Source organism: Lycium barbarum, chromosome 9 (genome assembly GCF_019175385.1).
Source record: "Lycium barbarum isolate Lr01 chromosome 9, ASM1917538v2, whole genome shotgun sequence".
Lineage (NCBI taxonomy): Eukaryota > Viridiplantae > Streptophyta > Magnoliopsida > Solanales > Solanaceae > Lycium > Lycium barbarum.
In genome coordinates this window covers 104,496,732-104,568,820 of record NC_083345.1, presented here as the reverse complement: position 1 = coordinate 104,568,820, position 72,089 = coordinate 104,496,732, and the positions used below count along the sequence as shown (strand labels likewise).

The window sequence follows — 72,089 nt, the reverse complement described above, 5'->3', positions numbered from 1 at the left end:
TAAAACGCCCCGCCTTACGCCCCCGCCTTTTAAAACACTGCTTAAGATCTTTACATGTACTTTATAGGAAATTGATTCATGAAATTCTATACTTGTATTATGTGTAGATGCTAAAATTTTGCTTTCTCTATGATAGTAGGAATTATATTGAATATAAGAATATCTTTGATTATTTCCTTTCTCCTATGGCCATTAGAAAACATGCTCTTTTGATTTCAGATTTTAAGTAAAATGAGAATATCTTTTATCTAATTAAATGCATTGCTTGGAAAACGTATTTTGGGATTATTATTAGTATGTTTGCCTTGCTTTCTTTCATTATGTGAAAATATGGTAAGTTTACAGAATATGGATGGTTTGAATGTGGTGGAGTGGTTCCATTTTGCTTATATATATGTCCTCTGCATGTGATATAAAAATCAGATTTCCTCTCCCCACTCTCACTGTTACTTCTCTTTATTTGACATGTACACCGGAGCCGAAGAGTTTCACTTTGGGACTCGACGTCGCCGCAAGGCTTGAAACTACATCTACATCTCCTTCGGGCCTCTCGCTCACCCAAATATATCCGAACAGAATTTAAGAGGGGCTAGAAAATGGCGAATATTCTATCATGATATTCCTTCTGTCACCTGCTATGAATATTGTGTTCTGCCTCCGTTGCTTTGCAGTTGTCTATTGTCAGTTAACGCCTACTTTGATGATTTGTCGTATTCCTTGATTTTTTTAATCGTTCTCTATTTCGGTGTTTAGCGAGACGTGCAATCAGTATAATCCTAGCTGCCGATATTTCACTTAGTTAAGAAATCAATTCTCGCATGAACATTAAAGACATTTATTTTATTCATAAGATACATGGTCCTGGTACAAAGATTAAAAAAAAAAAATTAGTAGCTTATTCAAATGCTCTAACATACCTTAATCGTTTTGGGATATCTAATCAATTTCAACCTGAACGTTTCATGTTAGCTAACTATCAAGTTTAACTTCTTTTAAAGTCAATTTTTTTTCCAGAATACTTGGCCCTTAGATGGTTCATATTTCCATAAACTTACGAAACTGTTTCATCGAGTTGTTCTGTCACCTCTTGACATCAGATCTTTTTTATAAAAAAAAAATCACAGGGTTTATTTATTTCATTAAATGTTTTACTACAAAACTTAATTTGAGTACTTCGTTATGAAAGCTACCCTTTAAACACTTTGGCCTGAAGTAGTTTAACGTTAATTTCAGCCAAAGCCTTAATTAATTTAAGTTCGGTCGGTTAGCCATTGTTAATGGATCTTAAAGGATGCCTAATACCTTCCCTTTAGATTAATTGAACCCGTACCTAGAATCTTTTGGTTTCGTAGACATTAAAACGGAGTTAACTTTAGAAAATAACTTTAATGAACTTTAGGTGTCCTAATTCACCATAAATAATTAGGTGGCGACTCCTGTACTTTACTTAACCCTGGAATTACCGGAATGTTGTAAACCATTTTGACTTCGGTTAAAATGGGGTATAACAGGCACTACAGATCCTAGTGGGGTTTGCCTAGCCATTCGAGAGGAAGAGTGGCCATCGAGGGTCGATAGCCCCGGTGTGGTTCTTGCCTAGCCATTCGGGAGGAAGAGTGGTCATCGAGGGTTGATAGCCCCGGTGTGGTTTTCGCATAGCCATTCGGGAGGAAGAGTTGCCATTAAAGGTTGATAGCCCCGGTGTGCTTAATACCTAGCCATTCGGGAGGAAAAGTGGACATCAAGGGTCGATAGCTCCGGTGTAGTCTTTGCTTAGCTATTCGGAAGGAAGGGTAGTTGTCATGAGTTGATAGCTCTGATGTGGTGCTTCTATGCAATTAAGGGAACCTTAAGTGGTCATCCCTTCGTTATATTGATGTGGGCCTATATTGACATGTGTTATACTTTGGTTGCCTATGAGTGGCCTGTTAATGATCTTGGGTGCATGAGTGATAAGACTTAATGTGATAACTGGTACAACAAGTTGAAATTTATATGTCCACGTGTTATTGGATTTTTCTGGTGATTTTACTAAGGTTACTAGCTACCACGACCCAACCCATCATGATGGCACCCACACTAAACCCCCTGATGGGCGAACCAACCCCTTAACCAAATTCTCATTCGTTCAACCAATTATATATCAATGCCAAGAATATAATTATAAAATTGTCTAGTCATACCATAATAAAATAAAAGCGCGGAATCCTAACTATTATAACCCCAAAATTCGAAAGTCATCATAAAAAGACTCTAAAACATAAAACTGTCTAAGAAATATTAGTTGTCTGAAATAACATAAATGTCTGGAATGAAGTAGACATCAAGATAGTAAAGATATTCAGGCGGCATGGAATGATGTCACACCCCGAACCTGGGCCTGGACGTAACACGGCACCCGGTACCTGACTGCATATGACCGAGCGAACCAACTGTATGGCTGAATCAACATGCGATACCAAAACATAGCTAATTTATAAAATAAAACTAACACATGCTGATTAACTAAAAGTCTGACTGAAATATCATAAAGCGGAAATACTTAGACAATCTGAACATATCTGAATGTAGCCAACATGGCTAAACCAAAACAACTGAACGACTGAGTATAACTATCTACAAGGCTAACATAACAAATATCTGACTGTCTGAACTGTGTCTATGAAGCCTCTAATGAATACAAAAAGTTAACTGTCTAGAAAGCTGTAAGAACTGCATAACTGATATCGCCCCGAAAGAAACTGGGGCTCACCACAATAGCTGATACGAACACTCCTAAGTAGTTGGATCGTCAACCTGTATGTCATTACCTGCATCGCGAGATGTAGTCCCCCAAGCAATAAAAAGGGACATCATCACATTTGAATTGTACTGGTATGTAAAGCAACTGAAGCAATAAAATACTAAAGCTGAAACTGATAACTTTAACTGTAATAGCAAGGAAGTAGAGATATGAATACTCCCTGCTCTGTATCTGAATCATCTGTGTTATCTGTGTTTGTATATGTGGGGCCTCGACCCAATAATAAATGCATGCTATGGCCTCGGCCTAGTAGTACGTCAGTCAATGGCCTCGGTCATGTATACGTATACACAAGACTGTGCTGGGCCCTTGGCAAAAATCACATATGTTTAATTATGGTTAATTAATAAGGATTGAGACCATAATAACAATGAACAATGCTGAACTGAAATAGACATGCTGGACTGAATTGAAAACACTGACTGTTTCTGAGCATACTGAATTTCTAGACTTAGACTCATGTGGTAACAATACATAAGTCTATAAAGATTGCGTGCTGAGTTCATGATATTCAAATTGACAACCATGAATGAATTCTGGAACTGCAACCCTAGAAAATAACAGTTCTACCACATATCATGAAACTAGGGCTAAACTGTATGTTGAGTCAAATTACTGACAAGTATGAAGAATGAGGCGTAGGGAGAATCATAAACATTCCCTAACGTAGATAGTTAGCCTCACATACCTTAATTCCAGCCTTTGAGCGTAATACAATGTTCGTCAACCCTTTCAACTTTGATCTATATCAATACAAGTCAAAGGGATTCTATATTAGCAATAATATCCATGCTTTTAGTCATCTAAGCATTTTATCAAATACTTAGTGGGCATAAACTCCACAATCTCCATTAATGGTGATTTCTTCACCCAATTCCCATTCTATTACTTCTAGGTGATTCTACAATCTCAATTGGGTGTAATTAACATCATTCTCCATCACCCATATGATTATAACAATCTCAAGTCAACAATCCAAAACCCTACTATAGTTCGTATAATTCTCTTTACTAAACCCATTTACTATTCTCCCAAGAACTCATCAATTCACTATTATGAATGATTAGAGTGTAGAAGCATTACCTTTTTGACGTTCAATCCTCTTGAATTCAAGTTCTAGGGTTTCCATGCCCAACAATAATGTTTCACTCACAACTCTATCGATTAGAAGGGTTTACTCAAGTTATAAAGAGATTAGGGACTTTAATTCAATCTAGAATCATGATAAAACTTACCTTGAAGGGTTCTTGAGGCTTGGAACTTATTCCCTCTGACTTTAGGGTGATTTTTCGTGACTAGGGGTGTTAGGGAAATAAACCCCAAGCTTAACTATAACTTAAAATACGAAATCCCGATTTTTGACCTGAAACCGGACCTATTATGCGATGGGCCCACGACGCACATGCAGTGCATGACCGTCTGCAGGTCAATATTCAGAGAGGGGCGGGGCCAGTGCACGCGCCCTCTCAACGGACCTGTGTCGGTTCTGCATAGTGTTCGGTAAAATGGACATAACTTCTTGTACACAGCTCTGTTTGGGCTTCACAATATACCGTTGGAAAGATATTTCAAAGGGTTACAACTTTTATGTTTTAAGTTTTCTCAAATTACCAACTTATGTTCACGAAATTTGACTAGAAGGCAGACTTATCGAAAACTTAGCTGATTCTATAGAATTTTAAGTGTCTTACTATTAGCCATATTGAGACGATGATATCTCCTTGCTCCGATCTCTGACCATATCTTCAGAAAGGTATTTCTACGTACTACAACTTTTATTAAGGGTACTTTCCTAATTCCCAACTAATCAAGGATTTATGGTTTCCCCAAGTTGGCCTGTCAACCATTCTCGGAAAACGTTCAAACCTTCAGTTTTTCCGCTAAAGCTCTAATGACATGAGTCTAACCTTAGTTCTAAGATACGGGGTGTAACACATGGTCAGGAGCTCTCCCTCTAATCTGTACAGGAAATGGCCTCAAGCTAAATATAAGGTCTGAAAGAAGTCTCTGGCACACAATTTGCACTCAAAAAGGGTGCAGCACGGTAGTATCAATACAAACACTATGTACCGGTAGATATAATAGGCCGACTAAGGTTAGTGTCATGCATATGTTCATAAAATCAACATAATAGGCAGATAGGCAACAGAGTACAACAAGACAACAGTATCAAAAGTCAATCATCAACAAATCAACAATGCGACACAAGAATAAGATAAGTCCAATGCAATGCAACCAATGATAGTATCTCAACCGTACACACATGCCAACAATTATTTTCGCTCATTAGTCATGACCTACAAGGGACCTATGGTGTCAATATACCACTCGCTCCGGAACTGACCTCGGATCACGAGCCCTTATTTAGGCCTCATCCTCATCCCCTGAAAAATGTGTCTTTATATATATATATATTTGTATCTGATCAGAATATGCATCTCAACGTATTTCCAGTCTAACAGTCAATATGGTATATGATCAGTCAATAAATTCAATGTTAATAAATGAAAGGCACCATGCCAAAAATCATAACAGGACTCAGATAATCAACCCAACACAGCATGACTATGCAACTATCTCAATCAACAAGAAGAATATATATTGACTCCTTCCTTCTCATAACACAACAATTTCCCCGCAGGTTTTGGTACATAAAGTAATGGTGACTAGCCCACATAATTAGAAATCATACCAACCTTTGTGATGTCCAACCAGACGTCATGTCCGAAGACCTAATCATGCTTTCTCCCATAAAATCTACTTATACAATCAACTAACCAAATTCTAACTCAAGTAAACCATAACCTACCTCAGGTGCATAATTGAAACAAAGCAAGCTACTCGCTAGAGCTTTCCCCTTTAGTAGTGCTTTGGAACGCTCAAAGTCTAGCAATATAACGCTAAGTAAGTAATAGACCATCTACTCAAAATAAGAACAATAATTAGAGAAGAAGACCTAATTACTCCTACCCTTTTCAAATGGGTGAAATCGTCATTTAATGGTGAATTTATCATAACCTCAATCCCAACAATCATAATCCTCTAATTTATAAGATTCTAACCAATTTAACCTTTTCAAAATAGATTTTAGTCAAAAGTTCCCATTTTGGATTGAACCCTAAGTCTCAATACATTGTTCTCAACATAATTAATCAATTTCCCATCCTAGAAGGTGTCAACCTACACTCCTAGATAATATAACAGTATTAAAATCGATAATATAACAGTAATAAACTCAACAATCCACCATTTATTCTAGGGTTTATTAATGCTAGGATTCTAGAGCTTTCATCCAACATTAATGGACCTTAATACTAGCATATGAACTTAAGAAGAAAAGGGAATGAACCACAAAAAGATTAGGAGCTTGTTTGGATGGGCTTAAAAAAAGCAACTTATAAGCTGAAAACAGCTTATAAGCCAAAAAAATAAGTTAGTGTAGCCCACCTTATTTTTTTTGGCTTATAAGTTGTTTTAGATAAGCTAAGCCAAACGGGCCCAATTATTTTTTTGGGCTTATTTTAAGCACAAAATGGCTTTAAGCTGGCCAGTCAAACACTCAAAAAAGTTGAAAACAGCTTATAAGTTGTTTTCAGCAACTTATAAGCCAATCCAAACAAGCTCTAGGACTTACCCTCAAAGAAGAATCCGCCCAAGCCTTAGAAAAATCGCCCTTTTCTTTCTTGGAACTGTTTTTGGAGTTATGTGGGTAAAGCGTCGAAATCAGCAATATAAAAGTGAGTTTCTGCCTCTAGTCAATCGCTGCAGCGGTCACTACTTCTGCTACAGCGATCCCACTGTTATGCCCCGCATTTTTATACGTCGAATTATTCGTAAGCTAATCGACTTAAGTTAAAGACGGGATCATTTTCGGATACGAAATAGGAACTTTTAATTTTCAATTTTAAGTAGTACACAAATTGTTTATAACTTTTATTTAGTGTAGAAATATTAGTGGAGATTAGGGACTAATTAATTGTGATTAGATTATTAATTAAGAATTAGTGATTAATTAAAATTAATTAACCTAATTACTATGTGTGGGCCCCACCCGTTTTAATTAAAAAAATAAAAATAAAATAACAATTCAACAAAATATTTTTGGTGAGTCATTAGAGAGGGTAGACGTGTCAACATATGGAAAGCCATATATAAGCTAGTGGCAAATGAAGAAATCAACATTTGATTTCATTTCACAAAAAAAATCAAGTTGGAAAAAAATTAAAGCTCCCATGGCTGCTCTGGGCCAGCCATGGTGATTGAGGAGAAAATAAATTGTTGAATGTTTTGATCAAGTTTCAAGTGCATTACAAGTTCAAGGAGGTGATAGCAACATTGGATATTGAGTTGAGGAAGAAGAAATTGTGAAATTGGAGCAATTAAGTGTAGAAATTCCTCCGAGAAAATTTAGGTAAGATTTTATTATTTTGTGGTGTAATTGTATTAACAGTGTTGTAATGGAATTATTAAAATTGGATTGGATGAAATTGGAAGTAAGAAAATGCATGAAATCGTTGTTATATGAAATTGTGGGTTGGAAAGGATTAAGAATGGTTGTTGGGTTGTTAGAATTGTTTATGGGATGAATTGTAAGAATTTGTATGCATATCTCTATTGCCTTCATTGTTGGTATTTCTGTGATAACAGGAGGATAATTGGAAATTCGGGTTAGGCGAATATATAGGGGAAATGCTGCCCGATTTCCGTTAAGTCCTTAACTAATGAAAAACCCTAATCAAAAAAGTATAAGTTAAAGAATGAGTCCTATAGGCGATTGGTTACAGATTTATGAGCTAGGAAGTATAGTTTACTAACGATAGCATTACTTTTATATTAAATAGGCTAAAGGGGCGACGAAGCGAACGAGATTACGATTAACCTTAAACAGGTATGTAAAGTTAACCCTTCTTTCTTTTTGGCATGATCTGTATGAAACGACCAGACGATGTGTATATGATTCCAAAGAAGTTCCTATTCTTAGAGCCACTAGGATGGCTAATGTTCTTGATTTCTAAAAGCTATTTCATTATGTCTTGATACGTGTATATGATTCCAGCAGTTCTATTTGGATATAATCCATAGTGATATTCGAAAGGTACTTGATATGATTATTGTCTTGACTTTCAAATGATAGTTCGTTTTGATTATTCTATTGAGTCTCAAATATGATTTAATTTGCATATGGTTGCTCACTACTCTACTCATGCATGCCTCAACATATCTTTCACTGAGTCCCGGGCCAGGATACGTTTTCGTGCGCAGTTTCACTGCATTTTTCACCGAGTCCCTCACTAGAGGGCCGGGTACGGTGTATATATATATATATATATATGATGGTGTTATGATGTGTTTATTGCGTTATGATGTGTTTACAGAGTTATGATGTGTTTATGGCGCCAAGGATGGTATGTGGCGACCTTATTCACCGAGTCCCATAATGGGCCGGATATGATATATGATATTGATATGCATGATTTTCATTTCACAAGGCAAGTGTATTGATGTTTTAAAAGTCATACTTGTTTTTGGAAATTCCTATTTCAGTTATGATCCTTTTTTCTGTATTTCATGCTTTATATACTCAGTACATATTTTGTACTGACCCCCTTTCCTCGGGGGGTTGCGTTTCATGCCCGCAGGTACAGATAGTCGGTTCGGTGACCCTTCAGCATAGGACTCCTACTCAGCTGTCTTGGAGAGCTCCGTTGTTCCGGAGTTTAGACTTTTGGTACAGATCTTATGATGTATATATATATATATATATATATTTATCCAGGGGTACGACGGGGCCCTGTCCCATCATAGTTCACTATAGTACTCTTAGAGGTCTGTAGACCTATGTGTGGGTTGTGTATAAGTTCTGTTCAGCTGTGTCTATACGATGTGCTATGACATGATGTTCGTCTGTAGTGGTAGCCTTGTCGGCTTGCGTATCATTTTATGATTTGATTAGTTGTGACTCCTCAGGAGACAGTTTATCTGGATATATACATATACGTGACGACGTTATGAACCTTGGAGTTCTTTTGCAAGTTTTCATATTGTTCTTAGATTCAGTTTTACTATATCCAACAGGTACGTACGAGTGTCCAGATCGGGCACTAGTCATGGCCCACGGGGTTGGGTCGTGAAAAAAGTGGTATCAGAGCGGTTTATCCTCGGAGTGTCTACAGACCCTGTCTATTAGAGTCTTGTTTATCGGTTTGTTGTGCACCACATCATAAACAGGAATCTACAGGACATTTGGGATGTTATATTTCCTTCTTATTTTAGATCGTGCGATAGAGCCCAGCCATAGGAAATAAAATTCCTTATACTAACCCTTGATTTCAGCTGAAGAACGGCATCGACAGAAGAAATTGGCTGATGATATTAGAAGCTACACAGTACACAGGTAAGCAATGGTGCGAAAGAGGCATGTCGGATAAGGTAAGAATATTGAAGTATGATTGACATGTAAAGTTGAAGAATGTGAGGGGAGGTAATAGGAAGGTATAATAGGACAGATCGTTAGAGGATCAGGTACGTCCCGAGGTGCAATGTGTGAGGTAAGTTCCAACACCTTTATACTTTTGACTTGAAATTGGGAGCCCTGTGTAGCTATGATATGATATGATATGATATGATATGATATGATATGATATGATATGATATGATATGATATGATATGATATGATATGATATGATATATGTTGGCACTGTGAGGCATTGCTGGTATTTCCTGCGTGCAGGTTTTGGGATAGTAAGAAGTACAGAGGAAACTCTGCCCAAATTTTCCCACAAATAGAAAAAAGGAATGAGATATAGGTTCATAATATGTCTTAAAAGTGGATACCGATAAGGTAAATTTATTATGTTGGATTAAAGCTTTAAGAGATACCCTCCATGTCATCTGTAAGAGGCATCATTCTTATTTGGGAAATTTTATTTCAAAGAAACATGTATGAGCAACACAGTTTGGAATTCATTTGAACGGACCAGAATACTTTCCAGCCACATTTTTACCTTAGAAAAGCTCATATTGAAGGGCAAAGACGTCCAACAATTAAGTTTCACTTCATTGGAAGAATACAGAGCATACAGCAAATAGTTTATGAACTAAATGATTCGTTCACGACTCAAGAATAAATCTAGAGGTAAACCATGTGAATCAAGCACTAGAAGTCCTGTGGTGCTTGTCGGATTCTAGTTTTTCTTCTGGTGGTGGTTGGAAAATACTTCATGGTGACATTTTTTATTAGTTTTAATCAGCTAATTGGAGATGGAATTTGTGGAAAGAAAAATTCAAACTTGTGGGCTGTTTAGGATCATGTGTTTCATATATTGTTGATGAAATGCTAGAATAATTCGGAAGGGCTTGTGGTACTAAGGGAAGATTTAGAAAAAGTTGGCAAATCTTAACAAAACATTTTATTGAGGTATCGAGTGAACTGATAAGTAGGGATAAATTACGACGAGTTTACAGTTAAAAGGAGTGATGGTGTGATTGAGATAAAAGTACGGAGGAGGAAGAATTATGACAAATTATGAAGGTATTGATAAGACAGCTTGTGAGATATTAAGGATAAGATTGATCAAAAAGGGTGACGGGTTGAGTACGCCTAGTCCATAGAGTGTAATTAAAACATAGTAAGAATCGTGAATAAGGTTAAGAAGTGTTACGCTATAGGATGGATTACGAACAGGATGTAATGTGAATACCATAAGGATTGTTACAGAAATGAGTAAAGCCTAGCAAGGAAGTAACTAAAGGATATGGCGTGATTAGTGTGAAACGGAAAAGCAAATATAGAACGAATAAGAAAGACTTACAAAGTCCTATAGGGAAAGTTCAGAATAGAGATCAGGTGGTATCGAAAGTGAAAGCGAGCACAAGGAGAGAAGGAGTTAATTGAAAGAAGAAAATAAGAAGAAAGCGAGTGGGATTACAGTGTAACGATGTTTTATGACACGTATAGCTAAGAAAACAAGTAATATAAGCGACAGAATTGGAAAGACCAAACTAAAGGAAGATGACCAACGAGGAGAATGAGTGCCAGAAATGACTGGTATGATAAGAATAAATAGGGATGAACAGAATATGTTTTGAAAATGAGAAAGGGGTTATGTAGAAGCGGTGTTTCCCGAAGGATACAGGAGTAGCATGAGATTCCTCGTGCAAAAAATAAAAAAAATGGACATAGACTGGAGAAAAGAAAGGAATACTAAAGAATGCACCTAAGACAGACATGATCAAGTGAGTACGAGTATAAAATAGAAAGGAAAATATATAGCTACGAACTTAAAGGTGCAGTACGACGATAAGGTGGTGAGATAAGACCACTATTAAGACGAATTTGATATAATTTTGAGTAAGTTAGAAGTTAGCGTTGGATATACAACAAGGGTGAAAGAGCATGAGACATAAAGGAGTACAGCGTGTATGAGATCCTTAAAGGACAAGGATAGTGGATTTGCGAAACAACTGATGTATTGTGAATTTATTAGAAGAAACAGATGATATCCGTTGGGATAAAGATAGTGTTATAGGAAAGCTTGGGACACTTATCATCAGAATATAAGTGCTACCTAATTGAGAATTTGAAACGACTATAAGCAGTAGCTAATTACTGATCGGAATAAATGGAACGTGGCTTTGGATAAATCGCTACATTAATTGCATTACTTGAGTACCAACCATTAGATAAGATTTTGTACTATATATCGAGAGTTCTCATCGCTTCGTGATTTGGTCGAGGTTTCGTACATGGGGAATCAAAGTTATAAATGATAAAGAAAAGACATGGATATGGTATAAGTACAACCCCAAAGGGGGGAAGCAGGTGAAAGCAAAGTAAGTACAAATGGGAACAATTGACACTATAGTATATCCAATATGGATACTCAAACTTGAAGTGAGATCCCATGCTGAAACAGGTTGGCAAGATCTGAGAGCCAGCGATAAACGAATAGTAGTCAAAACGGTATTTGAGACACTGCTGAGAAGTATTTGTAAGGACCTTGGATAATATTACATTAGAAAGTATATGCTTATAAAAAGGGAGAATGTGACAAGAGAATGGTAACGAGTAACTTAAAAAGATATTATAAAAGATAGCAAGGCTATACTGGGTTAGGGGTTAAGATGTTATTGTGGCACATAAGTAGCAAGGAGAAGGGAAAGGAAAGGAGTATGACAAGAAAGGCTACGAACGAGTTTTAGTATGGATATGTAAAGCAGAATGAACCAGGAAAAGGGAAGACTCGGACTAATATTAGATACACTTTATACATACAAGAATAGTTATGCAACCTACGAATATTTGTATGCTAAGGATGAGACCAAGTGAGTACTTGATAAGAAGAGTCAGAATTCAGTAACAACAATGCGGTTGCGATATTTTGGATACATTAAGGAAAGTCGTAAGGTGGTTTGAGCCGAATTACCGAGATAGAATTAGTACTGAGGGAAAATAGGACATGACCATGGTTGAGCCAAAGATTTAACCCGATCCCAATTGTAGGATACAAGAGGAGAATGCAAGGTAAAGCATGAAGACTAGTGAGACGACGCTAAGGTATTTCCCGGGCTAATTTGAGCACCTACACATACTCTTGTAAAGATTGCAATATGATGCGTGATAGGAGAACTAAGAGTAAATTTAAGTAAAGGGGCAATAGAAGAGTTTAAAGTAAAGATAAAGAAACGGCCCGAGATAATATGCCTAAAATGGATTAAGGGAAGTTGTGAAATGGTTTAACCGAGACGATCAGAACAAGTGGGTTACTGGTTACTGGATGAAAGTGAAGTTATAATATGAGGTAACCCTAGCGCTATTTGATAGTCAACCCTATAGATCGAGATCAAGAACTACAAGCAAGTGATAGTTAGAAACCTTTAAAAGAAAGTCAGAAAGTGACACATGATGCTGAGGATTCCAGAATACGGACTGTAACAGCGGAGTAAAGAAAGGATATTGGAGTAGAAAAATGTTACCCTCTGGGGAATTTCGTTTTACACATAGAACCTGCGAAGAGTCTACAGGTTACCAGAGGCATGAAATACTCCAGGGATCGTAAAGTCTAATAAATCGACCGGGGACGTCTACGCGTGAGAGGTAAGATGAAGTGGACGATACGTCTTAAAAGAGTAACTATAGGAGAAGAAGGAGTCGAGTTAAGACTAAGAGAACAAGGGAGAGAGTAAGATTTGAGCGGAAGAGCCCACAATACAACTGACAACCGACTGCGAAGTAAAGAGGAGAATAAAGGCAATGACGTGGGGTTATTACCTCGAGAAGAAACAGAAGGAAGAAATATTACATGAATGACTATGTAGAGACCTGGAATGCGTTATAGTGAATTATAGCGAATCGACCAATGAAAGGGGTATGTAAAGGGCATAATTAAATAAGAGGACACTTGAGAAAGTATTGGGAGTTCAGGACCAGTTTAACATTCGAGGACGGATGATCTAAAGGGGGGAAGGATGTTATGCCCCGCATTTTTATACGTCGAATTATTCGCAAGCTAATCGACTTAAGTTAAAGACGGGATCATTTTCGGATACGAAATAGGAACTTTTAATTTTCAATTTTAAGTAGTACACAAATTGTTTATAACTTTTATTTAGTGTAGAAATATTATTGGAGATTAGGGACTAATTAATTGTGATTAGATTATTAAGTAAGAATTAGTGATTAATTAAAATTAATTAACCTAATTACTATGTGTGGGCCCCACCCGTTTTAATTAAAAAAATAAAAAAAAATAACAATTCAACAAAATATTTTTGGTGAGTCATTAGAGGGGGTAGACGTGTCAAAATATGGAAAGCCATATATAAGCTAGTGGCAAATGAAGAAATCAACATTTGATTTCATTTCACAAAAAAAATCAAGTTGGAAAACAATTAAAGCTCCCATGGCTGCTCTGGGCCAGCCATGGTGATTGAGGAGAAAATAAATTGTTGAATGTTTTGATCAAGTTTCAAGTGCATTACAAGTTCAAGGAGGTGATAGCAACATTGGATATTGAGTTGAGGAAGAAGAAATTGTGAAATTGGAGCAATTAAGTGTAGAAATTCCTCCGAGAAAATTTAGGTAAGATTTTCTTATTTTGTGGTGTAATTGTATTAATAGTGTTGTAATGGAATTATTAAAATTGGATTGGATGAAATTGGAAGTAAGAAAATGCATGAAATCGTTGTTATATGAAATTGTGGGTTGGAAAGGATTAAGAAGGGTTGTTGGGTTGTTAGAATTGTTTATGGGCTGAATTGTAAGAATTTGTATGCATATCTCTATTGCCGTCATTGTTGGTATTTCTGTGATAACAGGAGGATAATTGAAAATTCGGGTTAGGAGAATATATAGGGGAAATGCTGCCCGATTTCCGTTAAGTCCTTAACTAATGAAAAACCCTAATCAAGAAAGTATAAGTTAAAGAATGAGTCCTATAGGCTATTGGTTACAGATTTATGAGCTAGGAAGTATAGTTTACTAACGATAGCATTACTTTTATATTAAATAGGCTAAAGGGGCGACGAAGCGAACGAGATTACGATTAACCTTAAACAGGTATGTAAAGTTAACCCTTCTTTCTTTTTGGCATGATCTGTATGAAACGACCAGACGATGTGTATATGATTCCAAAGAAGTTCCTATTCTTAGAGCCACTAGGATGGCTAATGTTCTTGATTTCTAAAAGTTATTTCATTATGTCTTGATACGTGTATATGATTCCAGCAGTTCTATTTGGATATAATCCATAGTGATATTCGAAAGGTACTTGATATGATTATTGTCTTGACTTTCAAATGATAGTTCGTTTTGATTATTCTATTGAGTCTCAAATATGATTTAATTTGCATATGGTTGCTCACTACTCTACTCATGCATGCCTCAACATATCTTTCACTAAGTCCCGGGCCAGGATACGTTTTCGTGCGCAGTTTCACTGCATTGTTCACCGAGTCCCTCACTAGAGGGCCGGGTACGGTGTATATATATATATATATATATATATATATATATATATATATATATATATATATATATATTTGATGGTGTTATGATGTGTTTATGGCGTTATGATGTGTTTACGGAGTTATGATGTGTTTATGGCGTTATGATGTGTTTACAGGGTTATGATGTGTTTACGGAGTTATGATGTGTTTATGGCGCCAAGGATGGTATGTGGCGACCTTATTCACCGAGTCCCATAATGGGCCGGATATGATATATGATATTGATATGCATGATTTTCATTTCATAAGGCAAGTGTATTGATGTTTTAAAAGTCATACTTGTTTTTGGAAATCCCTATTTCAGTTATGATCCTTTTTTCTGTATTTCATGCTTTATATACTCAGTACATATTCCGTACTGACCCCCTTTCCTCGGGGGGCTGCGTTTCATGCCCGCAGGTACAGATAGTCGGTTCGGTGACCCTTCAGCATTGGACTCCTACTCAGCTGTCTTGGAGAGCTCCGTTGTTCCGGAGTTTAGACTTTTGGTACAGATCTTATGATGTATATGTATATATATATATATATATATATGTTTATCCAGGGGTACGACGGGGCCCTGTCCCATCATATTTCACTATAGTACTCTTAGAGGTTTGTAGACATATGTGTGGGTTGTGTATAAGTTCTGTTCAGCTGTGTCTATACGATGTGCTATGACATGATGTTCGTCTGTAGTGGCAGCCTTGTCGGCTTGCGTATCATTTTATGATTTGATTAGTTGTGACTCCTCAGGAGACAGTTTATCTGGATATATACATATACGTGACGACGTTATGAACCTTGGAGTTCTTTTGCAAGTTTCCATATTGTTCTTAGATTCAGTTTGACTATATCCAACAGGTACGTACGAGTGTCCAGATCGGGCACTAGTCATGGCCCACGGGGTTGGGTCGTGACACCCACTACAGCGGTCTGAGAAGCCGCTGCGGCGGACCTCATGAAATGGTTCGGCTCGCCATAACGGTCCAAACCGCGCCGTATCGGTCGAACTATAGCGGCCCAATACTCGCTATGGCAGAAATACCTTAAACTCAACTAACCTCGGTGGCGGCCAAGTTTCTGCTGCGGCGGACCCGCTGTAGCTGTCCCATCCGCTGCAGCGGTCGCATCAGAACCAGTAAGCTCTGGTTTTTCACTTAGTTTCCACCCAAAATCCCATCATCAATTCGAGGCCATACATACACAAACCAGGCATGCACATATATGTAAGAACACGCTACGGACTCACCCGTGGCCTCGGAATTCTCAATGCAGGTCTAATTTACTAAGTCAACCCCCCAACGGAAATAATACTCCCTCTGTTTCAATTTATATGAACCCATTTGACTGGGCACGACATTTAAAAAAGAGGGAAGACTTTTGAAACTTGTGGTTCAAAATAAGCCTTGAAAATTTGTGTGGCTGTAAATCATTCATAAAGTGAATTTGTTTCCAAATTAGAAAAGAGGTCATTCATTTTAGCACGGACTAAAAAGGAAATAGGTTCAAACAAATTGAAACAGAGGGAGTATAAGTTTTCACTCAAGTGCACATTTACAATCAAATGCCTTTTCTTTAGAATTTTGAATTTTTAAGTTCTCACTAGAGTCGCTTCTAGTCTCGGAAATGTACGGGCAGGGGTAAAATGGTCAAAATGCACATAACGACCTAGCGGGTCGTTACACTAGCTTACTCCACCTTTGAATTTCGAACTATTTGAAAGAACATAAGGTAACGAGAATGAGTTACATATTCAAAGTGATTATTTCTTCATCATTGTCTTATATTGCATATTCATGAGATGTTATCATTTGTTTTGAACTATTTCCCGATACTGTTCAATTATACTTATTACTCATATAGTTTGTATTAATTATTCTCCCGGAGACGCTCACTGAGTTCCTAGTACTCAAGCATACCATTGTTGTTTTTGATGGTGTGTTAGTTAACATTAAGGAGCAAGTTCGTGATACGCGTGCGGACTAGGAGAGCTTGCTACTTCCAGACTTATTGGTAGGCCCACACCTTAGTTTGTGGGTCACCCCCTTAGTTTGTGGGTCACTCTCTTTTTAATTTTCGGGCTGCATCCTGAAGTTAGATTATCATTATGTCTCTTAGAAGCTCCATAGATAGATGTTGATTTTGTGGGCAGGTGTTGAAGTCTCGTATGACTTACTGGGCGTTTGCCACAATTTATAATTGAGTATTTCTATTAAATTTCTACTAATTTTATTTTTTAAGAGTGCGCATGATTTCATTTAGCTAATTATGATGTGTTTGAATTAAATAAGAAAATAGTATTAAAAAATATAGACGTTTATTGATTCATGATGTGCTTCTGGCGTTGTTCATAACATCGGACGCCTGTTACGTCCAGGGTCGGGTTTGGGGCGTGACAAGACTACTAAATGCCCTGTAGCATCCTGCAACACACTTATAAATAAGACTCTACTAGACACGGCTTGTAGACTCCCTACGACAGACCTGCTCTGATACTAAGTTTGTCACGCCTCGAACATGGGGAGGCGTGGCTGGCACCCGGTGCTTCACTACGCCCAAGCGTACAATATGTAGCTCGTATGACCTGTGTCTCAATGAATAGCTTTGGCCAATGAAGCCGATTTATAAGCGTAGTATCGTAACTTAGGCCGACAAGGCCATACACTAAAATGTCTATAAACAACAATCAACTTAACCAAATCGGGATCATCCCGTCATATATAACATAAGTATCGCTATGTGGGCTGACGAGGACGCCACACTAACACTATTGGACATACAAGATACGTCTACAAGTCTCTAAAGCGTGACAACTATACTATGGTCGGGACAGGGCCTCAGCCTACCCATCATCTGTGTATACAAAACTCTGGACCTGGTAACTTCGAATGACATGCAGCTTACCACAATAGCTTGTACTCGGAAAATTTACTGATGCGGCCTCTCCGGCTGCCTATCTAAACCTGCCAGCATGAACACAACATCCCCGACAAAGGGACGTCAGTACGAAATATTGTACCGAGTATGTAAGGCAACTGAAACTGATAGTGAACTAAAGTACAAGATAAACTGAAGAGTCAATAAATAATTTGGCTATACTTACCTGCCTCTATCATCTAACAGCTAAACAATATAATATCAAAATACTTAGCCTCATGTATGGCATCTAGACATGTATAAATAGCCCGAAGGCAAGTGCATAGCCCCGAAGGCAAGTGTATAGCCCGGAAGGTACTCTATATAGTCCTGAAGGAAATCTGTATACGTATAGCCCCAAAGGCAATCGCACATTTGTATAGCCCCGAAGGAAACTGTATAGTCAATAGCCCCGAAGGCAACATGTGAATAGATATCCCCGTAGGCAAGTGCATACTTCTATGAACTCTACAATCATCTTTTCTATCTACTAACTATATAAGCAACCATACTAGTCTGAAGGTAAACACCCGACAAGGGGAGCAACTATGAAGCTATCAAGAACAATATAGAGATGAGATTTTGTGGAGGCACTTCTTTGTGCTCTTACTCAGGACACATTCGATTGAGGATTCATGTCAAAACAAAGAAAGGGAATAGCCTTTACAGACCTGTGTCGATTCACCTAACAACACAATCCATGCAGCTCATCTAGTGCCTCAACCTATAAGAACGTTAACGCTCCTGTTATGCTAAGGAAACACTAGTATATCACATATATCGAGAGACAAGCTCGTTCTATAATGAATCGGAAAGCATCTCCCCTATTTTTTCACTTTCCCCATGTTCAAACAATCAAAATAACAACAACCACATCCATTCTATCAATCTTAGCCATCAAACAATTTAGAATAGCCACCAAATAGCTCTTAAACCAACAACAACATCAAATACAATTTATAGTATAATTTTTGTGCTTTATCATTTAGCAACTTAGCTATGATCTAGATTGACTTAAATTCATCTAGAAGAGAATAATTCTTACCTTATTTGTCAAGAACTCCTCTTCTTCTATCCTACTTCACTTTGAAGAAAGCTCGGATTCAACAACGTGACAAAACGGAACAATGAGATGGAAGTGGTGCGCAAAACCCATATGTTGTTCTTGAGAAAAATTATACCGAGCTTCCACAAAATTGGGACTCACGTTGCTGCCTATTGCTACTCCTCGTGAAAAAGTGTTCTTCAATTGTACACATAGTCTTGGGAACATTCAGATCTCAAACTTGGTATCAAGTTGTCCTATTCAAATCCATTTGAATTCTTAAAACGTGAGTTTGTAATGAAACAATATTAAGGGCCAAAATTGTCATGGTCTTACTTTACATGTGTCATGTTAGCACTTCATTTGCCATGACTCACCAATTTGTAACTTATTTTCACCCTTTAATCCTATACGTGGCAGCCTCTCGTAAATCCAAAGATTGTACTCATTACTTAAGTGGAAAAATTATTATTCACGTAATATTTATTCAATAATCTTAATTAATTTCTTGATCTCAATTCACTTAAATAGTACTTATTTTTAACACCCTTTATATATTTATTATCATAATCATGTGGTATAACTTTAATCCATAGCCTCTTTATTCACACATAAAATATTATTCCCAACCACCATAGTCACACTTTTAAGTCCTACATCATTTCGGGGCTTCATCTTACACAGAGCTCTTTATTTGCCTACTTGAATATGACCAAGTTCCCCAGGGCTCAGTCCACTTACATAAGTCGAGCGGCTCAAGCCGTAGCCCGAAAGCCCGGGGTATTACATCGATGAATCTTATACTCTCCGATTCGCTTAACCTCTAACCTTCACGATACTTACTTATCAGTACTTGTTAAACATAGCACAAATACTTATAACCTCAAAAATAATCTTGTCCTTGAACAATTATGTCGATTAACTTACGACAAATTCAACGTACAAAAGTCCGGGATGTGAAATGCGATAATTGCTTAAGTGTCAGTATCTGCTTATTAATGCCTATGTACTTGATTCTTACTCTTTTCTCCCTTATTTCTATAATTAGACTGTACAGGTGAAAGGTAATATGTCTTTTACTAACTTTCGCCATAGGAAAGCCAGGGATGTCCCTCATAGATGGCCTGATATACTCAAGTTGTTGGAAGATTTCTCACCAACTCTCAAGTATACAATGGAAGCTGCCATCTGAAGGTTGGATAAAGTGCAATACAAATATGGTGCATCAAGGGGCAATCCTGAAAGGGAGTTCATTTGGCTTCTGTGTTAGGGATACTGCATGTGATTTGATCTTTGCACAGGCTAAGATAACTCAAGATGGAACCAATACTGAAGCTAAAGCTATTACTTTATTGGAAGCTGTCAGATACCGCTTAAGTTATCAAGTGTACTCATTCATATTAGAAATTGAGTTAATGTTGTTGAAGAATATCACTAATAGATAGTGGACACCAGCATGAAAGATTATTGCTCTAGTTGAAGACTTCTGGGAACTGCTAGGAAGTGTGAATTACAAAATTCTGCACATAATGAGAGAGGGCTATCAGAGCTGATCACTTTGGCTAATTATGTCCTTGATCATGGTAATCTAACTTTACATGATTTTGCAGAGTTGGATAATCAGAGAATAAGGATCCTAAACAGTGGCAAGTTACAATGTCCTCATTTGAGAGTTAGGCCAGCCAGAAGGTGAGGAAGAAGCTCATAAAGACAACAAACTATCAGCTACACGTTGTGTTTAATAGAGATCCGGGTTCGTGGTGAGTTATTGTTCCATTGATCCAACTCTTAAGGGCCCGTTTGGAAAGCCACCTGGTAATTGGAATTGGTGTAATTACTAGGGTAGTAATTACACAGCCTAGTAATTACATAATAGTTAATTACAACGACCTGTTTGTTTGTCATAATATAATTACAATGTAATTACAAGCGTGTTGTTTGGTTGATCAAGTGTAATTACACAGTTAGTTTAATTTAAAATCAAATTTTAATTATAAAAAATTTAAAATTAATATTTAAAAAATATTTGCCTTTATAAATGATATTAAATTAGTTATTTAATAACACATTATTTCTTGAAAATATATTCATTAATAATCATATATTTGTAACTAATATGGGGTAAGGCATCATTACCCCCTCACGTAGTAGCGTTTTTGCTACGACACACCTTACCTAATTTTTTATCCTATCACCCCCCTAAACTATTTAAAACCGTAATATTTTACCCCCTTAAGGTTGACGTGGCAAGGAGAATGTGTTTCACTCTCTTTGAGAGAGTGAGAAACATAAAAAACGGGAAAACTTAATTTTTTTCTTAAAAACCTGTATTTTCTTAAAATATGAATATAAATCTAGTTTTCCTCATTTTAAAAAAATAATTAATTTTTTCAAAATTTTATAAAAAAATCAGTTTTTTTTTTTCAAATTTTGACAAGAAAAACACTTTTTCCGGATTTTATTTGAAAAATAAAAGTGTCCTAAGAAAATAAAATCATGAAAATCAAGATCTTTTAAGACATTTTTAAAAAAATAATCAAGTTTTCCATATTTTTAACAAATCCATTTTTCCATAATTTAAAAAAAAAATCATGTTTTCAGTTTTTTGTTTTTTAAAAAAAAAACATATGGGTTTTAAAAAAATCAAATTTTCAATTTTTTTTTTTTAAAAAGGGTTTTAAATTTATTTATTTTTTAAAGAAAAATCAGTTTTTTAATTCGCGTTTTCAGTTTTTTTTTTTTTTTTTTTGTTTTAAAACGGGTTTTAAAAATAAATTTTTTAAAAGAAAAATTAGTTTTTTATTTTTTTATTCTTAAAAATTGACACGTAAGTTGATTTTTTTAAAAAAAAAGAAAATAAATAAATGCACATATGGCAAGGAGAGTGTATGTCACTCTCCCATATGAGAGTGAGCATCAACGTTTAGGGGGTAATTATGTTTTAAATAAGTTTAGGGGGGTAATAGGACCCAAAGAAAGGTAAGGTGTGTCGTAGCAACTTCGGGTATAGTTCAAGGGGGGTAATAGTGCCTTATCCCTAACTAATATTGTAAGAAATAATTGATATATATATATATATATATATATATATATATATATATATATATATATATATATATATATATATAATATTTAATTTTAATTCATTCTAAAACTTAAAGAAGACTTTTTTTGTGAGAACCTCATGGATTGGATGTTTGACAAAAAAAATAATATTTATAAATATAATGCCATAACATTATTCAAATGTTTGACACAAAAAATCCATCAAATGTAAATGAAAAATAAACAACATGCAGTGTGAAAGCAAATAACTTAAAATTCAAAATATAACCTAAATTCAAAATCAAAAGAAAAAGTTTAACATAATACTCTTATGTCAAATTCCAACATTACATAAGTTCCAAAGTAACTTAAGTAAATAATTCAAAAGAAAGGGAAAATATAAGTCTATAATCTCATTCACAACGCAATTCTACTTTAATAACGTCACTCTTTATATGTCAAGTTTGTTAATGACTCATTCTTTCCAATATTATGAGGTGTAGTTTCAAAAATTAGAATAATAACACGGTTATGCTAAATGAATAAAATAAAAAAATACGAGCAATTAAATGGAACTACAACAAGTAAAGGTTGGGAAGAAGAAAGGAAATGAAAAATAAATAATAAAAAAATGCATTTTAAAAAATAAAAATAATTAAAAAGTAAAAATAAAAAAGAAATTAAAATAATAGAAATTAAAAAGAAATTAAAAATCAAAAGAAATTAAAATAATAGAAATTAAAAATAAATAAAAATAAAAATAAATTAAAATAAATAAATAAACAAACTAAAAATTAACCCTGTAATTACACCCTTTCAATTACACCAAATTCCCACCTAACTGTGTAATTATTTGGTCAAACAAACAGGTCAAACTGTGTAATTCCACCCAATTCCAATTACATGGGTGGCTTTCCAAACAGGCCCTAAAGGAATTTTGTATGATCCAGTTGTGAAAGTTTGTAATAACATGTAATTGCAAGTATTTATTTGTTAAAGGAACATAGACATATGCGATATATTAATGAGGCGCCTTAGTATATTCCGATGCCTTGTTTATGAATTATGATTTGCTCATTTTGTAAGATTGTATAAGAGTTAGCAAAGTTTTGATAGTTTACACAAATTGTCGGGTTTTCATGTTTACGAGAAAAAATGCAACATAGGAAATCCAAATTACATGTCGAAACAAAATTTTAACTTCAAATTAATCTTATTTCAAATCATGTTCAAACGGGCCCAAGAATATTAAAATCAATACTCTGTAACTAGTATTCGTTGTATTTCTCGTTTCCGAGAGCAGTTTTTGAGGTAATAATTTACTAAATAAATTAAAATATTAAAAAGAATAAATTAGTTAAACATAATTTTTCTTATTTATGATAAATAAAATAAAATAATAATCATTAATAAAAATAAAATAAAATAAATAATTGTAAATTCATAAACCACAAGGAAAATAATATTATAAGACCAAACTTGAGGGATGTTTCTAAGATTATCCTCAACTAAAATAAACATATATAGGTTCCACATCGTTGAGAAGTTTTAAGCCTTCCCCCTGCATCCACATCGTTGTGATCAAAACTCCACTGCATCTCCGCCCCCCCCCCCCCCCCCCCACCCCGCCCCCCCTCCTCTCACACACACACACAACAGCCACCCGCCCATAATTATCCTTAAAATAAAATAAGAGAAATTAACAAAAATGATCCCTTATTTTGAGGATAGAATCAGAATAGTCCTTCAAGTACGCACTTGACAATTTTAATCTTTTAATTTTGGTAAAAATTAACACGTTTAGTCTCTTGAAAATATTTATTGAACTCTATCTATATGGATTTGACTGAAAGAGTTAAAAAAAAGGATTTAATTATAAAGATCACGAAATTCTCATCAAATCCTAATATATATGTAACACAATAAATTACACTATATATATATATATATCAAACAATATAAACTACACCTCAAAATGTTACACCAAACACTAGAAATAAATTAAAACTAGCAGAAACTACAAAAACTATATCAATTAATTCCCACTTTTTTTTTTTCTCATAATTCCCGTTTAATCTACGATAAATATTGCATGGAGACAAAAAATGTCAATTTTTTACAAACTTAAAGGACTAAAATTACTAAGTGCATACTTAAAGGACTATTTTGAACCTACCCTCAAACGTAAAGGATCATTTTTATCATTTTCTCAATGAAATAAACAGTATATAGATTCTGGTTTGATAAAACATCGTCTGAAGTATTAAGCCACTTTCCTCTGCAACCACATTGTTGTCATCGAAACTCCACTGCATCTCCACCCATAACCATGCAAGCTATCCAATCTTCATCTCTACGCCCATCGCCACTAGACCCATTTTTCAAAACAGCCCCTCAATTCACCAATGTAAAGCCATTAAGACCCAAGAGAATCCCATTTATATCATCTTCATCCACAACTGTTTCAGCTCCAACAAGAGAAAAAGACCCGAAAAAACGGGTTGTTATAACTGGTATGGGTCTTGTTTCTGTGTTTGGTAATGATGTTGATGCTTACTATGATAAGTTATTGGCTGGTGAAAGTGGGATTACTCTCATTGATAGATTTGATGCATCTAAATTCCCTACTAGATTTGGTGGACAAATTAGAGGGTTTAAAGCTGATGGTTATATTGATGGTAAGAATGATAGAAGACTTGATGATTGCCTCAGATATTGCATTGTTGCTGGCAAAAAAGCTCTTGAAAATGCGGATCTTGGTACAGACAGAGATAAAAAGGTTTCAAGATTTCTCATTTCGTGGTTTTTTATTACTCCATCCGTTTTAATTTGTTTGTCTTAGTTTGACTTGTCAGACCCCACTTGTGGGATTACGCTGGTTATGTTGTTGGTGTCTTCTTAGTTTGACATGATACGGAATTTAAGAAAGTAAGAGGACGTATGAATCTTGTGGTCTTAAATTAAAAATATGTGTAATTTATCAAAATAGCCTTTAATCTTGTGGTTTTAAACGTGTCATGTGAGATGTTGAAAAAGAAGAGTTGCCAAATTAGGAAAGCGACTAAAAAGGAAAGTAACACAAATAAATTGAAACAGAGGGAGTAATTTCAGCTCCCACACGCGAGAGAGACCCTAAGAAGTGCGTTGTTATAACTTGGATGGGTCTTGTTTCTGTGTTTGGTAATGATGTTGATGCCTACTATGATGAGTTATTAGCTGGTGAAAGTGGGATTACTCCCATTGATGGATTTGATGCCTCTAAATTCCCTACTAGATTTGGTGGACAAATTAAGAGGGTTCAAAGCTGATGGTTATATTGATGGTAAGAATGATAGAAGGCTTGATGATTGTCTCAGATATTGCATTGTTTCTGCGAAAAAAGCTTTTGAAAATGCGGATCTTGGTAACGACAGAGATAAAAAGGTTTCAATTTCACATTTGCTTTTTTCTTTTTTACCCCATTCATTAGTGTGACTTAACACAGAGTTCAAGAAAGTAAGAAGACTTTGAACCTTGTGGTCTTAAACTAAAAGTATGTGTACTGTATCAAAATGCCCTTTAATACTGTGGTCTTAAACATGTCGTGTGAGATCTTGAAATTAAAGTGTTGACAAATTAGGAAAGAGACATTCTTTTTTAATCAGACTAAAAAGGAAAGTAAGAAAAAACAAATTGAAACTGAGGGAGTAATAAAGTTGCTTTCATTGTGCGTGCAGTTTTACATTCTTGAAATTGCTTTGTTTAGCTTGAGATAAAATGGGGCTTGTTGTGATATGTTTTACAGGTATTTTGACTCATTTATATGAGAATTTGTGGTCTTTGGCTGCTTATATATGTAGATTTTTTGGTTAATCTTTTCTCTCTCTTCCAATAAATTTGTTTTTTTGTTGCACTCCATCTTAATTCCTTTGTAATTGCGTTCAATTTACGGCTTGCGTGATATAATTTGATTGGTACTTTTAAACTTTGCTCTGGCATTTGTGGAGTATAAATTATGGGTGCTCAATTGTTTTGTTTTGCAATTGGGCTTGCATGATGTCTTTGTTGGTATTATTAACTCTTTTATGTTGTTGTTGCTTTTGCTCTTTTCCCCCTTTTTTGGGGATAATTTTGAAATTTGATTGATAGCAAAACAAAATCATTTGGTTAACTAGCATTATTGGTAGAATTAGTGAAGGTAACCAAATGGAGTGAGGAGAAGTGTCCATGTCTAGCTTTCCTCTCAGACAGTGGTATATTTGGCTATTCTATGTCCAACATTGACCGGAATATGAGCATGGACCAAACTACTCGGGCTCAGCAAGTTAGGTTTAGTATAATATATCACCTATGATGATTACAGCAACCCAAGGAGGAGTAATTGTCTGAAATATCTACTTTAGATTAAAAATATCACCTTGTTCTAACCTTTAGAGCAGCAATAGAGCTGGATAATATCATAGTTCTCTACGGCATGAGGTATATGCCTACATTAAATTTAAGTTTTTAATTTAGTTGTGAAAGACCAGAATGATATTATAGACTCTTCAACAGTCATACTGGATCTGTTCAATAATCAAAATTAGTTACCTCTTTCTTAATATATGGAGGTTTTTCACCCGAAGGGTAGCGGCTGCAGGTTCCCTTGTCATAAAAATTAAAAAAAAAAAAAAAAAAAAAAAAAAAAAATATATATATATATATATATATAGAGAGAGAGAGAGAGAGAGATTTTCCATACAAGCATGATATATAGCATATTGTTAACAAAATTGATTGAGAATAAAAATTTCCCACTATGCGGCTACCATAAAACTTGTTCTTCATTAGAAAACTAGGGCAATGGGAGCTGAGGCTCCCGTAGGACTTCCTTGGTTTCCTTATTCTCGGTACTAGCAAACCTTCTTACTTCCCCTTCCTTCCATGTTTTTGGTAGCGGACCATATTCTTGATAGTTAATTTGTGCTTTTCTTGTCCGTGAATCTTTCCAGAATTTTAGAACTTCACACTTATTTATCCTCCAGTTTAGCTTCTTTTTTTAAAATATTTGAACTTCACACTTATTTGGAGGACGCAGATTAGGGTAGAAGGTTAGTAGGTAGTAGAGCGTTGTCTTGCTTATCCTTCCATACTAGCAGCTGTAGTATTTCTCCTGTAGTTTCTTGCCCTTGCCCTTCGATTTCTGTTACTATCCGCCATTTTTTGTACTTCGATTATCGTACTATTTTGTTGTATGTTGTAGTTGCTGATCTTTTTTCAGACATGCTTTCTATAGTATTTTACCATGGTTTCTTCACTTCCATTATTTCTTTTTCCGACCTGCTTTGATATGCTTTTCCTTGAGCCGAGGGTCTATCGGAAATAGCCTCTCTACCTACCAAGGTAGGGGTAAGTTCTGCCGTACACTCTACCCTCCCCAGACCCCACTTGTGAGATTACACTGGGTATGTTGTTGTCGTATTTGAAATCTACAAAATATGGAATAAACTCCAGTTGTGATTTCGGAATTTCACTCCTTGAACTAAATGCGACAACAGCCTCCGGTCTCTTATCAATTGAGTTTGTGCTTTGACAACTTTTCATTTTTTTTATCTGCCTAAGCTTTCCGTGAGTGGTTTAAAATAGTCAAAACTAATGGTCTTAGCAATCAAAATTTGTCCGTCATTGATTCTTTTAGTTACTTCATTTGAAACTCATGAGTCTTACTAGTCAACAAACCTTCTTTATCTGGATTTTTTTCTCATTTGCAGTAGGATAGAATTTTAAGTTGTTTAGTTCTATTTTGACTGCAGATCGATAAGACGCGAGCTGGTGTTTTGGTAGGAACAGGAATGGGTGGTCTTACAGTTTTTTCAGATGGCGTCCAAGCCTTAATCGAAAAGGGTCACAGGAAAATTACTCCATTTTTCATACCATATGCCATAACAAACATGGGTTCGGCCTTGCTTGCAATTGATGTTGGTTTCATGGGACCGAACTACTCAATTTCAACTGCTTGTGCTACCTCCAACTACTGTTTCTATGCTGCTGCAAATCACATTCGGCGAGGTGAAGCTGATTTGATGATAGCTGGTGGAACTGAAGCTGCCATAATTCCTATCGGATTAGGAGGTTTTGTGGCATGCAGAGCTTTGTCTCAAAGAAATGATGATCCACAAACTGCTTCTAGACCCTGGGACAAAGATAGAGATGGCTTTGTTATGGGAGAGGGCGCTGGAGTGTTGGTAAGTTTGCTGAAGTGTTGATTAAAGTTTGATAACAAGAACATCATTTCAGCTTTCTATCCATGTTGGACCATTGTTATGTGTTGTCCATAGTACTATTTTTTTAACAATTGATGTTTCTTTCCTTCATGAACTAATTAAAGATGTTACGAAAATGAACCTCAAGTTCAAATCTCAATAGAGAAGACAAAAGACACTAGGTGATTTCTTCCTATCTGTCCTAGCCTTGGGTTGGACAAAGTTACCTGGTACCTGTGCTGGTGGGAGGTGGCAGGTATCCCGCGAAATTAGTTGAGGTGCACGCAAACTTGGCCGGAACACCACGGTTATCCCAAAAAAAAAAAAAAAAAAAAAAAAAACAGAACCTTGGGCCTAATTCAACCGCAGAGGTAACTCATGAGGTGGGGATTGCCTAAGACTATGTTAGGAGACAACAACCTATTTCCTCCAACATGGAACACTTAACATAAACTTTTTTAGAAAAAGAAATTGTGAGTGCTCTTTCATAGCATGGTGGAACACAGTTTTGGACAAAGCACTGCCTTATCATATCACTCTCATACAACGTGACAAATTGGATGTAGTTGTTGACAGGTGATGGAAAGTTTGGAGCATGCAATGAAACGAGGAGCACCAATAATTGCAGAATACTTGGGTGGTGCAGTAAATTGTGATGCTTATCACATGACTGACCCCAGAGCTGATGGACTTGGTGTTTCTTCATGTATCCTTAGTAGCCTTGAAGATGCTGGAGTCTCACCAGAAGAGGTATTTTTGGTTTGATGTTCTAATTTTTGTTATGTTTATCCAATATAAATTAGGTCATAATCTGTTGTCCTTGAGCCACCAAATCCAACATGTGTACTCTCATACTCTCTCTTTCATGAGCTTTTTCATCTTTGGGCAAAGAGTAATGGAGAGAGAAAATATAGTGCTGACATCAATAATATGTGTTTAGGTCTTTTACTTTGTTATTGTTCTTCTCTGGGAAATGTAGGACTCAATATTTCTATCTTATTTCTTGAATAGTCTGAAAGCACACTTGTAGCATCTGAGCTTGTGTCTAAATCTCCGTAGTGATATTTAGTGCCTTGTTTCGCAGATAAGTAAATAAGGGTATACATACAATATGGAGAAACCTTTTTTACAAGAACAGTATACAAAGAGAGCATTCCAACAGTGCTATACAGTCATCTATACAGGAGGATGTTCTCAATTGGGGGGACAGGGGGGAGGACGAGACGAGAGGATGTTCTGAATGTGCATCACTGAATTTTCTTCTCCCCCAGAAGTTGACCTATTCCAGTTTCAAAAAAAAAAAAAAAAAAAAGGAGTTGACCTATTCCTTTCCTTGATCTGTTTCTATGATATTGATCACTAATTAGTACTTTTAAAAAGATGGAGATGCAACAAAACGACTGAAAGTTAGAACAGCAGTTTCGTCAGTTGGTCATTTAGATTCTTTAGGATCGTTTTCATTTGTCATTTAGAATCTTGTTTTAGATAGTACTTCAAACATTATGACGTAAGACATTAGTAACTATCTGTGAGGAACAGAGAATATAACGTTAAAACTGCTCATAAAAGTTTGGTGGTTGTTTGATTAGTCAACTGGTCTCTCCTTTTCGTGTATTTTCAGGTTAATTACATAAATGCTCATGCAACTTCCACAATAGTTGGTGATCTAGCTGAGGTAAACGCTATTAAGAAGGTATTCAAGAACACTTCAGGCATCAAAATTAATGCAACCAAGGTAACTTTCTCACATCATAACGTATCTTATAGTAATTTAATGAAATATTGGACAAACTTTTTGATCCTTCAAAATTTTGTCATTTTCCGTTCTTCCAGTCAATGATAGGCCACTGCTTGGGTGCTGCTGGTGGTCTGGAAGCTATTGCAACAGTTAAAGCCATTAAAACTGGCTGGCTGCATCCTTCCATAAACCAATTCGTATGTTATTTTCTCTTTGGGAACTTAAATTTCTCAAATATTGACTCATGCTCATTCTTAATTTGCATGTCTCGTTTTATTGTGAATTATGCAGAACCCTGAGCCTTCAGTTGAGTTCGATACCGTTCCAAACAAGAAACAGCAGCATGAGATCAATGTTGGTAAGAAAATACTTACACTTTTGACACCATATATAAGCTCTTTTTCAGATGAATGCGATAAAATTAGTGGTGTCAAATAGGAGGGTTTGACTGAATTTGGCCGGGTCAAAAAGGGGTGAGTTATTGACCCATCCAAAAGTTACTTGGGCTGAAATGGGTTGGGCTAAGATAGGCTAAAAAGCGGGTTATAACCCAACCCGCCTAATTCTTATGAAGTTTTAGTGTCTGTGTTTGTTCTTTGTAATGTTTTAGCTCCTGATAAAATTATTTTTTCTTTATAATGGTTATTATAACATATTAGGTTAAAAAAAAATGTCTTTTTGAAAATATTTTGACAAGATTTCCCAAGGGTCAATTTGGTTACATATCAACAAAAAAAAATTAATGGGCTGAGCTAACATATGGGCGGGTCAATTACCGGCCTAAATTTGGACGGGTTGGGCGGGTCATGCTTTCATGGCTAATTAACTAATTTTTCCACTGCTAGATAAAATTCTGAGAAATAGTTGAACCTGTTGCAGCTTCTGAAATAAATGCTCAAGATGTTTCCTAACATTTGTTTTCCATCTGCAGCAATATCAAATTCATTTGGTTTTGGTGGTCACAACTCCGTTGTCGTGTTTTCGGACTTCAAACCTTGAATAAGCTTAGTATAGCCATGAATTCAAGAGAGCAACCTTCTGCTTCTGAGGCTTAATTTAGTATGATATAGAGCTGCTTCATCTCAACACCGCAATTGCGAAGCAAGTGGACAGGAGCAATTTAATATAATAATTTTTTTGTTCTTCTTTTTTTTCTTTGAGATGACAATCTTAACTTTTTCTGGTATTTTTTCCTCCTTTAGATAATTGGATGTTTTCAGGTTTGGTTAGGCATCAACCAGTTTTGGATTATGTAACAGCTCGAATAGACACTATGGTAATTTGTGTTTGAGAGCATTGTCAGCACCTTGATTAAATGATCTTCCTGATCTCATAGTGATCTTCCTGATGTCATAGCTATTCTTTGTTTCTTGATAAAGCAAGTCCTCTCACTTACCAATAATTTAGAAGAAAGAAAAAGAAAAGTTATAGCTAGAAAATCAGAAATGGTGCGCAAGTTGTATCAGCATTTATACTCAAAAAGTATTTCTTAATATGAAACAACTGATCTTCTCACCTAATGCAAATCTGTTATTCATTTGGTGGAGAAATTTTTGCTCAACTTTGCCTACAGGGAAAACTTCTCCAAAGGAAAATTTTAATTTCCTTAGAACTTGCACAAGTTGGTAATTGCATTTTCTTAACCACTGGAGGAATATTGGATTCTCATAAAAAAGTATATGACAAGCTTTAGAATTCAATTAGACAAATGCCTTTTACTAGTTTTAGAAAAACACAATCCAATGCATTTGATAGTATGCTACTAAAAGAACATGCCGATGGACTCAATATCAAAGATTTGGTTTTGTGCATTTAAGAAATATTATCACCTTACGAAAAAAGAGAGGAATTGGCAGCTTTGTCACCAACTTTCTCCGGTCCAATTTATTTGAAGGTGTTAATTAGGCACTGCTTTTAAGAAAGAAAGACCTTCAAAGCTTGTGGCCTTAAATAAGCAATAGATAATTTGTGTGGCTATAAATTATCCCATTGAAAATAAAATGAGAAATTTACATATTTAAAGTTTTAAATTTTTACTAAATATAGAAAGTTATGATTCTTTTTTAGACTTACTAAAAAGCAAATAGCCACATAAATTGAACGAGATGGAGTATAACTTTTCGTGTTCATTTCTTTTGAACTTTTATTAGGAATCAATCTAGTAGGCATCTTGTAGATAACTCGATAAGTTTTTGAGAGAAGAGTCAAAAACACACCCCAACTATCACTTTTTTTTAGTTTCATACCTAAACTATCATAAGGTTGAGAAAACTACCTAAACTATCACTATCTAGTTTGCAAAACACACCTCAAATTATTCTTGAATGGTATGTGATCTATACTCTCCATTTTATATAAAAATGCTACCAAGTGTTGTCTATGTGGATAAATAATATCACAATGGCACCTACATGGAAATTAAAAAAAAAAAAAAAACTATTTGTTTTAAAAAGAGATAAGGGTCAAAAACACACCCCAACTATCACTTTTTTTTTAGTGTCATGCCTAAACTATTAGAAGGTTGAGAAAACTATCTAAACTATCACTATCTAGTTTGCAAAACACACCTCAAATTATTCTTGAATGACATGTGATCTACACTCTCCATTTTATATAAAAATGTTGCCAAGTGTTGTCCACGTGGATAAATAATGTCACAATTGCACCTACATGAAAATTTTAAGAAAAAAAAACTATTTGTTTTAAAAAACAAACTGAAAAATAATAATTTTTGGAAAAAAATATAAAAAATTATAGAAAATATATAAAATAGTTTAAAAAATGGAAAAGTTATTTTATTTTAAAAAAAAAAAACTAATTATTTAGTTTTCACTTTTTTAAAAAAAAAAACAACTTTTCCATTTTTTAAATCAATTTTTTTTCTGATTTTCTAAATTTTTTGATATTTTTTAAAACAAAAAATATTTTTTTTAACATAATTTTTTACAAAATCCTTTTTTTTTTTTTTAAATGCTGATTTTTTAAAAAAAAAAAGAATGCAGTTTTTTAAAAAAAAATACATAAAAAATATATTTTAAAATTTTCATGTAGGTGCCACCATAGCATTACTTATGCCATGTGGACAATTGTTTTTAGAAAATTTCAGCTCCACTTGCCTTTTGGAGTGTGAGTTCACACATTTAGTTCAGATGTGTTTTGCAAACTAGATAGTGATAGTTTAGGTAGTTTTCTCAACTTGATGATAATTTAGGTATGAAACTAAAAAAAAATGATAGCTAGGGTGTGCTTTTGACCTTTATCTCTTTTAAAAAACAAATTGAAAAATAATAATTTTTGTAAAAAAATATCAAAAATTATAGAAAATATAAAAAATAGTTTAAAAAATGGAAAAGTTATTTTTTAAAAAAAAAAAAAACTAATTATTTAGTTTTCACATTTTTAAAAAAAAAATCAACTTTTCCATTTTTTAAATCAATTTTTTTCCTGATTTTCTAAATTTTTTGATATTTTTTAACAAAAATTATTTTTTTTACATTTTTTTTTAAATCCAGATTTGTTTTTTTTTTTTTAAAAAGAATGCAGTTTTTTTAAAAAAAAAAATACATAAAAATATTATTTTTTAGTTTTCATGTAGGTGTCACTATAGCATTACTTATGTCATGTGGACAATTTTTTTTGAGAAAATTTCAGCTTCACTTGCCATTTGGAGAGTGAGTTCACACATTTAATTCAGGTGTGTTTTGCAAACTAGATAGTGATAGTTTAGATAGTTTTCTCAACCTGATGATAATTTAGGTATGAAACTTAAAAAAAATGATAGTTAGGTTGTGTTTTTGACCCTTTTATATCTAAGTTTTTATAGGCAGTGGTTGCGCTGCTTGTAGACTGTAGTACAAAGAATTACAAATTTGAAATGCTTCAGTGTATCAGTTGTGGAGGTGTAAGTTTGTGCCTACAACTTCCTGTGACAATTATATGTTCAGGCTCGGACTTTCCTATGCACTTATTGTATTTTCCTTCATTTAGATCTGGCTTTCCTACTCATGTTTTTGTCCTTTTTTAGTTGTTAACAGGTCTGTAAATGATCCAGATTGTTATATTTTAGAGAAGCCTAAAACTGGGAAGCAGTAACTTGTTTCTAAATCTTGATTAACCCTATGATTTGTGATTCTTTATTGCTTAAAAGAAGCTGAAAACGTTGGAAATGAAATGAGAATTGCCAGCTATCCCACATCGCCACTTTGCTGAAATTCCTATGAATTCATAAACAACGCCTCTCATCGGCTTGCGTTCGTAACAAGGAGAGATGGTTGGCATCTCCCCCGACAGAGACGGGAACAGCCTTCGGGCTTTACCTCTTATCAGACACATCCAGTTAAGGCTACCCACTTCGGTGGATCTTACCCAATTTTTTGATATTTTCTTTTTTATTTCAGTTTGCAACTTTTTTTACTCTTTGCTCCTCCAATTTCTGGAAAAGAGAATTACTCACGATTATGATAAACGTGATATGATAATTTTAAATGGAAAAAAGGGAAAGTTAAATTTGAGTATCTAGAAATGGTCTCCAGAATACCTAATTTGATAAAGAGATTTAACCATGTGTTTTGCGGATAACGTACTCTCTCCGAGTGTCAATAATACCGTGGTATATCAAGGATGCCATCTTACATTTTAGCATTTATCTCTTTCATCTAGAAAGTAAATCGGAAGGTTTCCTATGAGGAACATAAACGCAGAACGGTACAGACAAGTTTAAATTCTAGAACTGATACTCCATGATTGAACCTCAAAAATGGAATCTAACAGTCTTAGAGTCCGCTTATCTCCAACTCGTGACCTTAACCCATACAAAGCTTTACCATGGCACCCAACTTTCCGATTCAACATTTCGATCTATGATTTAGAATTTACGGATGTTGATAAGATGGATCTATGATTTAGCATTAATGGATGTTGATAAGATTCATCTATTTAGCAGCACCTTAGGATTGATTCCCAATTTATTATACGGAAAAGGCTCGATGTGTCATCTAACTATAGGAAATGGCTCATTCATGTCACTCGTCAATAATTTAGCTCATTTATGTCATTGAACTATCGGAAATAGCTCATTTATGTCATCGCCGGTTGCCAAAATGACTCATCCATGCCATTTTTCATTAACTCCGGTTTTACAATACCAGATATGACACGTGTCCTCCAAATAAATTATGATTGTGGGTTGGTAAGGTATATGGGTCAGATTTTTTATTAATTTAGGATTTAAAATTCTGATTTAATTAAACGACGTAGACCTCTAATCGGAGGCCACGTGTCATACCTGGTATTATAAAACCAGCGTTAATGAAAAATAACATGGATGAGTCATTTTGATAACAGGAAATGGCATAAATGAGTCAAACTATTAATGTATGGCATAAATGAACCATTTCCGATAATTTGATGGCATAAATGAGTCAAACTATTGATGAGTGACATAAATGAGTTATTTCTGATAGTTCGATGAGCCTTATCCGTTGTTTATACCATACAAAAAACAAAAATTTTAAAAATAGCTCAAATGATAATTCACTCCATATACCACAAACTATAATTATTATTTTAAGGCCAAAGTCATAGATGGACCCCTGAACTTGTCCTGATTTTTCATTTAGACCCCTTAATTGAAACGTTGACCATCTGAACTCTCGAACATAAAATAAAATGTGTCATTTGAACCCCTCGTGTCAGCTGGGCACACGTGTCTAGTGCACTGCTTTAAACAGAGCGTGAGTTACCAAATTTTTTCTTTTTTTAAAATTTTTAATCATTAAAAATTAATTTTAACAAAAACTCTATTTTAAAATCTATTTAAATAATTAAAAAAAATTGAAAAACCCAACTCATACTCTCCATAGCCCACTTCGCCACCGCCACTGCCGTTGCCGCCTCCGCCACTACTCTACTTCAAAATCTATTTAAATAAATCTCCGACAAAAAACGGCACCATTTTTTTAATTATTTAAATAGATTTTGAAGCGGCGGAGACAACAATTGCAGTGGCGGCGGTGAAGTGAGCTATCTAATTATTTAAATAGATTTTGAAGCGGCGGAGACAACAGTTGCAGTGGCGGCGGTGAAGTGAGCTATCTAATTATTTAAATAGATTTTGAAGCGGCGGAAACAACAGTTGCAGTGGCGGCGGTGAAGTGGGCTATCGGAGAGGATGAGTTGGGTTTTTCAATTTTTTTTAAATTACTTAAATAGACTCGTGTGCCCAAGTAGCACGTAGGGTTCAAATAACACATTTTATCTTATGTTCGAAGGTCCAAATGGTCAACATTTCAATTAAGAGATCTAAATGAAAAATCAGAACAAGTTTGGCCTTTGGCCTTGTTTTAATTGCTGTTTGAACACGGTGAATCTATCATTTACTTTATCCATATCATGACCAAACTTAATAAGCCAAACACCCCTATACGAATATGATGTAAAACAAAATCGCAAATACAACTATGATTTCAACTGCCTGAGCAAACAAAATACCAAACTCAAAAAGTAACATAATAGTCTGATGTCTAGTTCTATAAAGAGCACGAAGGATAATAATAATAATTTGATCACAACAAAAGTGTTGATTTCCTCCCCTTCCCACTTAGTCCAGAACAACAAAATTGCAGTAATTTGAAATAGCCACTCATCAATCCACATAATGATCAAACAAGTTTTACATAAACAAGTTAGGTTTGGTAGCCTTGTAGGTGGTCTTGAGTTTCCTTGAAGGTGGCCTGATTTTCCTCAACACCAACGGGAACTTGATTTTGGAGTCGTGAAACTGCTTTGTGCTCTCCCGCTTGCAGAGCTTAGCTGGAATAGTAGCTGTCTTGATGATCTGGATGCAATGATGGCGGACCCTGTGGCGAGAAGCCATCTCAGTGTACATCTGTTCCACACCACCATTCAATGTGGTATCACGGTACTCCTTGTACATGTTGTGATACCCAGTTCTACTTTGGTAACGCAGCCAAATGCCATAGTTCTTGATTTTTGTCGGGTTCTTCTCAAAAATCTACAGGAAGGAACATAATATTTCAATAACAAAGTTCAGCACCTATGTGAGAGTGGATAAAGTAAAACCACAAAACTACACAGCGAAAAAGCTTAGCAACCATATATGAGAAAAAGAAAACAGTGACTGTCACAATATCTGAATAAGAAAGTTACGGCAATGGATAAAGAAAAAACAGAAAACAACGCAACTACACAGCAACCAAAAAAAGCGTATAAGTAATCATATCTGAAAAATGAAAATAATGACTCTCTTAGAAAGCAAGTAGATATAGATTATCGCTACCTCCAAAACCGGGAACAACTGAGAGACAACACCGTGACAAATTAAACCACCTTTTTCTGATGAGAACTAAACCATTTTGAAAGCCTGTCCAAGTTAAAGATGCAATTAGGAAAAGAAACTTGTATCTCTGAGAATAGGAGATACTGACAAGCATATGTTGTGGCTCTTTAAAAAGTGACATCATATTCTTTTTCTTTGCATTTTTCATCCTAAACCATGCACCCCCTAACCTCTATTACTTCATCACAAAACTCCAACTGAGCTAATTTTGAGAGGGCAAATAGGAATGACATGAATTTAGTGGACCAACGCCACTAGAAATGACATGGAAAAATGAAAATCATACCTAGAAAACCTTTTCCAGAAAGAAAGAGCCTAGAAAACACCATCATGAATGACTTGCTACAACTACCATTGACAAGATCATAAAAGCTTGAACAGACAGACGAAAGGGCAATTTCACCCAGGCAATCCATACGTACCAGATTACCAGGAACCTACTATTCAAGCATCACAATGGATTAACAGAAACATTTACTTCTGAGAACCAGAAGAAAAATTTAACCATAAACTCTTTTATCAAGTAGTTGTACAAATTAACCATAAATTCCAACAGTAATAACTTGGGAATAAGAAATCAAATAAGCAACAAAATACCAAATTTGTTGTCATTACATCCCAATGACACATTCAATCACAGATAACCTAAGAACCCGTAAATTAAGAAATGCATTTGATCATACCTCATTAATAGCTAGCATCTGTCCATTGCTCTTCTTCACCTTCTTTAGCTTCCTCAAGAAGTACCTTTTCCAGCCAAATCAAACACCAATAATCATTCCCCAATTTATTTATTTTAAAAAAAAAATTATTACATAGAGGGTAGGGGAAGGGGATTACAACGTGGGGATTTGAACCCTCACCAACAAGGTGAAAGTTCAAATAGCCAACCAACTGAGCTACTAGATCCCTACCATCATTCCCCAAATATGTTCGAGTTCATTTGACACTATATCAGTTAGGAACTAATACTCCCTCTGCCCCAATTTATACGACACTTTTCACTAAGCGAGAGTCAATTTGACTAATCTTTGAAGCTATATTGAATTAGATCAACTCAATATTTTAAAAATCTCCGTCGCAAATAATTGTCACTTTAGGAATTCAAAGTCAAAGTTGGCAAGTGTTTCCAACTATGCCCTTAACATTAAAGAAGTAGTATTCTTTAACATTGCTCAATTATCAAGAAACATCCAATAAATGGGGGTAACTTAGTAAACTATACCTTGTATTTGTTATTTTTCTTATGGAGCGTGAAAAGTGCTAAAGAAACACTTATTTTGGGATGGAGAGAGTATAGGATGCAATTGTTCTCATGTCAATATGATGAAAAAAATACATTTTACTCCCTCCGTCCAAAAATGAGTATCACCTTAGCAAAAATTACAACCATTAAGAAATTAATAAATACAATGTAGAGTTTACTAAACTACCCCTATTTATTAGATGTTTTTTAGAATAGAGCAATATTAAAAAAGGACTTCTTCTTTGATGCTAAGAGCATAGTTGGAAACACTTGCCAATTTTTTACTTGAAAGCCTAATGTGACACTTATTTTGGGACAAATTCTTTATGGGTGCCACTTATTTTGGGATGGAGGGAGTAAAATGTTGATCAAAGTTGACACAGTTTGAATCTCGATAAGCAAAAAGTGTGACGGAATGGGAGCTAATCATGAGATGATGATAATAATAACCATATGGCACACACATTGAGGGTGAAAAAAAATTACCAGAATTTGGACTTGGCACGGACCTCATTGGTAGCCCAAAGTTTCATCCGGTAAATCTTTGGATGCTCATCGTTTTCTGATGGCAAAGCTCTACCTACCACCTGGTATTGATGAAACTACAAACAACAACAACATTGACATTAATGAAATAATCATGGAAAATTGTTAAAACAAAGTGAATCTGTGATACTAACTTTGTAAGTCACCATTTTCGTCTCAATATTTGGGAGGCGTCTTCAGTTGGAAAAACAGTGAAGAAAAAAACGCAGGGGTTTTTATGTTTAAGAAACCCTAAGTCTTAAGGCTGCAAAATGGGCTGTCTGGATTAGACCCATACTCTTTTTATTATTATTGGGCTTTTAATTACTACTGCCATGTTCGGCCCAAGTGCACCAATAGCCGATTTTAGTGGGTCATCTGCACTTTTGTCCCTATTTTGTGCTGGTCTTTAATTTTTGTCCTTCAAGTGGGATGGTCTTTCATTTTCGCCCTTCAAAATCGAACTTATACCTATATTAGGTAAATATAAGATAAAATAGAGACCACAAGAATCTAATGAAAGTGATAGATTGATAGAAGACTGCATCTCTTGTTGTTACCTTTGGAGGCTCTTAGATATTCACAAGTATAGGCATAAGTTTGATTTTGAAGGGAAAAAAAAAATGAAAGATCCGCCCATTTGAAGGAAAAAAATTAAGGACCAGTCCTTTCAAACCCAAATCGTGCAATAACTTCAGTTTAATAGGGTCATTCGCACGAATGGCCCTATCTTAGGGTGGTAGTTAATTTTAGGGAAAGAGACATTATCTAGACATTAGGAATTTGTTTGGTCCATGTTTGGGCCTAATACCGTGATTTGTCATTTCGGCCCAAACTATTTCCAAACGCTAGCCCAGCAGCCCATTTACTACAAAAAAAAAAGGGGGAAAAAGACATGCAATGGCCAACAGGCCAAAGTTGGCCCACATTTGTGCCTAATACCGTGAGCTGGCCGACCGGCCCAAACTATTCCCAATCGTTGGCCGGCTCAACAGCCCAAACGGCTTTAAAAAAAAATACTTTTGCGGCGACTATAGTCGCCACTAAAAATCCGCTACAAAAAACGGGACTAAAGTCACCACTAAAGATCAACTTTTTTTCTTTTTTAAGTGACAATTAAAAAAGTCTCCAGTAAAGGTTAAAATTCATATTAAGCCTTCAACAAATGTTTCAAAACATGTATAATATGTGTATACTTATACAGTGATTGAACTTTCAAAAAATATTCCAAAACATGTATAATATGTGTATATTTATAAAGAAATATCTCAAAACATGTATAATAATACTTATGATACATTTTCTATAAATATACAGCAGGGATACATATTCTATACAACAATGATACATTTTATATACTAAAGTAACCTTCATCGAAAACTTAACAAACTAAAATATATCAACTACAAACTGATAAAATTAGTAAGTATACATTAATTATGAATTTATTAAACATAAATTATATGTTAATTATACATTTATTATACACATATTATACAATAATGATACAGTTTCTGTACATATGATACATTTTCTATACATATACAGTAGTGATACATATGCTATACAACAATGATATGGTTTCTATACGTATATGTATGAATATTTTTTATACGTATGATACACTTTCTATACAAGAATGATACAGTTTATATACATATGCTGGAATTATATATACACTTTCTATACAAGAATGATACATTTTATATACACTTTCTATACAAGAATGATACAGCTTATATATTGTATATGTATGATACATTTTCTAGACGTATGATACACTTTCTATACAAGAATGATACAGTTTATACATAAATTATACAACAGTGATACATTTTCTATACTTATGTATGGAATATGTATAATATGTGAATCATTAGTGTATAATCAATGTATAACTAATATATAATAAATGTATGATTAGTGAGTATACGTTGATGATACATTCATTATACACAAATTACATAACAATGATACAAATCTATGATACATTTATAGATATACGGTAGGGATACATATTCTATACAACAATGATACTTTTTTATACGTATGATACATTTTTGATACATTTTGTATACATAGTTGATCTTTAGTTGCTTTTACGAAGAAAAAAATGATCTTTAGTGGTGACAAATAGTCCTCTTTTTTTTTTTTTTTTTTTTTGCAACGGACTTTTAGTGGCGACTAACGTCGACACAACAGGTCGCGCTGGCTACACTTTGGATTTGGAGAAACATGGGCCACCCGATGGGGATAGTTTGGGCCGGATGGCCCTTTATGTCCTTTTCCAAAAAAAAAAAATCAGACTTTTAGTCGCCACAAAAAGATCAAAAAGTCATCACTAAAGGTCGACGAAAAAACTTCATATTGAACCTTCAAAAAATATCCCAAAATATGTATAGTACGTGTATAATTAGTAAGTATACGTTGATTGAGCTTTTAAAAATATCCCAAAACATGTATAATATGTATATAATTAGTAAGTATACATTGATTATACATTTATTGAACACAAATTATACAAAAATGATACATTTTCTAAACACATACTGTAGGGATACATATTTTATGCAATAATGATACAGTTTCTATATACATACGATACATTTTCTATACAATAATTATATGGTTTCTATATACATACAATACATTTTCTATACATCAATGATACAGTTTCATACACATGCTGAAATTAGTTGAAAAAGGGCTAAAATGGAATTATTTTAAAAAAAGGCTAAAAAATGTCTTTTAAGCTTCTTGGGTCATCCGGTTGTCAATAGTTTGGGTCGGATGGCCATTTGTGTCTTTTTCTCTAATTGTTATCCCTCAAATTTTTGCCCTTCACCACTTTAAATAACAAAAAAGTAGCTGTAAATATCTCTGACATAAAAAAATCAAAAAGAAATTCGGCCGGCATAAGTTTATATTTTCATATCATAATATAACACAAGTTATATTATCCTTAGTAGTAGTATCTAGGTATCGCCTGGAGTATTATCCTTATGTGTGTATTACTATGTGTTGCTCCATTTATTTTCTATCTTGATATTTTTCTATCCTATTTTTCTTGCAATACTGCATTGACTATGTTTTTTCTTAGCCGGGGGTCTATCGAAAACAACTTCTCTAACCCACAAAGGTTGAGATAAAATCTACGTACATCCTACCCTTTCCAGACCCCACTTGTGGAATTACACTGGGCTGTTGTTGTAATGTAACACAAGTTATGCCTCTTAATTCCTACAGCGGCATAAGTTCAGTTCAGAACCCACAAATTATATCTTACTAGGCACAACTTAGTTCCTATAGAACTTATATCAAACAAGGAAAAAGTCCTATAAACTTATGTTGAGCGAATTAGATACTACACAACTTATGCTGGATAACTTAATTCCTACAAAACTTATGGAGGACACGACAAAAGTTCTCTAAACTTATGTCTTGCGAAATTAGGTCATAGATAAGGGTACTTTGGCCCACAAATTTTCATTAAATGAGAAGCAAGGGCAAAAATTAAAGACCATCATAGTCTAGGGCAAAAATTAAAGACCAACATATTCGAGGGCAAACATTAAAGACCACCCCGAAATGGGGAATCTATGCAAAATTTATATTTTAGTATCTTTATTTAATCTATATCTTTTACGAATTACTTAACCAATATCCATTTTATAGTAAGTTAATAATATTTACTAAACAACAACACTATGACCTACGTTAATATAACAGTTGCATTCAACATGCATCGTGTGATCTGCTTCCTTAGTTGCAGTGTTCAGGGATGTGTAAAGGGAAAAAAACAACAAGGCCCAGCTTCACTCGTGAAGCGAAGCGCTCGCTTCATTGAAGTGAAGCGCAATTTTGTAAAAAAAAACCAAAATAAATGGAGACAATATATATAAGTAAAAATTCAAATTAAAAGTAGATATGATCACAAAATCCTCCATAGACCATAGGACAAACAAAATCAAAGTTATTAATGGTTCAACATCTAATGCTTATTCTTCTACAAGATTTTCAAAATCTTGTATTCCTCCATTATCATTCTATTGCTCATCATCTTCTTCAACTCCATTATCATCTTCTTCAACTTCATCAACTACTGTAGGTTGGCTTGAAGTATTCCCCCTTAAACCACAATGGTTCTCTCAACTCCCATTGCCTCGGCAACAACACCGAAAGTGAAATCTGAATCTATTTAAAAATTGCTTTTCTTTAGCATTCTCAACTCCGATTAGCCATTCATTAACATCATCAATATTGACCAAAACAATTGGATTAATTACATTGTGAGCATTGTAACGATGCCTCAATATGTTGTATTTTATGAACACTAAACCATTGAGTTGCCTTAGGGTTAGTATATTCCTCGTCTTGAAATGAATTTACAAATAATTTGTGCCAAGTAATTAGTTGGAGTTAGGCCAATTAAGATACAATTAGTTATCTCAATATTCTAAATGTTTTTTCTTAGTTCTTACATGTTCAAACACGCTCCAGTTTCTCTCACATCTAGGTGAGCAACAAGTTAGACCTGGAACTTTGATGGCAAACCTTTGAAACCCTGGAGTTTCTGAACCATAAAGTCTCACTCATTCAACTATTAAAATAGAATAAATATTCAAAATTAATAAGTATAATGAAATAACTTAAAAGATAAATTATATAGTAACATAGACAAACTGGCTCACCAGTGACTTCTCATATCTTTGTCTCTTATCCGTTCCTATTCCAAAAGTCCATCAACATTAATATTGTATACGATAAAAACCGGGTCAATGTAATACCGGTGAGACCGGGGGCTGACGACAAGTCCAAATGAGCACGAGTATGATCGGTCTTTTCTTCAGACCGAGGGATTGCGTCGGTTGCGGCTGACCCGAGATAAGAGAAGTGTATCCGTTGATCCGGTGTCTCCGAACCAAACTCAGCGTGGACGTTAGTCCGGTTACTCCATATCCGAACTGAACATGGCCGTTGGTCCGGTTAGCCAGTTGCGGTGCTGCCACGCGTCAAGACCGTTCTGTCATTTTGTACTGACAATCGTACGGGTGTCAGACCGTACGGTCCTACCTTATCCTTTTAGCGTTTCTTTATTCTAAAAGGCTTTGTATTGTATTCAACGCCCATGAGGCAAACCTATAAATAGAAGACATTTTCCTACTTTCAGGGGTTGACTTTTTCAGATCTAGAACATTGTAATAGAGAATATATTGAAGCTCTCTCTCTCTCTCCCCCCCTGATTTTAGTCCGGATCTACAGTGTTCTTTGACTTTAATCATCCATTCAATACAACACTTTGCCATATATATGTATATTTAGCTTAACCACCAATATCATATACTTATTCAAGGCGTGAGCTCTCTCTCTCTCTCTCTCTCTCTCTCTCTCTCTCTCTCTCTCTCTCTCTCTCTCTCTCACACACACACACACACACACACACACACATATATATATATATATATATATATATATATATATATGTATATTATTACAAACAAGTCCATATAAATTGCGTATCAACCAAATAATAGATTAAAATTCATCCACATATGCTATACCTCACTTACAAATTCAATTGTTACCGAAATTCAGGGTAAACAGTTTGGCGCCCGCCGTGGGGCAAAGATAATAGTGGTTTTTTAATCTTTGCTTCTACCTCCTTTTACCCATTTGATTAAGGAATCTTCTGCTAATTTCTACCAAAAAACAGACAAATGGCAAGCAGCGGACAGTCTGGTCATGTCAATAACAACGAGATTGTGGTAAAAAATGAGAACAGTGGGTTACGAAACCCAAATCCAATCGACCTAAACTCTGTTGATTCGAGGGAAGGCCTCAACCGGCAAAACACCGTGAACTAGGAGAATGCCGCTTTACCGGCCACTGATCTGTTGAATCTCATAACTCAATTACTTTATCTCGGGCCCAAGGACGGAAAGCACCAGATACTCCAGATGAGATTAACTTGCGTTTAATTTTTGAAATGTTATAGGAACAGGGAACCGCCATAGCCGAACAGGGAATTGCAATAGCTCAGCCGCAAAGCAAAAATGATAAGGCAGCTCCAGAAAGGTCAAAAGGCGTCACCGAACCAAGGAGGGATGAAACATGGATAGTCGAGAGTAATGGATCAAGAGTCGGTTCATCCACCGAAGTTCTGAAGATGCTCGAGACCTTGGAAAAGTGGGTAGATTCAACGGAGAAGAGGGTGGAAACGTATAACTCTCGGGTGGATCAGATCCCGGAGGCTCCGCCGATTCTAAAGGGACCAGATTCGAAGAGGTACATCCAAAGGCCTTTCCCTCCAAGTGCGGCTCTGAAGTTGATCTCGAAAAGGTTTAAGATGCCAGATATCCAGAAATACGACGGTACAACGGACCCACAGGAGCACGTGACTTTGTACACATAGCCATAAAAGGCAACGATGTCGAAGAGGATGAAATTGAGTCTGTTTTGCTGAAAAGTTTGGGGAAACACTAGCGAAAGGGGCGCTGACCTGGTATGACCATCTGCCCGAGCATTCAATCACTTCTTTCGAAATGCTCGCAGATGCGTTCATAAAGGCCCATGCCGGGCTAAAAAGGTGCAGGCACGGAAGGCGGACATATTCCGTATAGCTCAAAGGGATGATGAGTTATTACGAGAATTTGTGAATCGTTTCTAAAGGGAAAGGATGGAGCTTCCTCCTGTTCCGGAGGAACGGGCTGCACAAGCTTTTACCAAATGGCTTAATCCTCAGAGCTCGATGACCTTATTCAAACTGAAAGAAAATTTGTTGGAATATGAGGCTGTAACCTGGGCAGATGTTCATAACAGGTACGAATCAAAGATTCGGGTAGAGGATGACCAACTCGAGCTTCCGCCGAGACCCGTAAATATGAGCAAAAGCTCTGAAAGGTCGAGAAAAGTTTACGAGCAGGAGATGCGATCATCGAGGGAAAGATATCGGCCATACTCTCATTCAGAAAAACCAAGCTTTAGATCGGAAAAATCAAGGGTTGGCCCCAGTTCACTTCTCTGGTCGGGGTGATAAACGGGCTGAGCGCCCATCGAACAGTCAAGGTCTATCAATTAGAAGTGATTCCGGGAGTTCGGCTAGCAACAAAGACTTACCGAGGATATCGGAGTACAACTTCAACATCAATACCTCAAATCTCATCTCGGCTATTGGCCGTATCACGGAAGCAAGATGGTTGAGGCCATTGAGATCGGACCCGGTTCAGCGGAACCCGAGTGTGGTGTGTGAATATCATGAAACCCATGGACACAGAACTGAGGACTATTACCAACTAAGGGAGGAGGTGGCTCGCTTATTGAAGAATGGCCACCTTCAAGAATTCCTGAGTGAACGAGCTAAAAGCCACTATAAGGAGAGGGAATCTTACAAACGGGCCGAACCGGTGGAACCTCAACATGTAATCAATATGGTAATTGGGGGAACAGATGCTCCTCGAGGGCCGTGATGAAACGAACCAAGGTTTCTGTTGTGTGTGAGAAGCGCAACCGGGATTACGTACCCGAGGGCTCCATCTCCTTCAGCAATGAGGATGCAGAAGACATCATCCAACCGCACAATGATTCATTGGTAATTTTTATTCTCATTTTTAAATCACCAGTTAAACGTATTTTGATTGACCCAGATAGCTCGGCCAACATCATCCGGTGTAGAGTGGTAGAACAACTAAGGCTGCTCGACCAGATTGTGCCGGTAGCTCGAGTACTCAGTGGGTTCAATATGGCAAGTGAAACCATGAAGGGAGAGATTTCTCTGCCGGTCAACATTGACGGCACCATACAACAGATGGTATTCTATGTCATCGAGGGAGATATGAAGTATAATGCTTTGCTCGGTAGACCGTGGATTCATAGCATGAGAGCAGTGCCGTCGACACTACATTAGTTGCTGAAGTTCTCGACCCCGAAAGGGATAAAAACCATCTGAGGTGAACATTCCGCTGCAAGGTAGATGTTCGCAGTCGAGGAAGCGCCATTTTTTCCAAAAAAGCTGGATCCAAGAGATGATGAATCAATCGGTGGCAAGGATGCCAAATAGAAACTAAATGGTATGGGTTCGAAAGCGGAGCAGAAAGGGTCGGACCCGGTGGATGAAGAGGATGATTTCGGCGTACCCAGATCGTTCGTATTACCGGATGACTCGGATGCAACCAAATCTACCATGGAGGAACTGGAATAAGTCATCTTATTCGAATATTTACCGGACAGAAAGGTATACTTGGGCATGGGGTTAACCTCGAAGCTCAGGAACAAGTTAATTAAATTTCTTCAAGCTAATGCCAATTGTTTTGTATGGTCCCATACAGACATGACAGGTGTGCCACCGGAAGTGACGATTCATAAGCTCAGCCTTGATGGGAGATTTCTCCCGATGAAACAGAAAAAGAGGCCCATGGAAGAGCCAAAACACGCCTCCGTAAAAGATGAGGTAACAAAGCGTTAAAAAATAGGCTCTATCCGGGAGGTAAAATACCTGGACTGGCTAGATAATGTAGTGGTGGTGCCGAAGAAACGTAATAAATTTAGAATATGTGTTGACTATAAGGATTTGAACAAAGCATGCCCGAATGATTCATTTCCGATGCTTCACATCGATCGAATGATCGATGCGACGGCCGGGCATGAGATGTTAAGTTTTCTCGACTCTTACTCTGGGTACAAACAAATCCGGATGCACTCGGAGGATCAGGAGAAAACATCCTTTATTACCCGATACAGACTTATTGTTACAATGTCATGCCTTTCGGGTTAAAAAATGCCAGAGCAATTTACTAACGCCTAGTTAATGGAATGTTCGAAGAACAGATAGGGAAAACAATTGAAGTTTATATTGATGATATGGTAGTCAAGTCCCTGGAAATAGAGGACCATTTAAAACATTTGCAGAAAACCTTTGATGTACTTCGCAAATACAAGAACCCAGAGAAATATGCCTTCGGTGTCCGATCTGGCAAATTTTTGGGTTTCATGGTGTCGAACCGGGGAATTGAAATTAATCCGGAAAAGATCAAAGCCATCGAGGATATTGAGGTGGTGAATAATGTCAAAGGAGTGCAGAGGCTCATCGGAAACGGAAGAATAGCAGCACTGAGCCGTTTCACTTCGAGGTTTTCGGATAAAAGTCATCGTTTCTTCTCGTTGCTGAAGAAGAAGAATGACTTCGCCTGGACACCGGACTGCCAAAAAGCCTTGCAGGAATTGAAAAGATACTTATCTAGTCCGCCTCTGCTGCACACACTGAAGGCAGACGAGCAGTTGTTTCTCTACCTTGCCGTATCCGAGGTAGCGGTAAGTGGTGTTTTGGTCCGAAAAAAGCAGGTACGCAATTTCCAATATATTATATGAGTAGGACTTTAGGGGATGCGGAGACTCGTTATCCCCACCTCGAAAAGTTGGCTTTGGCATTGGTAAGTGCTTCAAGAAAGCTGAAACCTTACTTTCAATGCCATCCGATATGCGTAGTAACTACTTACTCGCTAAATAATGTTATGCATAAATCAGAATTATCGGGTAGACTGACCAAATGGGCCGTAGAGATTAGCGGGTATGATATCGAATATAAGCCTAGGACAGCCATTAAGTCTCAAATCTTGGCCGATTTTGTGGCAGAAAATTTTACCCCCGCCATGATTCCCGAGGTCGAAAAGGAATTATTGCTAACCTCGGGAAAGGCTTCGGGTATCTGGTCTCTACACACGGATGGAGCCTCGAACCTAAAAGGTTCTGGGTTGGGCATCGTCCTTAAAACCCCCGTCGGGGATGTCATTAGGCAATCTATTAGAACTGTTAAATTGACTAACAACGAAGCCGAGTATGAGGCTATGATTGCAGGTTTGGAATTGGCTCGGAGTCTGGGGGCCGAAGTAATAGAAGCAAAATGTGACTCCCTCTTGGTCGTTAACCAAGTGAATGGGGTCTTCGAGGTTAAGGATGAACGTATGCAAAGATATTAACTTAGGTGATACTGCACCGGTTTAAAGAGTGGACCATGCAGCATGTATCTAGGGAGCAGAATAACGAAACCGACACATTGGCCAATTTGGACTCTTCAGTCGAAGGGGAGGAAATCAACCCCGGTACCATAGTGCAGTTGATGAATTCGGCGGTAGAAAACGGGCATGCCGAGATAAACACGATGGGTCTAACTTGGTATTGACGCAACAAATACATCGACTACTTCAAGATGGAAGGCTTCCGAGTGACCCAAAAGAATCACGGTCACGAAGGACCAAAGTAGCACGGTGCTTAATAGACGGTCAATTGTATCGACGGTCCTTATTCGGCCCCCTGGCCAAGTGCAGAAGCCTTGGTTCGAAATATTATCAGAGGGTTATTACTGGAACCGGATGGAGGATGACGCGAAGAATTTTATCCGGAAATGCGATGGATGTCAAAGGCATGCCCCGATGATCCATCAGCCCGGGGAGTTGTTACACCCAGTGATATCACCTTGGCCCTTCATGAAGTGGGGAATGGATATTGTTGGTCCTTTGCCATGGGCACCAGGTAAGGCCTGTTTCATTTTATTTATGACTGACTATTTTTCAAAATGGGTTGAAGCGCAGGCCTTCGAAAAGATTAGAGAAAAGGAGGTTATTTACTTCATATGGGACTATATTATCTGTCGTTTCGGCATCCCGGTCGAAATAACTTGTGATAACGGCCCTCAGTTCGTTGGCAGCAAGGTCAATAATTTCCTCGAGGGGTTGAAGATCAAGAAGATTATATCTACTCCGTATCAACCGAGTGCAAACGGACAGGCGAAATCCACGAACAAAACAATAATTCAAAATCTAAGGAAAAGACTTGAAACATCAAAGCATCAATGGAGGGTGGAGGGAGGTGCTACCGGAGGTATTATGGGCTTACAGAACTACATCAAAATCAAGCACGGGAGAAATGCCTTTCTCATTGGTTTACGGGGCCGAAGCTCTGATCCCAGTAGAAGTTAGCGAACCGAGCCTCCGATTCAAATACGCTGCCGGTGGGTCAAATGAGGAGGCCATGGCCATAAAATTTGACCTCGCGGACGAACTACGTGAAAATGCGTTGGTCCGTATAGCAGCTCAGAAACAGAGAATGGCGAGGTACTATAACTGGAGGGCCAATTTTTTGCATTTCCAAGTTGGGGACTTGGTGCTTCGGAAAGTTACTCTGAACACCAAGAATCCCAATGACGGGAAGTTGGGCCGGAACTGGGAAGGGCCGTACAATATAACAGGAATAACGGGCAAAGGGTCGTACCAACTGGAATCCATGGACGGACAATGGTTGCGCAATAATTGGAATGTGACCCATTTGAAGAGATACTACTGCTAAGGTATGAATGCCAACCCTTGTGATTATTTTTTATTGTTAACCTCTCTTTCTTTTTGCAGAAAATCGAGTACCGGATGAAGTTAGGTCTGAAAACACGTGTTGCACTCTTTTCCTTAGTACGGTTTTGTCCCGAAGTGAGTTTTCCGACAAGGTTTTTAATGAGGCAACAAGTACAACGTGTTACTTTATGAAAACGAGGCAAAGTATCCGGGAACTCGGTGTCTACCTCTCGAGTGGGGACTTGATAATGCTTACCCGATCATACAGCTCGGATAAACACTAGGGGACTATCATACCCGCATCGGGGTCTACCCCGGAAAGTTAAAGCGAGTTCAACTCAACAAAGCAGACGAAGGAACACTGTTAAGTGCTACCCCGGAAAAGTCCTCGAAATTTTATATTTCTTATCCTTGTCTGATCCCGGACCTTCTGTGTTAGGTTTCGATGTAAGGACCAAATGATCAAAAACGAATTGTGTCCACTTAGTATTTTCTACGGCAAAAGCAGAAGGAAAAGGATGAAGTCTTCATATTATGTACGTGCAAATGCTTGCAATATAAAGAAAGTTATGAAAAATTCATCTCGGATATGTCTTTTTATTAAAATACCTTACACCGAGGATTATCGTCGAAATTCGACAAGCGCAACAAGGTCGCGTTGAACCAAGCCAAAAATTTTTAACACCCTCGAATGGGAACTGTCGTATCAAAATTTGACAAGGCAGGAATTCAGGTGTCCGAACCTAATCTATGATAAGTAAGCAGTCGGAAAACCTCGGCCCTAAAATGCCTAACGTGATTCGGAGACGTCTGAATTCACAAAGCATAAATAAGTCTCGCGGGCAAATCACTCGATCAAATCCTCGGACAAAAATGTACCGAACGAAGAGAAAAGCCAACACTTAGGCACAGCCCGAAAAGGAAATGGCTCAGAACGTTTGACAAGCATTCGGATAAAATAATGAAGAGAATCGAAAGGGAAATGCTCATTTCATATACGAAGGGTTTTTTTACATTTGAACTTTCCACAAGTCAAAAAGCAAAAACAAACCAAAAGACAACAAAAGAATAAAGGCTAGCCCTGATCTACCCGGTGCGATTGGAGCCGGAGTACTCGGAAATTGTTCTCTCGGAATCCTCAGACTCAGCATCAAGGGCTTTCTTAGCCTCCTCCTCGATTTCTTTGGCTTCAAGTATCTGAGGCGGGAGGTCCCTAATCCTTGTTGAGCTTGTTCGAGGGTAACCCTTCAGGATTTTCATCGTTCATACTCGACCACAATCGTAGTACGAGCCTCGACAACCTCCACATCCTTAAGAGATTCTTCTAAGTCGGCCTCGGCTTTTGCCAATTTAGCCGCTAGTTCGGATCTCTCTTCGAGAAGAGTTCTTTGAATTTGGTGAGCCAACTCAAGCTCAGCTTGAAGCACGTCATTGTCCTCGGTTGCCTCCTCGAACATGATCTTGAGCTCGTCACTAATCTGGGCTCGATCCTTGGCCTTCTGTTCGACCACCCTCAACTTCTCCTTGTCCTTAGAATTTTTGAATTCAAGTAGCCGATGCCTCTCTGCCATCTTCACGGCATCAGCCTTGACCGAATCAAGTTCACTTCGAAGTTGGGAGATAGTGGCCTCGAGTTCCCCGAGCCTTGAAATAAAACGGGCATTGTCTTGGCTAAGGCCGGCCTTATCCGCTTCCAGGAGCCATTTTTTTCAACTATTCCGGCCAACTCGGCCTTCAAACAAAGATTTTCGGCCTTCGCCGCTTCGAGCTCGGATTGAAGGTTGGAAAGGGCAGCGACCCAGCTCAATTGATCTTCTTTTTCTCGCAGAAGGTGTAGGAACTTCTTTGTTTCTCGACCCTGGGCATCCAGCTGGCCCTTTAAGTCGTCACTCTCGTGCTGAGCACGAATAAAGCCATCATTAACGAGAACAACACTCTGCAGAAGAAATAAAAAGTTAATTTAGATAAAGCTAGAGTTGAGGATCACATTGAATTATGGAAAGATTGGATGATAAGCTTACCCGATTGCCTGCGTGCATGCCCTTATTAATGAGGCACTACCAGGGGACTTCGGCCATCTTTCTCTTATCCGAGTCCGAAATGGGAGGCCTCAGATAACTTGCTACTCCCACAGGACGGGATAAAAAGCTGCAATCCTCGGGGACGGTGACCACGGCTGACCTCGTCCCTCTAGGTTCCATGCTAGGGGCCAGAAAGATACCTACTAGACTATCCCTTGCACCCATTTCGGTGGCCTAGCTAGCTTCTCTCATGGCTCGAGGGATAGGGAGATGTCCAAAACCTGCAACTTCCCCGGTTGCAGGTGGGATATCCGAGAACATGTCATCCAAATTATTAGACCTTGGCGTAGGAGTAGGAGATGCCGGAACTGCCCCAGCAGCCTCAGTTGAAGCAGGTGCCTCGGATGTTGCAGCTTGGTCATCACCGGGCAGTGGGCTGGTATTCGTTAGAGCCTCGGTATCGGGGGCCGACTCTGCTCTTTGTTCAGCCTCAATATTCGAAGATGGCCCGAATCTTCTAGGCCTTTACAGGGGAATCTCTTTGGGTGAAGCGTCACCTGAAATGTCAATGAATTCAATTGACCTTAGAAGAGTTGGAAAAAGAACTTCTTCCCCACCTGTGTGCGGAACTGGAATGGAAGCTCCTTTCTCAGTTGTAGGAAAGGACGGAGTGGCAGCTTCCTTCTCCAGAATAGAGGTGACGGAGGGGCCCTCACTAACCCTTCGAATAAGGACGTCGGGCTCTGATTCATCCCTCAGAGACCGAACAACGCTCCTTGCCCTTTTCTTTGGTTTCTGCCCTTTGTCCGAAGGCTTTCTCTGTCTTTTACCAGTAGCAACAATAAGCCGAGATGATCTTGCTGTATCAAATTCAGGAACCGGTGCAGCAGGCTCGACTGTTGGTTCCGGTCTTGACTCCACAGAGCCCTTGGGTAAACCTGAGTACCGAAGGGGTTATAGGTAGAAAAGAAAAAAAGGGAGGATGCAATATATACCAAATCAAGGAGAAGATTGCTGTGATTTTGGGCAACCCATCAGCTACGCGACAGGTCCCCCCATGTCCGTTGTTCATGAGTGTGTTGACTAATAATTGCTCCAACCCATTCAGTAAGGTTCCGGACGGTCGGAGGTATCTATGCCTCAGCTAATAAAAAGAAAAAAAAAAGGGGGCGAAATCACATGTATGCGAGGGAGCAAGTGTTGACAAAGCATGAAGGAAGAATAATTATAGAAGGGAGAATTGAGAAACTTACGCATGTCGTTCCACCTCTCCAGAACGGGCATGTATTCTGCTGGAATAATGTCGGCGGTCCTTACCCAGACATAACGTTCCAACCATCCTCGATCTCTGTCCTCGTCGAGTTTGGAAAAGATCGGGTTCCGGCCTCGCTTGGCAAGCTTTATCACGCCCCCTCAAAAGAGTCTCGGGGAATATAACCGGATGAAGTGCGCCATCGTGAATTCCTTATCGACGTTATTGGTCAATAACCGGAGGCAGGCCACAGTCCTCCAGATAATCGGCCTAATTTGGGCCAAGGTCACGTTGTACATCCGACACATCTCCAAAATAACCGGGCCAATCGGAGGGTTGAGTTTGAGCGTAAATGGATAGGTGTAAATGTATAGGAAACCTTCTCTATTATCCCATCCGCAGTAGGCCCGAACCTGGGGGAGGAGATCCTCCGTAATAGACGAAGAGTATCGCCTTACGTCGAAACCCCTATCCGCGATCGGAGAAGGCTTCTCGACGTCAAATTCGTGGCTGTAGTTGGGTCTGGTTGGCACTATGTCCAAAGCAATCGGTTCAACAAATGTTTTTCCCTTGGGTTTTGAGGTTGGCTCGGCTCCTTGGGAAGAAACTGAGAGAACGTCCTGGGAATTAGTTTCGGTGTTGGCAGACATTTGGAAAGTGTGAAAAAGTGGGTAAGAAGATTTAAGAATTTGAAGTGGCAGGTGGAAAATTCAAGAGTGAAACAAGTGGAGGAAAAGATTAACATGAAAGAGGCAGTTGAAAGATGCAAAACAACAAATAAAAGAGGTAGAAAAGGTGCTCTTACGATCAATATAGCAAATGGAGAAGTTGGCAAGTTGGCTTTTTGCGATCAAATGAGCAAGAAATGAAGAAGTGAAATGATCAGATGAGCAAGAAATAAAGAAGTGAAAATGAAAAAGTGAAATATCTAAGGGCCTTATATAGGCGTAGAACTGTAGCGATTACAGAGATCAACCAATCGGGCGGTGACACATGTCCCACAATTAATGAGACGTGATATGAAGCGACGTGCGTACGGCGGTTCCCGAGGTCGGCTATTCGGGATGAAACACGTGGCCGATGTCAGAAGGACCTGACATAACTGTTCCCGCCAAATTACAAGATAAGAACAAGCTTATGAAACCACCGGTTTCGTGACTTATCCACTTCCCGTTACTCTGGTAAAACTACGGTCCGGAAAGTGTGGGGACTATTTGTGTGTGGTAAAAACCGGGTCAATGTAAGACCGGTGAGACCGGGGGCCGAGGACAAGTCAAAATGAGCACGAGTATGATCGGTCTTTTCTTCAGACCTGGGGATTGTGCCGGATGTGGCTGACCTGAGATAAGAGAAGTGTATCCGTTGATCCGATGTCTACGAACCAAACTCAGCTTGGCCGTTAGTCCGGTCTCCCCAAATCAAACTTACGTGGCCGTTAGTCCGGTTACTCCATGTCCGAACTGAACATGGTCGTTAGTCCGGTTAGCCAGTTGCGGTGCTACCACGCGTCAAGACTGTTCTGTCATTTTGTACTGACAACCGTACCGATGTCAGACCGTACGGTCCTACCTTATCCTTTTAGGGTTTCTTTATTCTAAAAGGCTTTGTATTGTATTCAACGCCCATGAGGCAAACCTATAAATAGAAGACATTTTCCTACTTTCAGGGGTTGGCTTTTTCAGATCTAGAACATTGTAATAGAAAACATATTGAAGCTCTCTCTCTCTCTCCCCCCGATTTTAGTCCAAATCTACAGTGTTCTTTGACTTTATTCATCCATTCAATACAACACTTTGCCATATATATATGTATATTTAGCTTAACCACCAATATCATATACTTATTCAAGGCGTTAGCTCTCTCTCTCTCTCTCTCTCTCTCACACACACACACACACACACACACACACACACACACACACACACACACACATATATATATATATATATATATATATATATATATATATATATATATATTATTTCAAACAAGTCCATATAAATTTTGTATCAACCAAATAATAGATTAAAATTCATCCACATATTCTATACCTCACTTACAAATTCAACTGTTACCGAAATTCAGGGTAAACACATATAAGTACTAAGCTTTCCATTATTTTATCTTGCTCATCTTCATTAGGAACTAACTTAGTGGAATCCCTTCGTTACTTTTTTTTTTATTTAGTGGAATCCCTTCATTACTTTTTTATATAGTAATTGCATCTCATTGTTTTCATAAAAGAGTGATCGGTTCAAAATATTTCAAGCAACATGCAAAGGTTGGTGAAGTTGATCCGCCCACCTTCTATAAATGATCTTAAAGACCTTTGCATATTTACGCAGGTCACTAAATGCTTTGCAAATAGATTCATTTATCCATAACTTCATAAATGTAGCCCATTGGTGGTTTTTGCTGTCACGCCCTGGACTATGGCCTGGGCACAACATGGCACTAGGGCCTTGCTTGCACATGTCCGAGAAAACCTCATGGCTTGCTTGTCAACATGGGCATCAAAACAACATAATCTATATGATGCAATTTAAATGAATCACGAAAACTGTAACACCTCGTACCTTCAGGCTAGGACTTGACTCGTAGGATGATGATATAAAGAAACTAAGATGGAAGGTGTAGAAAGTGCTTTGAAAACTAATCAAGTTTGTTACATCCCGTATCTTAGAATAAAGTTTAGACTTGTAGTGTTGGAGTTTAGCGAATAATTTGAAAGTTTGTGCGTTTTGCGAAAATGGTCGATAGGCCTACTTCAGGAACCCATAACCCCTTGATTCGTTGAGAATTTAAGAAAACTTAAAAAATGAAAGTTGTAGCCTTTGAAATATCTTTCCAACGGTATCTTGTAGAGCTCAAACAAAGCTCTGGGGGCCTTGTCCCAGTAAGTATGTTTAGCAGTTCGGACTCATGTTAGAGGTTTCATATAATAGATAGTTATGTTATGTCAGATGTTCAGAGTCATATAGCCATCTTTGGCTCATTATCTATGACAATCCATATTCATATCTTTAAACAAGTATTTTATTTTATATTTTAAAATCTCATGTTTATTAAGGCTCATCATGTTTATGGCGTATTCCGCTCATGTTATGCCTCATGATGATTCAGCAAGCCACGTGGTTCGCTCGGTCACATGCAGTAAGGCACCGAGTGCCGTGTTACCTCCAGGCCATGGTTCGGGGCGTGACAAAAACGTAATTGCGGAATAAAGTCTTGAAGTAATCTCATAGCATGAAAACGTAATAATCTGCAAACATAAAAGCACAACTGACTCCGTGAACTAACATCGGTCTATGAAACCTCTAAAACATGTCTGAACACTAACTACCAGGACATGGCCCTGGACTACCATAAACTGAATACTAGTGTAGACTCCATGTTGAACCCCAAGAGAAGTGGGGCTCACCAATAAGCTGATAATTGAGGTGATCCTACTGCGCAGGTATATGCTCCTGAAAACCGGTATCTGCACCATGAAGTGTAGGCCCCTGGGCAAAAAGGGATGTTAGTACATGGTGAATAGTACTAGTATGTAAAACCTACTGAAATGAAGAACATGGCACAATATAGGTATAGGACATGGACTGAAACTGAATATAACCTGAACATGAGCATGAAACATGAGTAAAGTCTGAAAACAGTAAATCAATGGAAATACATGTTTATATAACTGCTTGTAACGTGAGGAGTGCTATAGTATAACCGACAACATGATCTGGTACTTGTGTCCTACCAGCAGAACACTTACACCTTGCCCGGGATATGTGATTTAAATAACAATAAGCATGTAAGGATCCAAACTGCATAATGAAAGTATTGCCTCCTTGCTGACAACCCTTATCCTACGGTGGCTACGTAGTTTCAGGCTTTACTGAGCCTTCTCGGTTAACTAAGCAAATCCCAAAACATGTAAATTATCATAATAGCTTGTGAGATCATGGTTTCATGAGATACTTGTCATAGTCTTACAAACATGTTCTTGATTCATGAATAATAATAACAAAATACATATAGTTATCTTGAAAACATACTTGTGTCTTGCTAACAAAACCATAAAGTTTAATAAAAACATAATGGGAATACATGAGGATGAATTCATGATTCACGGATTAAGCTTGGGTTCCTAATAACCATAATGGAAGATTAGGAATACAATAATAGATATAGATACACAATTCATGATCATAATTACATAACTATGGGCTACCAATATGTTGGATTTAATGCCCTAGGATTTGAACTTCATAGAATATAAGAAATTAAAAATAAAAGAAACGAGGCATGGGGAAGAACGTAGAGATTCCCACATGTAGATAGAAGTTCTACATACCTTGGTAAAGTTCCAAACTTGAAACACCAAAGTCGAACAATTCCCTAGGGTTTAGACCTTGAGCCTTGAGTTTGGGTTTTGCTTGAAAACCCTAGATTAGGAACAATGATTTCTTGCTTATATTATAAGGATAGGTATTAGAATTGACTTGGAATAATTAGAGTAGGCTTACCTTGGTGTTCTTGATGATGAAAGAGGGTAGGAGGTCGTTCTAGGGCTTGAAGGAATGAAAAATAATAATTTGGACTGATATGGACAAATATATACTGTTCTGGAAAATTAAATTTATACCAGCAAAATACAGGCCGTATTTTGAAAGACGGGCCCGTATTTTGCAATACGGTAAATATTCTGTGCGGATTACACTGTGGCTCTTCAGTAAAATGGCCATAACTTTTTGCACAAATGTCCATTTGACCCCCATAATATACCGTTCGAAGGGTATTTCAAATCTCTACAACTTTCACCAAGGAAGTTTTTCCAAATTCCAAATAAGTTTTGAAATACGGGCAGTATTTCAAAATACAGTCCGTATTTAACAATGTAACCTCCAAATGCCAAATTCTAAAATGTTCAGAAATCTTTGGTACCAGTTTACAACTTGAAATACGGGTCGTATACTGAAATACGGTCATTGTTCATGGGAGTAAACCCCCATCTTACAACTGAAGAGGAAATTTCAATTCCCACATTCTTTATCTGGTTTTCTAAGTCTAGGATCATGGTCAAAGCTTAGGTTAAAGGTATGGGGTGTTACATTTGCTCCCCATCCACCAAACGTAGTACTTTAATCAAAGGACCGCCAATTTTAAGAGTAGGAAAAAATATTATTGCAAAAGTTATAAGACATCATTATGTGTGTAACGTCTTTCCCTATAACTCGTTTTGCAAATTTACTATTGTTCCATTCTTCTGAAATGAACAAGCTTCTCAAATTGACTTTTTGCTTGTGCATGATTTGCAAGGTCAAGAAAGTAGTTGCAAATCTAGTCTTTCTAGGTTTCACCAAATTTTGTTGTTTTATGAATCTACTCATCAAGTTCAACAACAAAGCCCTTCAAACAATATACGAATGTGGCCTAACTGCATTAGTGAAAACATTTGTGAAGGGTCTTTTCCTTCAAAATTCTCCGAAATCAAATTTATACACTAAGCTGCACATGAAGTCCTATGTACAAGAGCACTCCCATCGACATATCAGCTTTAACATTTTCAGCTGCATTATCTATAACAACTTGAATAACATTCTCTGCTACAATCTACTATATGGTGTTCTGCAACAAGGAGAATATCTTGATGGAATTAGTAGACGAGTCGCCCACATCAATGGATTGAAGAAATAAGCTTCCCTTTGGAGAATTCACCAACACATATGATCGTTTTTTGTTCTTGCCGTCCATTTATCCATCATAATGGAACATCCAAACTTTCTATTCTACCTGATGATCCTCTACCATTGTTTTTTATCTCTTCCACTTCATTAATTAGATAAGGACCTCTAACTTCATGATAAGTGGAGTGTTTCATTCCTGCACCATATTGTCCTACGACGTCAATGAAGTCCCCAAAAGTGTCGGTGTAATTGACACAATTGAAGGGGAGCCCTGCATCGTACACCCATCTTGAAAAAGTTGCCACTGCACTATCCCTCGAAATAGCCTTGGCAATGTCATGCAAACTTTTTCTTACCTCTTTTGGTTGCATTATCTCTTGGCTTCGTCTGAAGTAACAATATAAAGGACCTTTCGTACCAGTTGATCCATAACTTGAAGAGATTGGTGCATTCTTTGCGCGTGTCTATGATTTTGAAGGAAGCGACACATCTTCGTCTTTTTCCATTTCATCTTCGTCATCATCATCGTCAAGATTAGTCACATTTTGTTGATCTAACATTTGACGTTTAGATCATTTTTTTCCTCGACGTATTTTTTATTTCTTCCGTCACAATCTCCAAATATTTTGGATAGCGTACGATGTCGCCAAAAATACCAATAAGATGTTGTTTGTGGCGAAAGATTCCGCCTTTAGTTGCCTTGTCACAAAACAAACATACTATTGTGGTCCTATTGGTCTTACTAACCTTTCTTCCATATTTTCAAGCTAGGTCAAACACTTTTTATTGCTGTTAAAATTAAGAAAAATAATCAGCATTATATTTTAATCACTGTTAAGAAAAAAATCAGCAACATATAATTTTTTCTTTTCAGCAACATATAAATTCAGTAAACAAGCTGCAAAATAGAAAAGATAAAATAGCAAAACAGAGCAACAAACTAGAGCAACGAAGAAGAAGAAGAAAGAAAGAAAGAAAGAAAGAAAGAAAGAAAAGGAAGCTTGCTTATCGGAAGTCGTGATCGCATCAATGTTAAAACTCTGGGCTCTGAATTCTGAAATGTCAAGGAATCTGTATTTTATTAAAAATTCGAACTTTTAAAAGACTTTAAGCAATAACGTCGCTTCTTCAAGTATGTGCAACGACACAGGCTAGCTTTGCTTCGCTTAAAGCGGTCAAGCGAACACTTTTCTAAACAATGCTTCATCGTCTCGATCTCTTTTTCGTATCTCCCATCTGCAGTAACTTCATCACAAATGGTAGAAACAAACAGCAACTTCGTCTAATTCATCAAGATAAATCTAGGATCTGCATAATTCAATACACATTAGAAATGTGAGTATTATTTTGCATTTATATCTCATAAACTAGTACCAATTTCGAAGTTCAATTAGTTAATAAGATTCGTTGTGTGAAAATTAAAAATAACGAATATGAATTTTACAAAAGTTTTAAAAATCACATAAAATAGTGAACGGCTTTTCATATTTTGAACTTCAAAAGTTTAAAAACTCCATCATTGAAGTCTGAAGGTTTGAAACTTGAAATCCAAATAAAGTAGAGAACACAACAAAACAGAGCAGAAAGAAGAAGAAGAAGAAGAAGAAGACGACGACAACGACGACGAAAGAAAGGAAGCTTGCTCACCTGAAGTGGCAATCGCAGCCGTGAAAACCCTAGGCTCTGAAGTCTGAAATGTCAAGGAATCTATATTTTATTAAAAATTTGAACTTATAAAAGATTTTAAACAAAAGCATCGCTTCTTCAGGCTTTATTGTTCATGCCGCTTCATTGCTTCTGCCATAGAAGCGCTTGCTTATCTACATCAAGGTCACTTCAGGTATGTGCAACGACACATGCTAGCTTTGCTTCGCTTTGTCGCTTAAAGCAATGAAGCGGAAGCTCTTAAACAATGCTTCATCGTCTCTCCTTTTTGTATCTCCCATCTGCAGTAACTTCATCACAAATGGTAGAAAAATTACAGCAACTTCGTCTAATTCATCAAGAAAAATTTAGGAATTCAATACACATCAGAATTGTGAGACTATTTTGCATTTATTATTGTTAAAGCTAGTTAATGATTGAAGCTAGCTAAGTTGGTGTGAATGAGAAATGGAGGGAAAAAAAAAAGATAATGGAAGGAAAATGAAGTTCAAAGCAAAGTTCTGTTGAAAAGGAGCCTTGTACCACATTGGTGGTAGAAAGGGAAAGTTATGTGCTTATATTAGAAAGCACTTCCTCTAGCTCTTAAAGGGTCAAGAAGAGGGACTCCCCTCGCGTCATCGTCGCTCGGCTCGGCTTCGGCTTTGGCTTTGGCTTTGGATTTGGATTTGGTCAAATGATTTGATTGATAATCTTTTTGGACCAAATTTATTTAAATTCAATCTTCATTTTCTGAAATTATTTTGTTATTTCCGCCGTAAATTAATTAATAAATAATTAAATTTTCGCGGAATAAAAAATTTTAAGGAAAAATTAAATTTCCCAACGTTCTTATTTTTTCGGAAAAGGCATGGCCTTTCCGAACAGCCACCAAGCCTAATCTGAAGAGGCATGTTCAAGGCTATATAAACTGAGGCAATGCCTCAATTTTTGACTACTGAATTTTTCACTGCATCTGCATTCTTTCACAAAAATAAACTATCGAGTCTTCGTGTGTTTTCGTTGCCATATTTGAGTTCGCCGAAGTCGTAGGCGTTTGAGGTATCGCCACTCCTGCGACAGGTACATCCGTTTTATCCTGGGAGGGAATAATCAGCAACCTCGGGTACAGTGAGGGGGTTCAATTCCTTAAGGACACACAGTGTATTCTGTGGTCTCGGATGTTTCTACATTATTATTTTTTTTTCCAACAGTTTCTGTTGTTTTCGAAGTTTCTGTTTTTTTCCAGTTTCTGTTTTTCCAGTTTCTGTTTTTTTTTTATACTGGTTTTGAACACGGGAGATAACAAACTTAAGGAATTTAACACATTATTTCTGTGTTCATTAGTTGTTGTTTACCGATTACAGAACGTTATACGGGAAAGGAAAAAAAATTGTTTCTTTAACATAAAACAGTGTTGTGCACAAAATAAAATAAACCTGTTTCTTTCTTGTTTGCATGTAACGAACTTGTATGTTGTTTGGAGACTAAAATCTTCGGATTTCTACTCCGCTTGAGATTAAAGTTTCAGAACTTTCTACTCATTTGAATACTTGATTTGAAGATATAAAAACTTCATCAAGTGTACAACATACAGTTTTCTACATTCTGTTTGAACTTTAAAAAAAAAAAAAAAATTAACTGTTTTGTGTAAACTTGATTCGGTTTGAAGAAATCAAATCTTCACCGTTGTGTATTATGTTTGTTGCTGTCAAAACAGATTCAGTTTTAAGTATTTATTTTTTACAGTAAACTGGTGTTTATTAAATTCTTCTGTTGTTCCTGCGACAGAAATGGGAGAACAAACTCCAAATTTGAATGCTACTGCTACTGCTACTGTCACACCAGCCCCCGTGGTTGGTTCTACGAGCAATGCTGCGTCCTCCAGTCGTACTGCACCAACACCGGCTCCGGCAGAGAAGCCCGGAAAATTCACCGGGATTGATTTCAAACGATGGCAACAAAAGATGTTCTTCTATTTAACTACTTTAAGCCTTCAAAAGTTTATTAAGGAGGACGTTCCGGTTCTGCCGGAATCAACACCTGAGAATGAACGTTTTGTTGTAACTGAGGCATGGAAGCACTCAGATTTTTTATGTAAGAATTATATTCTTAGCGGACTGGAGGATGATCTTTACAATGTCTATAGCAATGTGGCAACATCAAAAGAGCTATGGGATGCGTTGGAAAAGAAATATAAAACAGAAGATGCAGGACTAAAGAAGTTTATCGCTGCCAAGTTTCTGGATTACAAAATGGTAGATGGCAAGTCTGTTGTTACTCAAATTCAAGAGTTGCAGGTTATCATCCACGATCTCCTCGCTGAAGGTATAAATCTGTTTAATACCTGTATCGAAAGTATTCAGTACACTATTACTTACATATTGTTTGGTGTAGGTTTGGTAATTAGTGGGGCGTTTCAAGTTGCGGCAGTGATAGAGAAGTTGCCTCCTTCATGGAAGGACTTCAAAAATTACTTGAAACACAAGCGAAAGGAGATGACACTGGAAGATCTCATCGTCCGGTTGAGAATCGAGGAAGATAACAAGGCAGCGGAGAAGAAGGCAAATGGGAGATCAACCATAGGGGGAGCACATATTGTTGAAACTGCCTCAACTAATCTGAAAAAGAGGAAAAAGGCATCGGGACCAAGGAACTATCCCAACAAGAAGAAATTCAAGGGAAACTGCCACAATTGTGGAAAAATCGGACACAAAGCTGCAGACTGTCGTGCTCCAAAGAAGGAAAAGAAGAAGGGTCAGGCTAATATGGTTGAAACAAACAATGAAGTTGATGACTTGTGCGCTATGTTGTCTGAGTGCAACCTAGTGGGAAATCCGAAGGAGTGGTGGATTGACTCTGGCGCCACTCGCCACATTTGTGCTGTTAGAGAAGCCTTTGCTTCATATGCTCCCGCCGGGCCCGACGAGACCATTTACATGGGAAATTCTGCAACAGCCAAGATTGAAGGTTATGGAAAGATCCTGTTGAAAATGACCTCTGGCAAGGTGGTGACTCTCAACAACGTCTGTCATGTTCCTGAAATTAGGAAAAATCTAGTATCTACCAGACTTCTAGTGAAGAATGGTTTTAAGTGTGTTTATGTTTCTGACAAGGTTGTAATAAGTAAGAACGAGATGTACATAGGAAAAGGTTACCTTACAGAGGGCCTTTTCAAACTGAATGTAATGGTTGTTGCTAATAATAATAAAGTTTCTGCTTCGTCTTACTTGATTGAGTCAAATGATTTATGGCATTCACGTTTAGGACATGTCAATTATAAAACCTTGCGAAAAATGATGAGTTTGGAAGTATTGCCTAAGTTTGAATGCAATCAATCAAAATGTCAAATCTGTGTTGAATCTAAGTATGTTAAACATCCTTATAAGTCAATTGAAAGGAATTCAAGTCCTTTAGACTTAATCCATATAGATATTTGTGACATGAAGTCAATCCCATCTCGCGGTGGAAAGAAGTACTTCATAACTTTTATTGACGATAGTACGCGGTATTGCTACGTCTATTTACTTAATAGTAAAGATGAAGCAATTGAAGCATTCAGGCAGTACAAAACTGAAGTTGAGACTCAACTTAACAAAAAGATTAAAATGATAAGGAGTGATAGGGGCGGTGAATATGAATCTCCTTTTGAACAAATATGTTTGGAATATGGTATTATTCATCAAACGACTGCCCCTTATTCGCCAAAATCAAACGGAATTGCAGAAAGAAAGAATAGAACACTAAAGGAAATGATGAATGCCTTGCTAATAAGTTCTGGGTTACCCCAGAACTTGTGGGGGGAAGCTATTCTAACAGCTAGCCGAATACTCAATCTAGTGCCCCATAGCAAAACAAAATCAATTCCATACGAAAAGTGGAAAGGAAGGAAGCCCAATTTGGAATACTTCAAAGTGTGGGGGTGTTTGGCCAAGGTGCAAGTTCCTAAACCCAAAAGGGTAAAAATAGGACCTAAAACCGTTGATTGTGTTTTTATAGGATATGCCACAAATAGTAAGGCATATCGGTTTCTGGTTCACAAATCTGAAAATCCCGACATTCAGGTGAATACAGTAATTGAATCAGATAATGCTGACTTCTTTGAAACCATATATCCGTATAAAAAGGAATGTGAGTCGTCTAGCAAAGAATCTAAACGACCTCGGGAAGAAACAAAGGAAAATATTCCTGATAAGGAAAATCCAAGACGCAGCAAACGTCAAAGGACGTCTACATCCTTTGGACTAGAGTTTCTAACATTTTTGTTGGAAAATGAGCCTCGAACTTTCAATGAAGCTATGTCTTCATCGGAAGCTCAATTTTGGAAAGAGGCAATCAATAGTGAGATAGAATCCATATTGGACAATCATACTTGGGAATTGGTTGATCTTCCTCCAGGGAATAAACCTTTAGGTTCCAAATGGATTTTCAAGCGGAAAATGAGAGCTGATGGTAGTATTGATAAATATAAGGCAAGACTAGTTGTTAAAGGTTTTAGACAACGAGAAGGTCTTGATTACTTTGATACATACTCGCCGGTAACGAGGATTACATCTATTCGGGTGTTAGTAGCGTTAGCCGCCGTGTACGGTCTTGAAATCCATCAAATGGATGTGAAAACAGCCTTCCTAAATGGAGAGTTAGAGGAAGAAATTTACATGGAACAACCTGAAGGGTTTGTAGTTCCAGGGAAAGAGAAGAAGGTGTGTCGACTTGTTAAGTCTCTTTACGGACTTAAACAAGCACCTAAACAGTGGCATGCAAAATTTGACCATACGATGCTGTCAAATGGATTCAAGATAAATGAATGTGATAAATGTGTTTACATTAAAAACACTCCGAACCACGTCGTCATTGTTTGTTTGTACGTGGATGATATGCTGATAATGAGTAACGACATTGCTAACATAAATGCTACTAAGCGCATGCTTGCTAGTAAGTTTGATATGAAAGACTTAGGAGTTGCCGATTTAATTTTGGGAATTAAAATCCATAAGACTCCTCAAGGTCTAGCACTGTCTCAATCTCATTATCTTGAAAAGGTACTTGAAAAGTTCAAGTACTTGGACTTTAAAGTTGCAAAAACACCAATTGATATGAACCTTGCTCTTGCAAAGAATAAAGGTGAAAGTCACTCTCAATTGGATTATGCCAGAGTGTTGGGATGTTTGATGTATATCATGAACTGTACGCGACCTGATATTGCGTGTGCTATAAGTAAACTAAGTCGCTACACTAGTAATCCCGACCAAACACATTGGCTGGCAATGAAACGAGTTTTGGGGTATTTGAAACATACTCAAAACTTTGCTTTGCATTATAATAGGTATCCTGCAGTTATTGAAGGATACAGTGATGCAAATTGGATCACCGGTTCAACTGAAACTAAATCCACAAGTGGATATGTTTTTACCATAGGTGGAGGAGCAGTGTCTTGGAAGTCATCCAAACAGACATGTATCGCCCGCTCTACAATGGAATCTGAGTTCATAGCTTTAGACAAAGCCGGTGAAGAAGCTGAATGGCTCCGGAATTTCTTAGAAGATATTCCATTTTGGCCCAAACCGTTGGCTCCTATATGCATACATTGTGATAGTCAAGCGGCAATAGGAAGAGCCGGGAGCGCGATGTACAACGGAAAGTCTCGTCACATACGACGAAGACATAATACCGTTAGACAACTACTCTCTAGTGGAATTATCACAATTGACTATGTTAAGTCAAGAGATAATGTGTCGGATCCGCTAACTAAAGGCCTAACTAGAGAGGTGGTTGAAAGATCATCGAGGGGAATGGGACTTTGGCCGAGGACAAGTCATCGTGGCGGTAACTCTACCTAGAAGACTGGAGATCCCAAGATCTAGGTTCAAAGAGATCAAACAAAGTCATTGATGACGGTTCAACGTTATCACAATAACTTTTGTGGTCCATTCTCGTGATGAGACAATGTTCAGTACCAGGATAAAGCATTACAGCTTTTTAATGGTTTCCAAGTTTGATACGGGGTATATCAAATAGTGTATCTACGGGATGACACATTTGGGAATCACCTATGTAAGTGTGAAGTGTAAGCCGCTTCAAGGAGAATTCTGTGAGGCCAATTCTCTACGCACTTATGAACCAGGAGTGTTCATGGCTGAAACGAACAAAACAATGAGAACCAAAGATGGTTAAAGGGTTAATTGTGTGACATGTGGTTGTCTAGGTATACACCAAAGCTCGACGGTTCAAAGATATCAAATCTACCGATTGACCGAGTATATCCGACATATGTTCACTACGGAAAGTTCAAAGAGAAATCTACTTATCCAGATGCGATTAATTCTTGCTTACGAATCACACAGTATTTTTTGCCATGCATGTTTTTCCATCATATAGCCATTCCCCATTCATGTGGGGGATTGTTAAAGCTAGTTAATGATTGAAGCTAGCTAAGTTGGTGTGAATGAGAAATGGAGGGAAAAAAAAATAATGGAAGGAAAATGAAGTTCAAAGCAAAGTTCTGTTGAAAAGGAGCCTTGTACCACATTGGTGGTAGAAAGGGAAAGTTATGTGCTTATATTAGAAAGCACTTCCTCTAGCTCTTAAAGGGTCAAGAAGAGGGACTCCCCTCGCGCCGTCGTCGTCGCTCGGCTCGGCTTTGGCTTTGGATTTGGATTTGGTCAAATGATTTGATTGATAATCTTTTTGGACCAAATTTATTTAAATTCAATCTTCATTTTCTGAAATTATTTTGTTATTTCCGCCGTAAATTAATTAATAAATAATTAAATTTTCGCGGAATAAAAATTTTTAAGGAAAAATTAAATTTCCCAACGTTCTTATTTTTTCGGAAAAGGCATGGCCTTTCCGAACAGCCACCAAGCCTAATCTGAAGAGGCATGTTCAAGGCTATATAAACTGAGGCAATGCCTCAATTTTTGACTACTGAATTTTTCACTGCATCTGCATTCTTTCACAAAAATAAACTATCGAGTCTTCGTGTGTTTTCGTTGCCATATTTGAGTTCGCCGAAGTCGTAGGCGTTTGAGGTACCGCCACTCCTGCGACAGGTACCTCCGTTTTATCCTGGGAGGAAATAATCCGCAACCTCGGGTACAGTGAGGGGGTTAAATTCCTTAACGACACACAGTGTATTCTGTGGTCTCGGATGTTTCTACATTATTATTTTTTTTCCAACAGTTTCTGTTGTTTTCGAAGTTTCTGTTTTTTTCCAGTTTCTGTTTTTCCAGTTTCTGTTTTTTTTTTTATACTGGTTTTGAACACGGGAGATAACAATTATCTCATAAACTAGTACCAGTTTCATATTTCAATTAGTTAATCAGATTTGTTGTCTGAAAATTAAAAATTGAAAATGAATATGAATTTTGCAAATAAATCAAAAATCAGATAAAATAGAGAATGACTTTTCAAATTTTGAACTTCAAAAGTTTAAAAACTCCATCATTGAAGTGTGAAGATTTGAAATTTGACATCCAAAAAAGTGTTGTTAAATCGAATGGGTGTTGTTGCAATGGCTTGAAAATATCTTAGGAAGCTAAATCTTTAATTGGAGCTCATTTGGAGAAGATTTGGTGGTTTGGTTCGAATTTTGGTGGTATGGTGGTTTTATATTTGTGTATAGTTTCATGTACATATATGTATGTATCCACACATATATAAGTATATATCCCCTTATATATCCATGCATAGCATGCACAACTTTGCGTACCCTTTAAATTTTGTGTATCGTATACGCTAATATATAGATATACCTCTTATACACTTGTGGATACTGTCCATTACAACTGTAATATTGATGTACATGGGTATACACTATTATACACGAGGATATACATGTTGTTGCCATAAAATTGTTTGAATTCGTGAGATTGAATGGTGTATGTGTGTGATTTTTCTGAACGAATTTGGATTGTGAAATCAGGAGATTAAATATTCAGATTTTTCTATTTTTCAGTTCGTGTGGTAAGATTTAGCTACCCATTGCCAATATTTTTGGGTTATAATTGCTAAGCTTGTAGGCGTTGGGCCGTAGACTTCAAATATTTTTCACTTTAATTGAAATTTTATAAAGTTGGGTTGAAGATGGAGTTGCGTTTAATTATTTTTTTGTTAAGCATATTTGAAATAATATTCATGCTTGAATGCACTTAAATACAACTTCAAAAGTGAAAAGTGAGTTGGAAAATAAGTTATCAACTATTTTTTGAATTTGAAATTTTTATGGCTAAACACTAATTTTCAAATAAAGTGAAAAATTATTCCGGAGAAAAGTAAATAATTTCTATGGCTAAACAGGTCCAATCTTTGGCTAAAGTCATGCCAATAATTATTAGCATCTTCCTATGTATGTGCCAATATCCCTTTCTATTTTTTATCAATCAAAACCGTCAAGCCCACACTATTTTTTTATTTCTTATTTATGCAATGACATATGAGTAGATTTTTTTATTTTGTTCTTTCGTCGAAATAGCAAACAGGGATGCAAAAGGGGTGGGGTAATCGTGATTTACTAATTCTTACCTTTGGTATCACAAGTTCTACTAATTCAAATTTTATTATTCAATGCCACAATTGACAAGTATTCGTCGGTAGGAATCTAATAGCTCAGCTGGTTGACAACATAAACTTTCTCCTTATTAATGAGGATTCAAATTCGCCTAAAGGGTATAAAAATACACGGTATAAACCAAAAGGGCATCATCAAAAATTTATATACCAAAAGGGGTATAACGTGGGCTGATCCACGTTATACCCCAAAAAACTTTTTCCGTTGTCAGATGCCATCAACGATTTTTTTTTTAAAAAAAAAAAAAATTGTATAACGTGGACTGATCCACGTTATACAATTTATATTTATAACGTGGACTGTCCACGACTCTTCATCTTTATGCCCTAAAATTCTTTTACAATATTTATAGATGCAATGTCTATACAAAGCTTAAGCAGGACGACTGTTCAACACTTATATTATGCAAAATATAAACTTGCTATAAGAATCAACATTAAACAATTGTGTAAGTGGGCTTAGCTTGAAGTAATCAAACATTAACAACTACTCATCTGGTTCAAAAAAGAGTGTCCACTTAGCCTTTATTTAAATTTTTTTGTTTAAAAAGAGTGTCTACTTACCAAATCAAAAAAGAATTAACCTTGTTTTTTCAAATTTACCCTTATTAAGTGAAGTGACCAAATCCCAATACTTAATTAGAGGTAATTCAGTCAAATTACCCATTTTTGTCTAGAAGTTAGTATTTTTTTAAGGGGTGTGCAAATAGCTAAGTGGACACTCTTTTCGAACCGGAGGTAGTATGAATTTCAGATCAATTTGTTAGACGATGAAAGTGATCACTAACTTCATATTAAATAGGAGTATATTAGAAGTTTGCTGCAACATACATGTAGGTTGAATACTTAACATATGCAAGTGGAAATCTAAAACTCGATAACATTCACAACTTTTTCAGTACCTACATGGAGTATAATATAAGACACATATTCCATGCCATTTTGCAGTCTCCATGTGTTTAATTACTCCTAGAGCAACCCATCAGCATGAAATATATTTTAGGGCAAAAAGATGAAGAGTCGTGGACAGTCCACGTTATAAATATAAATTGTATAACGTGGACTGATCCACGTTATACAATATATTTTGTATAACGTGGATCAGTTCACGTTTTACAAAATATATTTGTAAAACGTGGACTGATCCACGTTAAAGAAAATATATTGTATAACGTGGATCAGTCCACGTTATACAATTTTTTTTTAATTTTTTTTTTTTTCGTTGATGGCATCTGACAACGGAAAAAGTTTTTTGGGGTATAACGTGGATCAGCCCACGTTATACCCCTTTTAGTATATAAATTTTTTATGATGCCCTTAAGTTATACCGTGTATTTTTATACCCTTTAGGCTCCGGACTCGTTCAAATCCCCTCCCACATTTCCCTTTCCTCTACCCCCATGTAATAAAAAAAAAATTGAAAAAAAAAAACAAGTGTTCACCGGATATAACTATAGCTATTCTATGGTCCTTGGCATAATTAGTTTGTGAACCAACCGTTAATAAAACAATATTGACATATAGAACCAGCATATTCGAGGCAAAAAACAAAATATAATCACGTTTGTCTACTATCATTTCACACTGGATATTATATTTCCTTATTTGAGATTCCCCGTTAAAGAAAAAAAAGAAGAGATTCCCCGTTAAAGAAAAAGTACCATTGATCTTGTTCTTTTTGATTGCTAGTAAATCCTAAAAGTTGATGCCAAAATTGTTTCATAGTCCTTGTAATGCATTGACTAAAACCAAAAAAAAAAAAAAAAACTCTACAACGCTAAATATACTGTCAACCACCAACACGGGTTAGGGTGGGATGGCTGGGAATGGAAAAAATTCTATAGGGAGTGCCTCCCCCAGAAATGGGCCCCATAGTGCACGATCTGGATTTAGTCGAGCTCCAATGTGGGAAACAAAAAAAAAAGATATATATTGTCAACCTCTTCCATATGAATCCGAGAAACAATGTGGTCACTGTGACATCCAGTTCCACAATATAAACATACAATCTCCAATATCAAATTCTGCATTTATATTGTCTATTTTCACAAAATGCTTAGAAGAATACATTGTAACAGGCTTACTAAGAATTGCATTACCAGAGGTAGAAGAAAAAATAGTGAACATCATGCATAAGCATCACTCAAGTCGATAGCTGCTATATACAAATTGCAAGAATAAACGACAATTCCAAACGAAGACAAACAAAAAGATTCCCTTTCTTTCCTTCCTATATAAATATTTTCATGAAAATTTACAATATTTGCAGCATGAATCGCCTCTCACCAGGGATAACTTGCCTTTGTCACACCAAGAGTCACAGCAATCAAAGCAAGCGTAGCCTGATGAACAAACAAAATGAACAGAGTCAAAGCAAATGACATTAGGCAGAAGAACTAAGATATGCAAGACGAACACAGAGGACCATGTTTTCCTTTGGTGTTCTGGAAAAATTTGGCAAACAATTCCATGGTGAAACTATTAGTTATCAAAAGATCCATACTGAAACTATTCAACCTCTTCAGCAGCAACAAGCCAACAACAGATAATTATGAAGGAACATATCTGTTGTTCACAATAATGCTAAAAGCAGTTGTCCTATTTTAACGATTACAAGGCTACTAGAAGTGCTATCTATACTCATGAAAGAAGTGCATTTTCTTAACAACATTTTCTTTATATTCGCAACTCGCTAGTATCTAAGAATA

At 36.9% G+C, this 72,089-nt stretch overlaps 3 protein-coding genes and 1 non-coding gene across 5 annotated transcripts in view; 2 read left to right on the top strand and 2 right to left on the bottom strand.

The window, feature by feature from the left end:
* Positions 1 to 24,046: 24,046 nt before the first annotated feature.
* Positions 24,047 to 31,110, top strand: LOC132609237 (3-oxoacyl-[acyl-carrier-protein] synthase I, chloroplastic-like). Of its 2 annotated transcripts, none has more exons than XM_060323114.1 (7): positions 24,047 to 24,577; positions 27,570 to 28,001; positions 28,596 to 28,769; positions 29,641 to 29,754; positions 29,853 to 29,954; positions 30,049 to 30,115; positions 30,689 to 31,110. In XM_060323114.1, the coding sequence occupies exons 1-7, from the start codon at positions 24,128 to 24,130 to the stop codon at positions 30,754 to 30,756; spliced, it is 1,407 nt and encodes a 468-aa protein (XP_060179097.1). In that variant the 5' UTR covers positions 24,047 to 24,127; the 3' UTR covers positions 30,757 to 31,110. The 2 variants fall into 2 exon arrangements, with proteins under 2 accessions (XP_060179097.1, XP_060179098.1); XM_060323115.1 differs by lacking the exon at positions 24,047 to 24,577 and adding an exon at positions 25,027 to 25,221.
* Positions 31,111 to 34,005: 2,895 nt separating this feature from the next.
* Positions 34,006 to 34,133, top strand: LOC132612497 (U6atac minor spliceosomal RNA). The gene has a single exon (XR_009571852.1). It is a non-coding gene; the product is annotated as a U6atac minor spliceosomal RNA (small nuclear RNA).
* A 2,126-nt stretch (positions 34,134 to 36,259) lies between these two features.
* LOC132609235 (large ribosomal subunit protein eL20) lies at positions 36,260 to 39,169 on the bottom strand. Its single transcript, XM_060323112.1, has 4 exons — positions 39,041 to 39,169; positions 38,847 to 38,962; positions 37,798 to 37,861; positions 36,260 to 36,769 (listed from the first exon to the last, which is right to left on the bottom strand). Exons 1-4 carry the CDS (start codon positions 39,053 to 39,055, stop codon positions 36,428 to 36,430), a joined length of 537 nt encoding a protein of 178 aa, XP_060179095.1. The 5' UTR covers positions 39,056 to 39,169; the 3' UTR covers positions 36,260 to 36,427.
* Positions 39,170 to 71,391: 32,222 nt separating this feature from the next.
* The window catches only part of LOC132609236 (large ribosomal subunit protein eL20z-like), a 7,024-nt gene continuing 6,326 nt past the window's right edge, over positions 71,392 to 72,089 (bottom strand). Inside the window, exon 4 of the mRNA XM_060323113.1 lies at positions 71,392 to 71,723. Coding sequence (XP_060179096.1) covers positions 71,664 to 71,723 — 60 coding nt within the window. The 3' untranslated portion in view covers positions 71,392 to 71,663. The remainder of the gene's footprint in view (positions 71,724 to 72,089) is intronic.

Excerpts from the sequence above, each read along its gene's own strand:
- LOC132609237 (XM_060323114.1), top strand. The coding sequence starts at position 24,128 with ATGCAAGCTATCCAATCTTCATCTCTACGCCCATCGCCACTAGACCCA. Across the intron at positions 29,955-30,048 it reads ATCCTTCCATAAACCAATTC|AACCCTGAGCCTTCAGTTGA; the intron begins GTATGTTATTTT and ends TGAATTATGCAG. Across the intron at positions 30,116-30,688 it reads GCAGCATGAGATCAATGTTG|CAATATCAAATTCATTTGGT; the intron begins GTAAGAAAATAC and ends TTCCATCTGCAG.
- LOC132609235 (XM_060323112.1), bottom strand. Across the intron at positions 37,862-38,846 it reads CGTGCCAAGTCCAAATTCTG|GTACTTCTTGAGGAAGCTAA; the intron begins GTAATTTTTTTT and ends TGGCTGGAAAAG. Across the intron at positions 36,770-37,797 it reads AGATGCTAGCTATTAATGAG|ATTTTTGAGAAGAACCCGAC; the intron begins GTATGATCAAAT and ends TCCTTCCTGTAG.